General features: G+C 41.6%; 4 protein-coding genes across 8 annotated transcripts; 1 reads left to right on the top strand and 3 right to left on the bottom strand.

The window, feature by feature from the left end:
- Nucleotides 1-12,915: 12,915 nt before the first annotated feature.
- LOC127755731 (uncharacterized) lies at nucleotides 12,916-13,860 on the bottom strand. Its single transcript, XM_052281398.1, has one exon. It carries the CDS (start codon nucleotides 13,858-13,860, stop codon nucleotides 12,916-12,918), a length of 945 nt encoding a protein of 314 aa, XP_052137358.1.
- A 3,618-nt stretch (nucleotides 13,861-17,478) lies between these two features.
- LOC127755909 (uncharacterized) lies at nucleotides 17,479-22,315 on the bottom strand. Its single transcript, XM_052281521.1, has 6 exons — nucleotides 22,004-22,315; nucleotides 20,994-21,130; nucleotides 20,750-20,885; nucleotides 18,664-18,955; nucleotides 18,366-18,560; nucleotides 17,479-17,712 (listed from the first exon to the last, which is right to left on the bottom strand). Exons 1-5 carry the CDS (start codon nucleotides 22,207-22,209, stop codon nucleotides 18,375-18,377), a joined length of 957 nt encoding a protein of 318 aa, XP_052137481.1. The 5' UTR covers nucleotides 22,210-22,315; the 3' UTR covers nucleotides 17,479-17,712; nucleotides 18,366-18,374.
- Nucleotides 22,316-25,618: 3,303 nt separating this feature from the next.
- Nucleotides 25,619-30,645, bottom strand: LOC127755306 (uncharacterized). Of its 4 annotated transcripts, XM_052280960.1 has the most exons (10): nucleotides 30,524-30,645; nucleotides 28,916-28,985; nucleotides 28,796-28,826; nucleotides 28,344-28,705; nucleotides 27,631-27,842; nucleotides 27,155-27,290; nucleotides 26,787-27,072; nucleotides 26,261-26,384; nucleotides 26,105-26,186; nucleotides 25,619-26,010 (listed from the first exon to the last, which is right to left on the bottom strand). In XM_052280960.1, the coding sequence occupies exons 2-9, from the start codon at nucleotides 28,975-28,977 to the stop codon at nucleotides 26,137-26,139; spliced, it is 1,263 nt and encodes a 420-aa protein (XP_052136920.1). In that variant the 5' UTR covers nucleotides 28,978-28,985; nucleotides 30,524-30,645; the 3' UTR covers nucleotides 25,619-26,010; nucleotides 26,105-26,136. The 4 variants fall into 4 exon arrangements, 1 of the variants encoding a protein (XP_052136920.1); XR_008012997.1 differs by having other exon boundaries at nucleotides 26,105-26,384; nucleotides 27,155-27,287; XR_008012995.1 differs by having other exon boundaries at nucleotides 26,105-26,384.
- A 7,752-nt stretch (nucleotides 30,646-38,397) lies between these two features.
- Nucleotides 38,398-50,521, top strand: LOC127755619 (uncharacterized). 2 transcript variants are annotated; one of them, XM_052281310.1, is made up of 25 exons: nucleotides 38,398-38,993; nucleotides 39,915-40,022; nucleotides 40,244-40,329; nucleotides 40,409-40,670; nucleotides 40,761-40,960; nucleotides 42,771-43,226; nucleotides 43,338-43,614; nucleotides 43,834-43,968; nucleotides 44,074-44,154; nucleotides 45,435-45,530; nucleotides 45,625-45,714; nucleotides 45,806-45,901; nucleotides 45,975-46,031; nucleotides 46,106-46,174; nucleotides 46,289-46,375; nucleotides 47,359-47,460; nucleotides 47,554-47,643; nucleotides 47,737-47,817; nucleotides 48,046-48,126; nucleotides 48,235-48,330; nucleotides 48,411-48,467; nucleotides 48,549-48,593; nucleotides 48,679-48,744; nucleotides 49,438-49,484; nucleotides 49,859-50,521. In XM_052281310.1, exons 1-25 carry the CDS (start codon nucleotides 38,769-38,771, stop codon nucleotides 49,902-49,904), a joined length of 3,036 nt encoding a protein of 1,011 aa, XP_052137270.1. In that variant the 5' UTR covers nucleotides 38,398-38,768; the 3' UTR covers nucleotides 49,905-50,521. The 2 variants fall into 2 exon arrangements, with proteins under 2 accessions (XP_052137270.1, XP_052137271.1); XM_052281311.1 differs by having other exon boundaries at nucleotides 49,862-50,521.
- Nucleotides 50,522-57,757: the final 7,236 nt, after the last annotated feature.

Raw genomic sequence — 57,757 nt, forward strand, 5'->3', positions numbered from 1 at the left:
AAAATTTACTAAATCACAATCACTAAAAAAATCACGGTTCATGCCATGCTGTCCTCTTCGATTCCATCCCCACCGGATCCCGCACCTGCACAAACAACAAGAAGAGAAGGGTAAGAAGAAAGGAAAGTGAAGAATTGGGCAAATCCAAAATGCAAGTGAAGAATCCCAAGTTAGCAAATCCAAATCAAACTGGGCAATGCCGGCGGTGGAATGAGCGCGGAATGCGTCCATCTCCACACGCAGTAGCACCACCCTGACCTCGATGCCCCCGCCGTCCCTGTCACCATAGCGGCCGCTCTCCACCAGTGCCAGCGCGCCCGTCCACTCCACCTACACCCCATGGAGTGTCGACATCTGCTCTTTGCCAGTGCCGACTTATTTGCAGCGGCTGATCCACCCACCCCCGTGCTCACGGCGGCGTATGTGGCCACCCCCAGGCGCGCAGCAGCAGGTCCACACGCCCCGATGCTCGCGGTGGTGGATCCAGACCCGTGGTCGTGGCAGTGTTAGTCGGGGCAACGGAGGAGGAGAAGACGGTGACAAGGTGGAGGACGTGGAGGACGAGAAGAATAGGAGGAGGAGGAGGAGGAAGAAGGGGCTCAGATGGGGCTCGACTAAATAATGTCAGCTGGCTCGGTTGGCCGATTTTTATTTTTTTATTTTTTAATTATAGGTGTGAGTTTTTTTAAGAACCGGCACCTATAAAATTAGTATAGGTGTCGGTTTGTCTGGAAAAACTGAACACCGGTTTTTACGTGGAACCGGTACCTATAGGTTGTTAAAGATGCCAATTCTTTTTTCATCCTATGGGGTTGGAAAACTGCCAATAGGTGTCGGTTTTAAATGAACCGGCACCTATGTGTCATCTCCTATTAAGGTTTCTGTAGTAGTAATGCACAAATTAAATAACAAAGTAACTACAAAGTAAAAATGTTCATAGGATTAATAAATATGCTATCAATTCCAATATAGAATTCAAGCAAACAATCCAACTTCAATTCCTGTATATATTCATTACAATCAGGTTCTGAGTTCTTCATTTAGATCTTTGTAATTGGTTCTTATCAGACATGGAAGGAAAAAAAATATCATTTTTGTAAGGGATATGATGGCATAGTCAAAGGATTTCAATGATGGGGATCTGATTAGGCTCAGACAATAAGAAAAATCACAGTTTCAATCATTAACCATTGGTAGATTCTCTGTAACTTAGACACCTTTTGTAGTTCTTTTTTCTTATTTTGGAAATAACTTTATTTAAATAAAATAAAATGATGATTTTCCCTGCTGTTTCCTGGTAAAAAAAACTTAGGTTCCTTTGGCATTGCTCCAGCCACTAGGATGAGATGCTCTGGAAAAGCTAGTGGCATTTGATATAGCTCCAAAAATTAAGGAATCCGGAGAGACGAATGTAGAGCTGGCGTTGAATTCTAATTAATTTTGAAAGGGACGTGTGATGGCATAGTCAAAGGATTTCCTTTTTGCCAGCATGGATGCTGAGGTCAACGGGATTCCAATGTCAAGAAGTCACACTGATTGCGACAATAGTACCTTTTAGGACATGGCCCATGGTATTGGATGCAACTGGCCATAATCCAAAAAACAACTTTTTTGTGAACTAGGTACATAATTTTAATATCTTGGAGGGCCAATTTGGTTACTCATAATAACAATACATTGGTCTATTACATAAAACAATCTATGTGTTGGTCTTTAATATAAAAACATTGTCGTATTCGTAGGTGGATACCCCTATTACAATAGGAATAACCATTTGTGGAGGGACATAAGTGTAAATTAAATATGCATGTCTCGAGCCAACAATGTTCCGAGCTACAAACGGCAATAAAAAGTAATATTTACAGTTGCGATATACTATATCATGCATCTCACACCATTTCAATTACTCTAGCCTTAAATGGATCCATTGTACATTTCCCGAATAGTTCTATATTAACCTTCAAAAATTACAAGTACTTCTCTCTATGATGCACAACATGAAAACAATTTCCCTAAAAAACAGCATCCAAATCATAAATTAAGCAATAAACTTATAATTGAAACTAAAGAATCAAAATCAAGCATGTGGGCAAAGGGCTTATAGGGCCCATTGCTGCACACATATTTTGAGAAGACGTTTGAAGTGACAAGGAGTGATGGAGGGCACCACTGTTTTCTATGGAAAGTACTTGACATTTAACTTTTTCTATAATCTTCGAGATTCAAATTTCTTTATGATTTTATAGGTAGAGTTGGTCTATAAAATCGAATAAATTTACGAGATTATGATAGAACATCTCAAGACAAATCAACTCATGCCGTTTTCAAAATGTTTCTATGTTTTCCAACTATGTATCTTTAGAAATCAACATATTAAAAGTTCAAAAGTTTATTAGATCTTGTCCAAAATGCAAGTATTTATGATTGGATAGTAGAATATTGCATCGTTTTCTTGTTGGCTTGTAGCAAAATTTGAATTTTGAAATTAATTTTAGAGTTGATTTGGAAGTTTTTTTTCTCATAGTTTATTTTGGAGCATTGGATTTTGAATCATTGAGAACACAGATATAAAAGTTTTACTCAGATTATTTTGGTTGTTTCATTCACGGGTTATTAGTCTAATGACGGGAGGAATAAGACCAAGTTCCATTTTGCGTTCTGTGGATCTTAACTTGTAGCAATAAAAAGTTTATGCAATTGTGAAACATGTAAATTAATAACCTTGTACTAATAGCAGAAAAAGCGCCTAGACTGGTGTAGATTGAATAAAAGACTAGACAAGCGATCGGTTGAATCAATCAGTTCAGCACATAATTGGACGAAAACCAAAGTTGTTCGACTGGGTAAAGATATTTTCTATTAGGAATAAAGCCTAGTATGAAGCAGTATTATTGATTTTGAAGTAAAATAAATTTACTTAACCCAATCCTAAAAATAAAATAATTCTTTTTTTGGGATGGTGGTCGAACCAGAACCAGAAAGTATCACTGATGGTCATCCAAAGGTTCAACCACCTGTCAGAGTTTAATAACTATGCATGCCTCCTATCTAACGGTAACCGATAGTAGATAAGAAAAGGTTAGACGAGTCAATAATAATAATTAAAAGCGCCAAAAAATATGTTCAATATATAACATCAACCTCCTTCCAAACTGGGGGACAGCAACGCAAAGATTTACTATTTGCTATCCTCCCAAAATACACATGCCCAAATATCACTTTTCCAAATTTTCATTTGTTAGCGTAGCGGATAAGGGAAACAAGACTGAATTAACCTGTCGCCCCTCCTTTCCCGCCATCTCCTCCTCCCCTCATGCATGCATCCACCACTATTTATCCCCCTCCTCCCCCTCCTCTACACCTTGTCTCCGCCTCGCGGGAGACCACACATTAATTCCTCGCGCCCCCTCATCCATCCATTTCCCCACCATGGGCTGCTCAACCTCCAAGCTCGAGCCGAAGGACCAGCTGGACGCCTCGGCGCCATCCCACCACCGCCGCTTTGCCAGCGACCTCTTTGGCCGCGCCACCAGGAAGAACCACCACAATGGTGGCAAGAGCGGGTGCGAAAGTGGCGACGCCGCCGTCCCCATAGCCGGCCGGCAGCATGAGGAGGAGCAGCCGCGGCAAGGGAAGAAGGGTGGCCGTGGCAAGCGCGAGGTGGAAGCGGGGTCGCCAAGCTTCCGGTACTACTGCGAGAATGCCGCCGCCGCCGCCTTCGGCGAACATCGAGGTCAAGCACCAACAACGCAAATATGATCTGTGGATGAACTCCTGGAACTTTTATCAATGGTACGTTTGGTTATTTGGTTAATATCGTCCAATTTAAGGTTGATTTGGGATCAATCTAGAATATTGTTCATGCTGCAAAAAATAATAACTCTATCCTGCGATTAATTTTTTGATCGCTGATAAGATTGTTGCTGATTATTTACAGCAGTGCGGGCCTACAAAAGAACAAATTATACCCCTAAGGAATGAGAGATGAATCAGATGGGTTATTAATCAGGAGCTGCAAGCAAATTAGGCGTTAAATCCACGACCTTTTTCGCCTGTTCGTTGCTTTTCCTCGGCTGTTATATCTCCAGGGATCAAAGATGAAGAAAAAAAATAACTTCTGATGATATATATGTCAAGCAGATTCCCAATCATGGAGAGCATAACGCACTAGTCCCTGGAGAATTCATCGTAGCAGTTGTACCAAATGCAGTTTGTACATGTAATACCAACACGATGAATACAAATTAATTCCAGATCGATCTCAAACGAACCCCACCAGCGCAAAAAAAAAAAAAGGATATCTATATATAGTTTTAAAAGAACAATGTGTACTGTCATAGCACAGAGCAAAGATCGTAGATAGATGATTTCAACGGAAAGAAAGGCAGTAGATAAGTTCATTTCATGCACATATAGAGCATAAAAGCAGGAAAAACCAGTCTATGCGTGCCATTTCAGAAAGGAAAATTGTCTGGAAACAGAGAAGCAGGCAAAACCAATCGATTTAAAGTAGGGTACTCTTTTGACCTTGTTTAAAGTTAAACTAATTTAAATTTAACTAAGTTTGTACATAAATATAATAATACTTACAACACCAAATTAGTTACATTAAATTTATTATTAAATAATATATTTTCACATATTTTTGTCTTGGGTTGAAAACATTACTTTTTTTTCTACAAATTTAGTAGTTTAACTTTAATCGAACTCAGAAATAAATTATAATATAAAACACAGAGATTACATTATAGCACATTGTGCCTTTTTTTCTCGAACGTGCTTTTTTTCCCCGAACGTGCAGGAGTGTTCCGAATCACTACTGCTATACATTAAAGACAGGATTAGGCCGTGTTTTTATCCAACAAAAATTGGATAAACTTTTGGATAAAAGTGGCACGTTTTTTAAACTGCTAAACGGTGCGTTTCGTGCGAAAACTTTCTATATGAAAGTTGTTCTACAATATACGATTAATCCATTTTTCAAGTTTGTACTCAATATATAATAATTAAAACTCAATTAATCACACGTTATTACCACCTCGTTTTGCGTCAAACACTTAATCTTTATCCTCATCTTCATCTTCAAACACCACCTAAGCCAACTAAGTTCCACGTATTGAACTCCACCCTACCCTAATACGAATGAGCATCCTGGCCGGTGACGATGCAGTTTGATCGAAGATACGAGCATTTCGCTTCGCTCTTTCCAAATCTCCCCTGCGATGAGGATCACCGTACCACCGAGTCAAGCAGTTTTGTTTGTGAACCTTCTTCTCATGTGAAAACAAAACCATGAGTAGGATGCAGCCACTTCTCTGTTTTCATGAAGTTGAGCATATTGGCAAGGAATGGAATGTGATCTTCATTCAGCTCCTTGTAGCAGGATAGCAGAGCTAGCCTAATTTCGTTTGTAAGGCAGAAGATTTTGACAAGAGTTGCTTCAGATAACAAGTTATACATAGCATTGCTCACATGTTCCAAACTATTCCGATAAGACAATATTTCGTCAAGCTGTGGAACTACATCAGCAAACTTAACAAGGCACCTCCACTCCGAGTCATGGAGAAGTGTTTCTCGAGGAGCTTCTGAATCCAGCATTGGTCATTACCCATTGCACTTCTTCAGTCCATTGACCAAATTCTTGCTTGAATCAACATATCCAAATTCCAGTACACCTCAGTAATAGCATAGCAGCACTAGAAGAAGTGACTGAACTTGTTTCAATCTGATAATTTTGTTTGAATCAAACAAGAACGCCTTGTTCCCTCTCACAGCATCTTCTGACATTGACCTGAAACATTCACCAATGTATGGCATCGCTTCAGCAAACTCAAACTTAGACAAAATTTCTTGTACTATGCAACAATTTCGTCCAAATAAAACTCTTGGGCAATCATTAGCAACATCTAGAAAGGAAAGTTGAGCCTGAAACAAACTGCACCATTCTGCACTTGACAGAAAAGATTCCGATGGTGACCAGCTGGTGTCGTAAATCAATTGCCACGCATGATGCAGCACCAAAAACTTTTGTGGCAATCCAACACCCTATGAACTTATATTATTGTCAACTCATTCTAAGAGAAGTGCATATGCATTCACAGCAGTTAAAGGAGATGATGCAGCAGTAAAACCAGCAACCGGAGGAAGCATAAAAGGCACATCGGTACCTTGCATATTGGTCTTGATGCATAACGAAAACTGATATTGATCTTGTGTCTGATCTCTAGGTAGATTTTCAACTGAGACGCAATCGTCTCCAAGCTCAACATAACTTTGAGCTCTCCATGTATTTTTACCCAACAATGCGGCCTTGCTTAGTCATCTTAGCAGGAAGGAAAACTGGCTTTCACAGCAGTAAGAGCATATATACCCTGTAAAGTAAAAAGATCTTCATGGCAACATACTTACGAAGACTCTCCAAAACATCATTTTTCTTCCAGAACAGTTCCAACACTGTCTGCATATACAGGGTGGAAAGACCATTCTAGAGGCAGCTGAGAAGTAAGTAGTCTTAGTTTCCGTTGAGAGGTTTTCCTTGTAGAACATTTCCGTACACTCGGGCATGCACTTCTCTGAATGTAAGGAAGAAGGCGATTTCAGGACTTTTGTTCTTGAGATTGAGTTCCTTTTCACAGCATCTATCTTATCAGTTTCCAGAGGTAATATATTACTTGTGGCTGACTTCAGAATTCAGACAGCCATATCTTGGCTACATCCATTCAAGAACATTATCCAATACTCGACAGCCATATCCGTATATATGGCGATTTCTGGATTCCAGAAACACACTTTTGAAACTAATGCCTGCAAACTAATTGAACTGGAATAAAGTGAGCAACTAGGTCAGTCAAGTCTCAACATAAAAGTTTTCTCTAAAAAGAAAGTCTCAACATAAAAGCAGCACTTGAAAACTTAAATCTTTATAATAACAGAAATGTAGAACTTATGGAAAAATATCATGATCAAGAGAAAACAACAAGATAGTAAAATCACGAGTTAAGCTGATAATCATATGATGCACCTTTCTCCTCAAAATAACCACTATCGCTATTACTCCTTTTAGAGTATTCCCAAACTTACAAACGGATTCGACATTCTCTTGAGTAAATCCTTTCTCATTGTTGAACACTAGGAGTGTCCCAAAAGCTCCGCTATGGGTAAAGTCCTTCGATGTGATTACAAACTCCAAAGTTGGTGAGGCTCCAGAAGGATATTCATTGATAGTAAGCAATCAGAGCATTAGAAATAAGAAATGTACAAGAGTAAAATGCACCACAAAAGTAATAAGTCAACAAGAAATGTAATTACTGAATTTGTCTAAAATGAGAATAAAAATAGAATGGAAGGTACTAAATAAAACCATCTATTACTTCTCCAATAAAATGTTCTAAAAGGAAGCAATTAAACTCAAAGTTTCTAACCTTAGCAGAACATAATTGTTTTACAAGTTAGCTTACATTGTTCAAATCACAAAATTGTTCTTAATGGGTGCTATATTCACCTTTATTTGTTAAATTCAAACAAAAGAATTATGGCAAATGTGATTGACAAGAGAATCAGGACACAAGAACCACTGAAATTTATCACACACACAAACAGAGAGTTACTGTTCAGTAGATATGGAGGATGCAGTTTTACCAGTTCTATGGTCACAAACATTTCGGTTAGAAAACATTGGCATTCAGCACGAGTAAAGATTCAATTCAGGTATGCATACATGAGTTCACATGCTAGATACACTTGAGGATTAGTATTGTCACTTCAGAAGTAATACCAGTAGAACTGGACTTGAAGTTATTAATCTGAAGATTATATTTATCTTTAAACCCAACAAGATCAACCAATTCGAGCTCTAGTTCATAAGAAAGGATGGCCTTGACAAAGAACTTGAAATTAAGGAATGGCTACTTACCGATACATGATGCCACTCACCAGTCTGAACAATACATGATACGATCAGCAAGAGACCTGTACCGAAGAACTGTCTTCATCAATTGCTCATCTTTCACACAGTTGATAAGTTGACTTCGAGAAAGAACATTTTCTCACATACCTAATCAGCTTCTCTAGTGAGCATATTATATCAAGAGAAAAAAGAAATCCATATGAGACAGTTTAATTCCACCAAGAAAGTGTGTTCCCATCTCGATAAAGTTTACACCGTTAATTAGACAATACGTACTAAAAAAAACTGATGGGTTATGGTCAAGAAGGAAAGAAAGCCTCACTTTTGGAAGCAGCAGTATAACAGCTTGGTACTAATAGCAACATATCATATCAGAACTTCAGAAGACGCCAAAGAAGTCGCATTTAGGTCCTCCAGATGCAAAGCATCATGATCTTACTTGTGATCTACAACCTACAAATGGAATTCACACGAGTCAGGATCAATTGCACTTACAACACAAGAACAATCCAAGTGCCAACGAAATGATGAGATATTGCAATGTCTTTGCCAGTTTCCTGTCTTCTGCACTCTACACATTTTTCTCTATCTCAACCATGGAGTGCTTACTTGCAAAAAAAAAAAGGAAAATAAAATAGAGTGCTTGGGTCAAAATCATGTCCCCCGTATGTTGTCTGTGAAATCCCTATTATTGTAATGCTCTGTTGGACTGGTTTATCAATCTCCATAATATGACCATACGAATTGCTATCTTTCAGTTTCTTATGATTGCTATTCCTAGAACTTGGTCCAGCTTGATCATCCTGATCCTCAAACTCCTAAACACTTGACTTTCTTAGAAATAGAAGACTTACTAACCTTCCCTTAGTCCTCAACTCCCCATATTTTTCCAAGGTTGTTGCAACTGCAATCTGCTCCGGCTATATTGCATTTTTCACTTTCTTCGCACCGTGAGAGGCTTGTGTCTTGAATCCCTCCCACCCGACTAAATTGCAGGACCAGTAAGGTGTGGATCTGAAGATTGAGCTTTGTTCATGGACACGAGGGGGAACTGGCTGATAGCAACTGCAGATAATAAGATGCTAGCAAAGCTAGAACAGTTGGCCTAGTGACTGGTGATTTTGGTACCATCTTCTTGAAAATATGAGCTATAGCCTTTGATGCCTCTTCAAATCTTGTGATCAATCTAGTCTTGTTCAGCACATCTTTGTATAAACTGACCCCTCTACCATAAAATCAAAAATCTACTACCGGGATCCTGCCAAAGACCCTTAGAAGACATACCCATTCAGGATCCATTAAGAAAGATCCATTTGGTGCAGAGTCTCATCTTGGCCTTCAGCCCTCTAACTAACCACATGACTTAATAGGCAAGATGCACTTGAGGATTAAATATGTAGAGAGAATAGGAGGGAACACCACACTCCCCAATGAGGGGGGGTGACCATATATTATAGCCTTTCCAATATACAAGATCCTCAATTAGAGGAGTATACAAGGAAGCTAACGATACAAAAGAATCCTATACATATATGGCTATACATTCCTAATACCCTCTCACGAACGCAAAGACTGGACCTGAAATCAGTGAACAACTGCACAGGCAGTCCCTTGGTAATGATATTGGCGAACTGATGGGACGACGGTACATGGAGCACATGGACCTGTCCGAGAGCCACCTTCTCCCGAACAAAGTGAATGTTGATCTCGTTGTGCTTCGTACGACGGTGATGCACCGGATTGGCCGTCATATAGACAGAGCTGACGTTGTCGCAGTAAACAACGATCGCAGAGACGATGGGGGCATGAAGCTCCTGGAGAAGTTGTCGCAGCCAGCAGCATTCGGTGATGGCGTGAGCAACAGCGCAGTACTCGGCCTCCGCACTAGAATAGGAGACAGTCGTCTGACGCTTGGAAGACCAAGAAATCAGATTGTCGCCGAGGAAGACGTAGTAGCCGGAGGTGGAGCGCCAGGAGTCGGGACAGCCAGCCCAATCGGCATCAGAGTAAGCCGTTAGAGACTTGACAAAACCGGTGCCGATGTGGAGTCCGGCGGGGAGAGAGCCTTTGACGTAGCGCAGAATGCGCTTGACCAAGGCGAGGTGGGGCTCCCGTGGATCATGCATGAACAGGCAGACTTGCTGAACAGCGTAGGCTAGCTCCGGGCGAGTGAGAGTGAGGTACTATAGAGCGCCTGTGAGGCTCCTATACTCGGTCGGATCCTTGACGGGAGCGCCGTCAGAGGCAGAGAGCTTGGCCCAAGCATCAACCGGGGTGGCGGTAGGATGGAATTCAAACATGCATGCTTGCTGAAGAAGATCGACGGTGTATTGTCGCTGGGACAGGAAGAGGCCATCGGATGAGTGATTGACGGAGATGCCGAGAAAGAAGTGCAAGTCGACGAGGTCGGTCATGGCAAACTCGGAGTGCAGCCAAGTGGTGATGAGGCGAAGTAGATCCGTAGAGGAAGCCATGAGGATGATGTCGTCGACGTAGTGCAGGAGGTAGGCGATATGGTCTTGATCCTTGTAGACAAAGAGAGACGTGTCGGACATCGAGGCGACGAATCTGAGCTGACGGATGTAGGTGGCGAACCGCTGGTACCATGCGCAAGGAGCCTGCTTCAAGCCGTAGAGCGAACGCTGGAGTAGACAGACAACGTCGGGCGTGGCCAGGTTGACGAAGCTGGATGGCTGCTGGCAGTACATCGTCTCGTCCAACGTGCCATGAAGGAAGGCGTTCTTGACATCGAGCTGGTGGATAGGCCATAAACGTGAGGTCGCGATGCTGAGGACGACTTGGATCGTGGACGGCTTGACGACGGGGCTGAAGGTCTCGTCGTAGTCGATGCCGTGTTGTTGGGAGTTGCCGCGGACCACCCAACGAGCCTTGTGCTGAGCGAGGGAGCCGTCAGAGTGAAATTTCTACTTGAAGATCCACTTGCCCGTGACGACGTTAGCACCCGGGGGGCAGGGCACCAGGCACCAAGTGCCATTGTCAGTCAAGGCCTTGTACTCGTCCGCCATGGCAGCATGCCAGTTGGAGTCAGCGAGCGTGCTGCAGTAGTTGGTCGGAACTAGGGAGATGGCGGAGTGCGAAGCCGTCAGGATGAGGCGGTTGACGGGCCTGAGGGAGCCGGTCTAGGAGTACGTGACCATGCGGCTTGGCGGGAGCGGCGCAACTGGAGGAGGTGCTGGCGCGACGTCGGGGCGCGGTGATGGCGTGGCCTGTCGTCGCTGGTAGACGTGCGGGAAGGGCTCGACCAGCTTTGCCATAGTCGGTAGAAGAGGTCCAGCGGCCGGCCGTGTCATGAACGTGGGGCCCCCAGCGGCTGACCGAGCCGACCCAACAGCAAGCTGGGCTGCACGTGACGGAGAGGCACCAGGAGATGTAGCCGCCTAGATTGCCACCTGGTAGGGAATAAGCGGCTGCTCGACCTCATCCGAGGGAGCGGCCACCAAAGACGACCGCACCGGGTCATCTGTGGCGCGGGGCAGGGAGAGCCGCGGTTGCTCGACACCCGTGACGGATAGAGCGACCATGGTGGGAGTAGTCACTTCCTGTAGCAGAAAATCAAACGAAGAGACATCGACTGGATGACGAGCAAACAGAAAATGAGTCTCATCAATGACGACATGGTGAGAAATGATGATGCGGCGAGTGGAGAGGTCGAAGCAGCGGTAGCCTTTGTGCGAGGTGGGATAGCCTAAGAAGACGCAAGCGGCGGAGCAAGGGGCGAGCTTGTGAGTGGCGGTAGCACTAAGGTTGGGATAGCAAAGACATCCAAACACACATAATAGGGAGTAGTCGGGGATTTTGTTGTGGAGTAGCTGGAATGGGATGGAGTTCTGCACTGATGAGGAAGGGTGTCAGTTGAGGAGATATGTGGTAGTGGCTAAACCTTCGGCCCAATAAGTAGGAGGCATGGAGACCTGAAGGAGAAGAGTGCGGATAGAATTTTTGATGATGCGAAGCACACGCTCGGCTTTGCCATTTTGCGGGGACGTGTATGGGCAGGAGAGGCAGAGCAGGCAGCCGCGGCTAGCAAGAAAGGATGTGGTGCTACGGTTGACGAACTCAGTGCCATTGTCGGCCTGTATGAATTTCAGATGACGACCAAACTGTGTGTGCATATGCAACAAAGTCCACAATGTGTTGATGAACATCAGACTTATGACGAAGAGGATATGTCCAACAAAAATGACTGAAGTCATCTAGAATAACCAAGTAAAATTTGTAGCCAGAGGTACTCAAAACAGAAGAAATCCATACATCGCAGTGAACTAATTCAAAAGGAGAAAAAGTACTGGAACTTGATCGAGTAAAAGGGAGACGTGTATGTTTGCCTAATTGACATGCATGACAAAGGGAACTATCTGGCTTTGACGAGGGTATGGCAGAGATGCGCTGTAGGGCGAGGACGGCTGCAGATCAGGGGTGACCGAGGCGGCCATGCAAAATGGTGGTGGAGGTGGCCTGGAAGCAGTGAGTGACGATGGGTGGTGCGGCTGCCGGGAGGGTGTAGAGATCGCCACGACTATTGCAACAAAGAATCATGCGTCGGGTCCGGAGGTCCTTTACAGAAAAACCAAACTCATCAAATTCAATAGAACAATGGTTGTCACGAGTGAATTAGCGATCCGAAAGAAGATTGCGAACCAAGGAAGGAGCAACAAGGACATGTTTGAGATCAAATTTTGTGGTGCCTATAGGTAGAAAGGAAGAACCACGACATGTACCCGGAATAGTGTGACCATTGCTGACAATAATATAGGTGTGAGAGTTGGGCAAGCGAGTAACGAGTATACCATGGATGACATGTGCGAGGTCGCGCCGGTGTCGAGGACCCAAGAATTAGGGCTGTGAACCGTCATCTGGTTGAGGGCAGCCACCAGTCAAGCCTGATCCCAGGCCGGTTGTCCAGCAGTGGTGGCTGGCGACAAGTACGGGCCGGCGAAGGCGGTGTGCGCTTGAGGGTATGGCCCAAAGATACCGGGGGTGTGCCACTACTACTGCTGGCCGGCCCATGGGGAGACAGAGAACCATGGTCCAGACGGAGGGCGTGAAACGGCAAAGGAGAAGGTGCCACTGCCGCTTTGACGATTCCCGCCGTTGCCGCCGCTGTTGCTACTGCCATTGCGGTTGTAGTTGCGGCCGCCATTCTTCTTCTTGTTCCCACCATGGCCGCCCGTCTTATGATTGCCGCCACCACCAGTGGAGGAGCAGGACCCTGAAGGGCAACAGGTAGCAGTGCTTGCCACGACGAGGGCGGTCTCCGTCTGGACTAATTTGGCATCGTTGGCCAGACGAAGTTCCTTGAGAGCAAGGGTGTTCTGCGTAGAGGCGAAGGACGGGAGCACAGGAGCACTCGCAATGTTTTCCACCGTGCTGGTGAAGTGGGAGTTGACGCCGCGCGGGAGGTTAAGAACCAGCTGCGACTCCGTGACAGGGTGGACGACGTCGCGAAGGGCATCGACAGCCGTCTTCATGCGCTGGCAGTAGGCAATGATGGAGAGATCGCCTTGGATAATGGAGTGGAACTCATGGTGAAGGAAGATTGCATGTGGTTCCTTGTTCACTTGAAAGAGGTCGGCGATGGCGAGCCAGAGGGCACGAGCCGTCTGATCCAGCTCCATGGCGAGGTCGAGGGTGTCGTCGGCGACCGAGCCAAACAGCCAGCTGCGGATGCAGAAATCGGCTTGCTCCCATGAGGTGTCAGGATTTGCAGAAGGTGCGGAGTCGAGGTGGTCGAGGAGACCGAACTTGCTGCACATCGAGCGGAATAAGGTCTTCCACTTGTTGAAGTTGGGGTTGCGAAGCTCAAGGGAGATCGGGACATGAGTCTTGACGGAGATGGTCATGTACGGGTTGACGAAGATAGTCGCGACGGCGTTGGTGGAGGCCGGCGCTGTAGAGGTGCCGGTCGCGGTGGAGGTGGCAGAGGACGTTGACATGGCGATGAGGAGGACGGCGACCAGCAGACGACGGCACCGGTGTAGCACACAAAGGAAAGTTCAGAGATGCGGAAGGAAGGAGGAGAACTTGGAATTGATACCATGTAGAGAGAATAGGAGGGAACACCACACTCCCCAATGAGGGGGGTGACTATATATTATAGAGATATTTAACCATTTACCACATTTAGATGTGGCAAATAACTTTTTGCCACTGAACCCACATGTCATAGACACATGTGGACCCACATGTCATTGAGATAGGGGTGGCAAATAGTTATTTGCCAAATCTAAAAGTGGCAAATAGTTAAAAGCCCCTATATTATAGCCTTTCCAATATACAAGATCCTCAATTAGAGGAGTATACAATGAAGCTAAGGATACAAAAGAATCCTATACATATATGGCTATACATTCCTAATAAAATATAGTAGCTTCAGAAGTAATAGCAGTACAACTACACTTGAAGTTATTGGTTGTCTACAGATCCAGCTAAAAGATACCAAGTAACTCCAGCTAGGGGCCATTAATCTAACTCGTTTCCTACCCTTGGCAGGAACACGAATGGCGTTCTTTCACTCAACCACACTAGCATAGTTGTCAACTAGCAGCATAACATGCTATGTATTTGCTCTCTGTGATGCTTAGTATGGGATAAGTGATACAGAAATTGAGCAAGAGCAACAGCAGGCCTCCAATCAAAACCCAAGAAATTAACAACTGTATACTGATACAACCTCCACCTTTACATGGTAATTGATAAAACTGATGCACTGTATTTATTATCCACAAAGAAAGATTCATTTGAAGAACAGAATCTCATGCTGGTCTTCAGTCCTCTCAGATTCTTTTCAAAATTATCATAAAGTTCACGTACCAGGTACAGTTGAACATATGTATTGTAGCTTCAGAAGTACTAACAGTACAGTACAGTGGACTTGACATTATCAACGGTAATATTGTGATTGTCTTTAAACCCAATAAGAACACCAATCAATTCTTTGGTTTATCAAAAATGATGGTGTTGTAGCATGGGATAAACACCGTCCCCCCATGCTCGGCCGAAAACATATGCTAAGGAGGAGAATGAGTTCGAGTCAAATTATTTGCTCAAATGAAGTTTCCATGCAAAGTGATTTTCAGTCCAGAAATTCGTGCTCACCAAAAAAGGCCTGTTCCAAAGGGAAATGTATTTGAGTGAGATTGCTTGCTCGAACTAACATCACTAATGAAGTTGTGTTTTGAGCAGGTCAAAGAGACAAGGAGCCAGAAAGGTGGGAAAATGTGTTCGAGTCCTAACATGGATGTTGTCTTGAGCATGTGAAGTTGAGGAAAAGTACCATCGAGGATCGAGCAAAGGGTATATTTTGGGAAAATATCAAGGGGACCACCTCAACTACTCTCACCAACTAGCACCAGATGTCACCTAGGGACCACTAAAATGTACCGATATGCCCCTATAGGTCATGAACTTTATAGGGGTAATATAGTAAATTCGTGTAAACCTGTAATAGCCAACTTGTAAATCTTGGATATACGGTTGAGCACTATTTAAGCTAACCAAGACCCTATAGCATGGGGCGAGATCAATAGGGAAAAGGCACATTTATTCACTTTGGCATTTGTCTTTTGAGCTCACTCTCAGGATAGACGGGTGTCGGTGAAATGGGCCCGAGGGTACGCACAGTAGAGGGAAGCCGCCTTCCCGTATGGCCACGTGGCTGAGCGGCCTGGATTTCCCCCGCCCCCTCCAGGGAGGCGGTCAGGTAGCGCTAACGCGGCCAAGGGGCCTCGGGGTGCCACATCACGACCCTCGGGCCCTCAGCGTGCGCCACCCCGAGGCCCTCGCCCGGCCACCATGTGGCGGGGAGAGCGGGAGGTGCAGGGTGCCCCAATCGTCCCACGCCGCATTTAATGCGGTGTGGGTGGGCGTGTGGCGCCGCTCGATTGACCCCTGTCAATCGAGCACGACCGGCCTGTGATCGGTCCTTGGCGACTGGACGGGCGACAGTGCCCCCACGTCCCGCCCTGTGTCAGGCGGAGTGGGGGCAGGTATGCCCCGTCCCGTCAGCACGCTGCCGAGTACGCCGTCTACGCATGGTGAGTCCACTGTCTTCACGCATTTATGAGGAAATGACAGGGATGTCCCCCGTGTCAGGCGGAGGGCGGCGCAGGGCCCCGCCTGAAGCCAGGCAACCATGTTGCTTCCGATTGAAGCAAAGGATAGCGGTATGATTAGGGCCATATGGCCCCCCTCCCTTAGAGGGGTAGGTGCAAACGATGCATGTGGTATCCCCTTGAACTATAAAAGGAGGACTTCGCCCGCCGAGAAAAAGGACGACTCTCAGATAACTTGAGCTCGGGAGGAAGAACAATTAGGTTTCCCTCCGGAGCTCAAAACCTCTTATAAGAATTCACCATAATCCCATACATAGGAGTAGGGTATTACACCCGAGAGCGGTCCGAACCTGCATAATCCTTGATCTCTCACACAGCCACGAGGGCGATCTAGCGGTTAGACGACAAGCGGAAGCAGCTCCTTGATCATCGCGCCATTTCCCCCAGCCGAACTCACAAAGGGGGATCTCACGATCACCCGCTAGAGAGGATCACTTCTCGACAGCGGGAATTTACTTTTTTCTCGTCTATCCCCCAACTTTGTCCGTGCCCTAAGGTCACGACAGTGGCGTTGTCTATGGGGACGTAAAGTCTCCTAGAGGTGAGCTTGAAAAGGTAAGTGCAACGTCCACAACGAGCGAAGACAGTACCAGCAAGATATACAGATACATTCTCAAGCGCGGTAGGTAGCATAAATGAATAGTACATAAGCAGATCCCGATACTGGAAGAACTGAAAGGAGGGAAACTCAAGTTGAAACAATCATTGAAGAAGTCAAGAAACGGCAAGAACATCAGCTCCGACGAAAGTAGAACTAGCAAAAAATGGTGCAAGCACAAGGGGTTGTAACGGTGAACAGAGAACAATATGAAGGGTTACAAAGGGAGTTGCAGCGTTTACAGGCTTTGCATTATCAAGCAATGAGGGCAAACAGATCCCAGAGGCAAGAAGGGAAAACACAAATGAGGGCAAACAGATCCCAGAGGCAAGAAGGGAAAACACAACGGGCTGACGGAATCCAATCAAGCCGTGCAGTGGAGAATACTCAAGAGGAGAATGCACATGAAGAAAACTTGCAAGGAAGAATTGCTCGAATGGAAAACACTCAACCAATAGAACCACGCAACGAATTCCTCAAATCCAAAATTTTCAAAACCAAATTCCCCAAACCTAGAATCTTCAAGCCCGAATTCCCGAAACCCAAATTCCCCAGACCTAGAATCTTCAAACCCAAATTCCCAAACAAAGAATCCTCAAACCCAAATTCCCCAAATCCAAAATCTTCAAACCTAAATCCCTCAAATCCAAAATCTCCAAGCTTAGATCCCTCAAACAAAAGTGCTTCAAAACCAAAATCCTCAAGGACAAAACTTCAATTCATTCCCTCAAGTCATTCCCCAATACCAAGTATTTTGCACTCAACCCAATCAAACAACACAAGAACAACAAAACCAAACATTCTAACAATACCAATTCCAACAGCAAATGCCCTACCAAAATACTTCACAATATTTTGGCCAATTCCAAAATCAGATAAGCAATTTTCCATCAACCCAACACCTCCAATTCCATCCAACTCGTGCTACAGATACCAAAAACCCTCTAAGCCAAAGTTTACAAATGGCACCATGGCCAGCAAATTTCAAGTTATCCAACATCAGCAAATACAAAGGCAACGCTGATCCAAACGATTATTTGAGGGTGTATGAAACAGCAGTTGTAAGCCAATACCTCCTGAAATATAAATATCACATTAGTTGCCTATATTTTTTGAAATCTCTCATAAACTATTACATTTCTTACATCTCAAAAGACGAGATAGGCAAACAATTCACACTCATAAATGTAATGATTTTATGTTTTACTGTTTCATAGCAACATGCCATTTAGATTAAAAACCAACAATGTTAGCTCTGTACATCAACATGTCACGACTAAATATATATTAAAAAACCTGAACTACAAACAATGAAACATACATGCACATTACTACGAATAAACTAACTACAAACAAAGAAACATACATACACATTACTACAAATAAACCGAAAAAGGATAATACTCCCTCCATTCCAAATTGATCTACATATTTCATAGGTACATCAAGACCACGAAAAGCTAATAACTCTCTCATATTATATTTACTCTAGCAACAAACTCGATGCATGCACCATCCCCACTATTTTCTAGCCAATAGCAAATCAAGATATTGCATGTGTGGTTATAAATACTTGTGTGCATAGATGCATGCATCAATGTCCATTTACTCCAATGCACAAATAACGAATAGGCTCAATGAATGAACACAAATATATAGATCATTTAGGAATAATCTCAAAAAACACTATATGTAGATCAATTTGGAATGGAGGGAGTACAAAACAAACCTTTGATTCTTATATCTTCCTCTCTTTCTCTTTCTTCAACTCTACTAGTTTGTTAAATTCCAATTCGGATGTCTGATCGGAAGCCCATAACTGAATCATAAGAAACTCTAATGCCCAAGATTTGCGAATATAATGCTCAAGATCAGACTTTGTCTTACCCAACTCGATTTCTTTATGGCCAAGTTTCGTTATTACCTATAGTGTAACAAGATTGTTATTTAAATTATAATTGCAACAAAAATTTAAAATATTAAGCGTAATACGTAAAAAAAATAAATACATAAGTTTAGGAAATTACATCTGATGGAATATATTCAACTTCATGTTCGATAATGTCTCTAAGTTCATCCAATAGATTTCTTAATGTTTTCGGTGCAGATTTTATTCTTTTGTTGCCAATCCATAAAGGCCTTGTAGATTCAATACTGTTTGCATCTAGAAACTCTGTCAATGTGTATGCTGACTTTGATTCATCAAGTGGATGTATTTGTTTTGGTTTGCAATGAATACTGACATGAGTCCAAAGAAACAGAACTTTCTCAAATTTTTCGCGCACAGACAAGAAAGCACTCTGCTGAAGAATATCTAAACTGCAACAATTAAAAAAATAGAGTGTTAGAAGTATGGATATGTCAATTAAAGATAAGAGTCAAATACAAATTATAGAGATAAGATATAATCCTAGAGATAAAATAGAGTACTAGAGATGGAATCCTAGAGATAAATATAATCTTGCTTGTATTGTATTCCTATATATACCCCATGAGAGGGTCGATGTAAACCAACAGAATACAATTAGATTTTTCACATGGTATCAGAGCCTTAGAGATCAACGTCGTTCGATTCTCGCGTCGCCCTAGGGAGATGAGATCAATCCTATAATCTCCATGGGGCGCCGCATCTATTAGCTACCAAATTACCGATATATTAGAATCTTTCCCAATATCAGCATTAGTTAAATCCTATTAGCCACCACGTTCGGCAACCAGTTAGTATTAGATTAGCTTTTCAAGTTTTAGAAAATTGCATGGCAATCTCTTCGTGCAGGAGTTGAAGCGCAGCGGCATGAATGTCGTGTTACCACACCATTCGCACCGACACCCTCCCGCTCTTCTATGTCAGGACAGCAGCGACGGCAGCACCAGGACGCCTAGGAAGGAACCATCTACTACTGCATCCATCTACTCAATTGAGAGGAGAAGCAAATGGTGCACAGGAGAATAAGATCCTCACGCCCAGTGCTACAAGCATCAAATCAAGCGTCAAGCCACCAAGCCATCTGTGTCGATCATCTTCGCCAAGTTCCTACAACCGGCCGCGACGTAAGCCGCGGCTGCTACCTCCTCTACACCAGCCATACATTTGTCTTCGCCGACACTACATTACCGGTGGTCTTCATTAACACGTCGTCGCCGCATCGTCCACAAGTATGGACACATGCGCGTCCTCTAACAGATACATTTGCAGGATGCTTCATCAGTGACATCGACCGTGTCCTCTACGACGGCAACGACCGCATCACCGATGACGGCATCGATCACGTCATCTACGATGACAACGACTGCATCAACTCGGCATCACTATTGTGATGACCGCTACACGGTGCAGAAGGACCAACCAAAGTGGTGGCCTCATCGCCAATGACGTCCTCTGACATTCGTAAGACGTCTCCAACAGCATCCTCTGACATCTACAAGGTGCAAGATGCTAACAATTGCAGTGCCATCTTAACACCATGTCGTAAATATTTTTTTTTCGCCTTTGGCTATTCGCGGCTATATCAACTACTATGATCACCACGACCACGACTACTACATGATCGGCTACATCGATGAACGTCTACAACAACAATCATCTACGAAAACTCCAGCTAAAGTGTTTGTGTCATCACTATCATCCATAACACTCCCGCTATGGCTGCGGGAGGAAATAGAGGAGAGAAGGGACGACACAGAAGGGGACGCAAGCACCAAGTGTAGAGTGAGTCAAAGAAGATGAAGAAATAGATTTCAAATCCGGTCGCAATCGATCGCTTCACTCCCGTTACGACTAAGGGGAATGTTAGGAATATATATATATGTTAGTTAGAGATAAGAGTCAAATACAAATTATACAGATAAGATATAATCCTAAAAACAGAATCCTAGAGATAAAATAGAATCTTAGAGATAGAATCCTAAAGATAAATATACTCTTGCTTATATTGTACTCCAACTCTCTATCTCCTATGTACTCCTATATATACCCCATGAGAGGGTTGATGTAATACAACAGAATACAGCAAATAAATTTTTCACATAGAGACATCACTAAAATCTAAATAATTAATTAGTATAAAACATTTCATTGAGATTAAAAAACAATAAATGATTATTTCAACTTACCCTCTTAGCTGACCTTTTGAAATCTGGTAGCATACATAGTGTATCTCTAGCGAATCACTAGAATTAGCGAAATTTCTCTCAGCTACTACGCGAAGCATATCTCCCAATCTTTTCCAATCCATATTTTTCTTGACATCTTAGTTTAAGTAGAGACAAATAATACAGACAAATGGCAATTACAAAGTTAGAGAACAGAAAATTATAATGTTATCAATATCAGCAATTTCAGTTATTTGAATTTTACCTGAAGTACAAACAGTAAAATTCCAGATTTTTGCATCTATGGAGTTATTGTTCATCTTAATTGCTATGTCTGCCCCTTTCAAATTTGGACAGAAGAAACCATTATCGTGAAGTGCTTGCAAACCTTTGACAATTTGACTGAAAGAAAAGTAACAGAAAACATTAGCACGCCTGAAGGGAGATGGAATTCAGTCAAAAAGAATATCAATGTTTTTGTGCAGCTCATCCATATCATCAAAATTTAGTGACACGGTGTATTTTTTAGTTTTTGCTACAATATGAAGTTTGTTTGATTAGAGTTGTCATATAAACCTACTGTTTGCCATTGTTCTAGTGCTTGTGTGCAAAAGAACCTTTAGCTGGTCTTGGTGCACACAACTGGCTAGATGGATGCACTGATCTATAGGCAGTAGTGGAGCCGGGATTTAGACTTGAGGGGGGCCAACTGAAGCTATGTACTGAGCGACAATGAACGGGAAAAAAATATCCATCAGAATTCATGCTCATTTCGAGCACTTGATATAGATGATACTTCAAATAAACATATATTTATATGTTTTGAGCATAAAAAATGTTTTAGTGTCTATTACTTACATACAATAGTTGCATATGAGGAATCACCAGCAAACTGCAGCTATTGGAACAGCCTAGCAGTCCAATCGTTGTTACCGTTCCTTCATTAGCCTGTTGCAGAATTACTACTATACGTGCTAGCATGCAAAGACAGGATGAAATAATCATCATAAGCCTGTTTGGGCCTGAACCTAGCTAGTAGTGGAGGCCTGAATAGAGCCAGTACACCAAAATGCTTAGCCTAGTGTCCTAATTAAATGATTAATTATTGGCAGTTCCTAGGGAAAACACATTAAATGGCAGGCCTACCTGTGCATCTGCGCTAACATCAATTTATTAAATTTGGTGAGAATTGAACAATAGGTTGCAAGATGACACAAATAACAGTAGGTGGTGCAGCGTAATATACTCATCAAAACATTGAAAGTGCAGTTATACCTTACTGCTTCAGTAAAAACTTCCGTGAATCTTCCCATTTCAACAGCTCTGCTACCCTTGGCAATTAAATCACTGAAGGTTAAATGGAACATCGGAAAGGCCACAAACCCATACTTTGAGTGATGGCGGCTGCCCCAAGAACACCCCAAAGATTTCATTACAGAGGGATGATCAAATGATGACCATTTCTTGTGCATTGCAGACATCTCATCAGCATCACATTGAAAAGCAAAGATAGTGGCTTTTATTGGTTGAGAGTCCGTTGAGCCCAACTTGATAGTACCATCATAACATATGATATAAGTTCCCCCCCTACCAATATTCTTGTGTTTCATGTCTGTAATTATCATCTCTGATACGCCTTCAACCTTCAATAAAAGAGAGATAACCAGCAGTATTTCCCAATCAGTATTACTAGCTATAAATCATGAATAATAGCATTTTGTATTAATATGCAGGTTCAAGAAAAGCACTCCATTCCAAATGTCCAATATTAGCATGCGTTGTTATGTTTTACTCCCTCCGTTCCATTTTGACCATCGTATTGCAAAAAAATAATAATTCCATTTTGATCGTCGCATTACGGTGGGGAGGAGATGAAAATCCCGGGAAGGATGTTAATGACACTTCCTAACGAACACTGCATGCATCTGATTGGTCAGGCTATGCGGCATGCAAAACTGATTAGGAGCCGCTGCATGCATCGATTTAATACGCTCACAACTGATTGGCCAGCCATACAGCATGCAAAATTGATGGCGTTACATTCACGGATACGAAACGCTGTTTTCGATGCTGATTAAGTGCTCCACATGATTGTCTTGGTATTGATGCACAAAGCATATATGAAGATCAATTAGGAATGGAGGGAGTATTTCTATATCAGAGCAGTAGCAATGATACTCAAATCAATAAAGAAGAAAACATGTGTTTGTCACATGCCGGTTACAAGCAAACAAGGAAGCAATGTTATTCATTTTTCTAGAGAGGAACACGCACTCATTATGTTAACATTCGGCTTTGTTATCCATTACCGAAAAACTTTATCACGCAGTGAGATCGATATAACCGCAAGTATCAAGTCCCAGGCATCAAAATCGGTTAATTCTGAAGGGCATGTTCCTAAACCGAAACTACACAGTGGCAAGTCTGTCAAGAGACAAGTTTATGATGGCATGTAATTAATTGTGTCTTACTGATTGAGATTATGGAACTCAATGCATACCTCGCTCTTGACAGTGCCGAGGTCAGGGGCATCATCACCAACTTTAGGAGACTCCATGGGTACCTACCTAGCTATACACAAATTAGAGAGCAGAGATGAAAATCCTTTTATGTTGAGATTGAATCAAGCTAAGATTACCCAATTTATTAGGAGGTGGGTACTAACAGGGGCGAGGCGAGGACTGCGGTAGGCACGGGGCGGGGGCGGGGGCGGGAGGCGCCTTCAGCGGCAGGCCAGGAGCGCGGAGGCGGGAGCGCACGGCCGAGAAGTCTCCTTGCACGACGACGACGGCGGCGGCCGCGGGGAGGCGGGCGGCGAAGAAGCGGCCGTCGAGGAGGCCGAGGCGCCCCGTGCGGCGCGGGCGGTGAAGCGCTAGGTCGAGGGCGCGCGACGCCGGCGGCGCCGCGGAGGAGGCGAAGATGCCGTCGTCGAAATGGCGGGGGAGGGGCATTCTCCGGCGGGGCGGCTCCGTTGCGGCGGCGACGCTAGGTCACGAGGCGGAGGCGGAGGCGGAGGTGGAGGCGCAAGGCGGGAGCCCCGGGAAGACGAAGGGGGTGGAAATTTCGGGCGGGTCGCGAGTCGCAACAAGGTGCCGTGCTGCAGGGTCGGTCGGTCGCACGGCACGAGCCGGCTCACGTTCCGGGTGCGACCTGAATGAGCGAACCCAGCCAGATCGGTCGGTCACACGACACGAGTCGGCTCACGTTCCGGGGTGCGACCTGAATGAGCGAACCCAGCCAGATGGTGGTGCGGTTCGTTTCGAACGCGATCCATATGTACTCGTTATATTTTTCGTGAAAGGTAAATCCCCAAATATCATATGGTTGATCCACGTAAGCAAAAGAAATATGATAGAGAAATATTGAGTTTGTTTGGGAAGCTTTAGATTCTGATAAGTAGCTGTTTGGTAGCCAGCTTCTGACAATCTAGAAAAGCTCTGAAATCCAGCTTCTCTAGCTTCTGGCTTTTTAGTTTATTTTTCAGAATCTGTAACTACATATTCTCAGAAGCTGTGGATTGTTTGGAACAGCTTCTAGCAAAAGCAGCTTTTGAAAAAAGCTGCAGCTGGGATAAGTTCCCCCAAACAGAACCTGTGCAAGATAAAAATAACATTGGACCCACATGTCATATTCTATCTTTTCCTCCTACTCGCCCTAACCTTCACTCCATGCGACGGAGCCAGTCCACGTGGTGGCTGGCACGGGTACGGGCAAGGGCAACGCTGCATGACAGGATTAGACAGAGACCATGGCCGCACGGGCAGAGGCCGGTGTGGGGGCTCCATGCGACAGGCCAGGCCGCGTGGTGGATATTTCGGACCTCTCACGTTATTTCTCTCTCTTAAAGATTGACTTTTACCATGTCCTAAAGATAAAACCGCAGTCGTAGTGTCAATTTGTCAATTATAAAACTCTGTTTTACATATGAATTTAAAGTTTGCAGTCGGTAGATAATTTATTGTTTATTACATATCAAAACAAATGTGCTTGCTAACTAGACTTTATGATAATTTCATTCCCTAATACATTAATTTATATAAGCTAAACAATGCTAATATGTTCCCAACATTTGTGAGTTACGTCAATTTCATGTCCACCATTTACACAAATGATCACTATGATTGGGGGCCTAACCTTATTCACCTACATATCATGTTCAAACCCCTCTATTTATTATATTATAAACGGGCCCTCAACCTATTTAATAAAAATTGGTCAAGTTATAAATGAACCTTAATCCTCTATCTAGACATGGATTATTTGAAAAACATTTACAAATAAACCCTTATCTTATATTTATAAACCTCAATAGACTAAAAATAATTTATTCAAATAACATGTAAAGACATCCAATATAGAGCCAGATTAAAGTTGCGCGAATGTGCGACTATTTGCACTAGTAAAAGGGTGAAAGCAAAATCGTTTTTAACTCAAAAGCAACACAAACAAATAAAATAAAAGGTCATCATAATTGTGATAATTACAAAATATGGTATATCATTCCAGTGCAAGATTTCCTCTCCCATCTATGGCATGCTACTTCAACGACCTGACTCATTTCTAACAAAGGAAATACTGTAAAATAGTACATTTTCATAGGAGAAATTATAAGCGATCTAGGCACAATTTCACTATATAAACCCCTCTTTGAATTTGAATAAAGAATGTCATTGTTTAGCAAAAAGAAGGCATCTAAGTGATGTTTCCACTGCTACGACGACATACCGCTTTTTATCAGCTTTGAAGATTTTTCTACCGCTTCTAGCTCAATAATCAGCCAAAAATAAGACTATATCTTTCAGCTGGAATTTGTTTCATATATTCAAATATAAAGGAGTCGATTCAAGGAATTCATGTGGGGCGCGTGGTAAAAACCATTGCTTTCGGACTTCCATTACATATGTCAAACTGCAAGTTAGACGTGTGTGGATGCAAATTGTGCACCAGATATCCAAAATATGTTATTAACATGTGTACAATAAGAAAATACTACTGTACTTACCTAAATCTATCATGATGTAGATGCCAAAAAGGGGAAACACTTTTTTCACATTCCAATTTTGCCTTTGTATATGTTAATCCTCATCTAAGCAGGTGAAATGAATGTTATACACCACATAGCAGTAAATTACAGGCTACAACAGTGCATAAAGTATAAATGATTCCATTAGTTTTTGCCACAAGAAGTTCCCCTGCCATTTAGTGCAACTTTCCAGACCATGTTAAAAACGAAATGTCATTTGTACCAAAGTTTCCTTCATCAGCACTTTTCCTAAGAGCAGCTGCAAGAATGGAGATCAAATTTTGTTAAACGGGAGTAAAAAGGAAAGGAAATGGACTTTTTTTTAGGACATGCTAAAAAATCATCTTGGTTACCAGTGTATCAGAAGCAATTGTACGCATAGTGATCATTTTGCAGCTTTTGGTGGATAAAACTCTCTCATGTACTGATTATCCTCTGCATGCAAGAATAAAATACAAGTACTGGGAGGGAAAAGGTAACACTGTCAAAAATATTTTCAGATTTCTTACTCCGCAAAAATGGTGATTCCTTAATCCAGCCTAAATGGCGTATTTCTGCAATGAGTTTCACCATATATGTAGGGCACTCTTTCATCAGCAGCCTCACAACGGCTTTCCTGTCCTCCACTGTTTCCTGTATGAAACAGTACATGGGAAGATTAAGAAAAATCTAAACTACTTTAAAATAAGCAAGTGGTGGGGGTGAGTGACCAATCTACCGGACTACCACCAACCACATCACCAACTCACTACTTTTTTGTGAAGGTAAAAAAGGAGAGTGTGGAGCCAAAGAGCCCACCCGTCAGCTAAAATGTATACGGAGAAATTAACAAAATGAGAAATGTAGAAAGCGATGACGAAACAGGTCGATCTGAATGTAATATAAATTCTTTGCAGTAAAGGGTGCCAAACAACATGTCCACATATAAGTATTCTAAGTTTACATAGAAACAATTTTAAGTCCTTCATGCATAAATTCATACCGATCCAAATTAATTGAAAAAAATTAACAAAATTGCAAAAACAGCTAACGCACCTTTGCTCCACTGTATCCTTTAATTAAATCGTCTCGGTGTGCAACCATGTAAACTCTGAGGAAGAATAAGGAGTTATACAAGCTTTTGTCATTGATTTCTTTGTTTGGCTCTCTTGATTTGTTCACCTCCAACTTGTCAATGCAGCTTTTGAGACCAAGAGATGCTCTAAGCTTAAGCTGGGATATTTTTGCCTCATCGTTGTTATAGTGCCAATATATCTCCCTGATAAATTGCACTTTGCTGTTATGTTCCCATAATCCAGCTTCCCACACCAGATCTTCATACCTGTACACCATTATTTTGTATCAACTTGGGTGCAATACTAAAAGAATACCTAAAATTATTTTTGTAAGGAAGTGTTACTTACTTTACTGTTTTTTTCCCAAGAAGTTCAGCAAAATGGTTTAGTTCTGCGTGAAGTCCAAGGTTTTTATGGAGCTTTTGAAGAAGCTGCCCCAAACCATTCCAATTTGCAACCTTTAGCTCATCAACAGTTGGTACTGCTAAGAAAAGAGAGATTACTCACAAGTTAGTGACTTAAGTATATTGACAAAACTACTATGTTATACAAATTCTCTCCTCAATAAGAGACATAAATTTCACGAAACACCATGTTTTCTGACATTTCTAATGTAAAACCCCATTTCTATAACTTGTATAAAGGATCCCTGGATTTGAGACCAAAATATTTCAGAATTTCTTTTTGATAAACAGAGGCAAAGCTGATTCATTTCATTGATTAAAAAGAGTACAAACATCAAAACCAAACAAAAGGGGAAACAATTAACAAAATATTTTAGATTAATCCTGATTCGCATGTGTTCAACATGTCTGTGGATATACCTGTGCTAGAAGCTTTACCCTTGCCTTTCCGGTTATTTCTCGCATTACCGGTTGGTGAAATCTCCAACTTGAAGTCAGTTAACAGGACACGGTAGTCCCGCTGAGCGTTCAACTGGTAAAATATTTTACTTTCATCAAAATTCAATGCCTTCAAAGGTATTTGTTCATCATCATATAGGTCATTGACATATTTGACGGCCATAAACATTTCTCTGCGAAAAAGGTAAAAGTATCATCTAATGCTATAAAATAAAGGCAATAACCCAAATATTAATTCTGCATCTGTGTAACACATACATGCTTACAAGCTTAACCCATGCATCTGCACTGTCTCGACATGTTTGTTATTATTTTGATCTATATAAATTAATCTACTTTTGTCGAATGGGCAACAAGAAAATTCGAAAAGTAACATGCTTGCATGTATCAGGATAGTCCTGTATGGTTAAAACTATAGATCAAGCTAATTAAATCAAACATGAATGCACTTTCCTGCTATGCAAAGACTACTTTTTGCCCTAATCCATTTGTGTTTCTACAGAATCCCAACCATAATTAGACATATCTTCATTATGTGAACAGTTGAGATGTTTTTTTCCTCTCTATTAATTCCAGAACTTTTAGTTATTTTCAATCAATACAGTAATTTCTAGTCTATGAACTTGTTGATCTCAAGCCTCTAAGAAGAATGTAACATTTAAACTGACACTTACACAAAAATTTTGCATCCTTGGTCAGTGAAGCCAAATGTATAAGATTTGTCATTCGTGGCATCTTCCACATCAAATATTTCTTCTGTTGGAATTAAACTCAGTGGTCCATCAAAGCATGGAAAAACAATATATGCCAGCTTCGTCCCCTTTTCTTCCCAAATTCCAATAGGTTCAATGATGTTGCTGTGGGAGCAACTTGCAAGGATGTCAAAAAGTGCATGAGCATGTTCCAATCTTCTACACACTGCTACACATTTCTCTTGTTGACCTTCCGGATATGACAACATAGCATTATATGCCACACTATCAACAACTTTGCTGGCATAAACTGTCAAGTTTCTGCTTCGGTTTTGAATTTCAATCTGCACAAATTAAAACCGTAATAGGATAAGGTATTTTCTATTTGTCTTATTGTTTTATTTGCATCAAATAATATAAAAGTTGAAATTCACCTTAGAGTCTCCAGGGATTTTAATTGGCATTCTGAAAAACAAAACATTTCTTTTGTAAGATAATTTTCATAGCATGAACTTAAGTAAGAAAGAACTAGTAAAGGGTGAGAAAGAACTAACGATGGATCAGGAACAGGTAGATTAGCCACAATTGACTCATTCACTTTCCTTTTTGGAGCCATCAGTAACTCTGCATTGAATTGATTAAAACCAAGAGTTAGGTTTCATAGCAATTGTGTTTACCCAACTTTTTCTAAAGGAGTGGACCCTTGGAACATAAAGCCTTAAAAGCTGGCCCAAACCTATCTGAGCACTCCATGTAAGACTAATCCGACCACACAAAATGTTTATACTATGTGGGCCCAAACCAGCATACAAATGTGAACCAAACAGAACACAAGTGACAACACATATATCAGTAGGAAAGAAAATTAATTATGGAGAGCACATAGCATAAATCGAATCCATCTGCTGTTTCAAGTTGCACAACAAGAATACAACAAAGAGAGCATAAAAATGTTTTATCACAACAATATTATTATACCACAAGCTTATCAGGTTTTATAGCACAACAATATTATTATTAATAGGTTTATAGCATAAAAAGGCTTATTGAAACATAAAGTCATATAAGCTTAGGTAGCTAAGTTGGGAGTGGGTATTTCAGCAATGCCCACCCCATTAATCAAAAGCAATGAGAAACTAACACACAAAAATAGTGCACAATTAGTGAATTGTTATGGTGTTAGTGAGCAAAAGTTAGCGAGATGCATACTGGTTGTAAATGATGGAGTATGCATTATAGGGCAATTAACTAATAGAGCCAATGAGACCCAACATCTAACAATTCGTCTGAATCAAAACACTTGAAACATGAGGCAAATCTAACAGCTTGCCCACATTTACAATTGGTACAAATTAATGTCCTGAAAGGAATCTGAAATGAGTAGGTGGTTAGTTTGTTGGATAAGTATGTAAATAGCTACCAAGGAAGGAGATAAGTAGATTTAAGATCGATGTTGTGTTCCACACGCATGCTCGACTAGCTGCTAGCTTGTTGATACAGCAGCACTTGTGCAGATTTTTAATTCACGCATGGGCAGAGGCAGGCAGGCATGTATCCTTTTGAATCTCAAGATGGATAGATTTATCGTCAGTTGCCTCTATCAACCTATAATGGTATCTAGCTTTAGACAGAGTAACCACAAGTAATTTACCTTGAACAGGGAGTGCACATTACAATAAAGCTTAAGTGAAAGCTAAAGAGAGGGAAAATTGTACAATTTGAAACGAATTCGGCGATAATCTAGTTATGAAATGGTACCATGAGGAGGGAGCTGGTAAGGAGGCTTTTGTTTTTTGCTTGTTTCTGGTGGCGCCTCCTTCATACAACAGAGTAGCATTCATTTTTTAAGACAACAGTAAAACATTTCAACTAGAGAACAAAATTACCTTATGCAAGCTAGTAGGTTTCCAGGAAACATTCAACTAGAAAACACTGTACTAATTACTTAAGTAATTGATCATGGCCAAGTCAACAGCCTAAGGCTAAACCATGCATGGTATGCAGTCTCAGCTTAAACTGAAACTTTTGTTGGCTAGTTAATTAAGCACAGACAGGAGACAAGTTCTCGAGTAGAAACTACAAAGGCGATCCATACATACGAATACGATTCCCTGAACGCAATTCAAATGAAACTGAAGGGAAGAAACTTGCGAGTTTCTGACCTGTCGATCTGCTTCACGATCCGATCGCGGACCAGGCAGCTTCTTCTCCGCGTCCGGGCAGGGCTCTACCGATCTCGGGTGGACTCCGGCGACGGTGACGACAAGTTAGGGTTAGGGGTTGGGGTGCTCGGAGGCAGGAGGGGGAAGAGGGCGAAGTTGTCGGGGTGGGTGGGGGGGGGGGGGGGCGGGGCGGTGGCAGGTGACGGAGAAAGGGCGCGGCGAGGCGGCGCGGGATGCGTTACGGGGAGGTGAGGAGGCGGGGATCCGACGACGTTAGCCGCCGCTGACGCCTCGACGGCGGGGAAGAAGGCGGCGCGGAGGCGAGGTGTTGATGGCGGCGGACGGGGTGGGAGGAGGAGGAATACAGCGGCGGAGGGGAGGGCTGGCCGCGGCGGCGCGTGTTCTGGTGGGCCTCGCCGGAGTCGGAGGCGACGCCGGCGGTCGTCGGGGGCGGGTGGGGGAGGCGGCGGGCAGCGTGAGGTGGGGCCGTGTGATCAAAAGTACTCATCACAAGTGCCCGGTCAGATCTGCACCGTAGGGTTCAATCCAACGGCCCGAATTTCGCATGTGATGGAATCATAATTTCTTTATATCGTTTTAATCTCACTCATAATTTCTTAATAATCTATCCACCTACTATTCTACTACTGTCTATTTATTACCATATAGTTTCACCAACACAGTATTACCTACAGTACTCATTTATCAAATCCAATGTCCTCCACTCATATATGTTAGACCGAACGGTTAAAATTGCCTCCACCTCCCCCTACCGCATTCCTCCCGTATGCACCCACCCCACCCCAATGAGAATTTTGATTATTTACCATATAATATGCGCGCCTTGATTTATTTACCATCTGATCCATATGCCTTACTACACTTTGATACCACCTTCTACACTAATACTTTCTACCCATAGCCGTCGACAACCATGGCAGCAACGACGAGAAGAGATGGCGGAGCCTCCGCCATCGTCGCCAAATGCCACGGTGGTAGCAGCTGCGGCAAGGGGACAAGGAGAGGAAGGAGGCGCCAGACCTAGCCACCGGTGACCATGGCAGAAGTGCCAAGAAGAGATGGTGGAGCTATCATCGGTGGCGGCAAGGCAACGCGAAGAGGATAGAAGTACGGGCTAGGAAGAGATGGAGTGATTTTTGATGAGTTCAATGTCACCGGAGCAGAGGAATAAGATAGATCCAATCACCTAAGTGGAAGAAAATAACAGACGATAGGGTTGTTGCAGTCTATCGTATATGTTTGTTGCACTCTATTTTATTCAAGTGTTTCATCCTCGTTTTATTCGATGTTACACATGATGTCCTATGTGGTTTCTTCGATGTTTGAAGAGTAGAGTGTTGATGTTGTGAGTAATGTTTTTCATTGTTTGATGATCTGATTGAAATATTTTTGGCGCTTCAAAAAGGACTATTTTTAGGATAAGTTTTTCTAGTTGTCTATTTATGAAATAAGTTTTTAAGAAGGACCAAATAGTAAAAAAATCAGTTGGTAACTTGTTATATGCTCTTTCTGATTTCTGAAGTTGCTTACATGCTTTAATGGTGTGCTTGTCGGTCTAATGGTCGCTTTGGTTTCATTGGTGAGAACTTATTTCTATGTGACTATGTGCATGTCAGAGTTGAGGAAGAGATGAAGTTTGTCGTGCCAACTTGATCAGGCTGGAGACGTGGAGGCATATATATATCTGCGTACACCTATGTATCTGTGGAGACCCGAGTCGGGCAAAGCACCATGCACGCATGCAGAGATGGGATGCGGCTTGACACGGGCCGGTGTTGAGACAGACCCGTATGCCCGTATCAGACGTCGGCGGCTACGTACAAAAAATTATGTGACGATGGAACGTGACGCGGACGAACTCGGATTGACGGATGAAAATACGAGTACGGAATCATCTTTAATCTCTTATCTATCTTTACTATTTTCTATCTCTACTATTATAAAAATTAAAGATATTTTTACCAGTACTTCAATAGGTCGTCATTCGTGTTTAAGTTGGTTTTTAAATTCGTTTATTTTTGAAATATAAATATGTGTTTGAGTTTATTTTTAAGTTCGTTCGCTTTTGGAAATAAAAAAAATATTTTATAAGAAATCTCTTTAAAAAAACCTCGCTCAGCTAACTTGGGACGCTTTTGGAAATACAAAAGGAGTCGTATAAGAAATCAATTTTAAAAAACTCGCATGCTATCTTGAGATGAGAATCGAACTCCTAATTACAACTCATTATTTTGCAAAAAAAAATCCAAACGATTTTCCACAATGATTTTCACTCTAACTCAACCGTATAGAATAATAGTAAGACTAAAATGGCTTTCACTGGTTGCAATGCATGGGTATTTTTTTCTAGGTTTTATAAAAATTGAAGATGTTTTTATCGGTATTTTGGTACGTCATCCGTGTATAAGTTGGTTTTTAAGTTTGTTTGCTTTTGAAAATACATATCCGTATTTGAGTCTGTTTTTAAGATCGTTCATTTTTAGTAATACAAAAGGAAACATATAAGAAATCTGTTTAAAAAAACAAACTCGCATGCTAACTTGAGACGACCGGACTCCTAACTGCAACTTATGATTTTCTAAAAATATATATATCCAAGCGAACTCCCATAATGAATTTTATCTTCACTAAATCATATAACAATAATGGGATTAATATAGACTTCACCCGTTGTAACGCACGAGCATTTTTTCTAGTTTTATAGTAGGTAAAGATTTAGACTAAAAGTGTCCAAGCGTTGCAACACGAAGAAAATTGAGGAAAAGTTAAAAAAAGATTTATATTATATAATTAATCAAAAGTACAAATTTTACTATCTTCTTTATATAAAGAATATATATATATATATATATATATATATATATATATATGTGTGTGTGTGTATAGAACTACAGGCGCCACATATTAGATGGCGCCTGACACAGCCGCACCACCACTCTGTCCCACCTTCCCCCCACCCACCACATATTTGAGTTAAAATTTAACTCATGACACCCCACACCTGCGCCCTCCCCCACGCCCATAATCCAAGTTAAATTTTAACTTGGTGTTACTCAACTTTTAGTGTATATATATATATACCAGTGTTGTACATCCACCCCGTAACCAACCATATATCCAGATCCTATTTTTTCGGAGATGAGAGCGGCGAGCGGGCGTGGCGGCTGGCGGTGCCGGCATTGGGCGGATCCGGCACGGCACGACTGGCGGCGCGACGTCGAGCGCCACCTCCACTGCCGAGCGGCAGCGGGCGCGACGTTGGCGGATCCGGTACGGCACGGCTGCAGGCATGGAGGCAACGGTTGACGGTGTGTAGGAGGCGACGAGGCGGCGCACCCGGCCGCCGATCTGCGCCCCACGCGCGCGGATCCGGCCATGGTAGGGCGTATCTGGCGCGATGACGGATCCGGGGATAATCCTGTACGGGAAGGCGCGGCGTCGGGGGATCCAACATGGCATGGCGAGGCGAGGGGGCGGCGCATCCGGCCGCCGATCCGCACCCCACGTACACGGATCCGGCTACGGTGGTGCGTGTCAGGCGTGGATGCAGGCGGCTCAACGGCGGATCTCGTGACGGGGCGACTACGGGTGACAGCCGAGGCGGCGGCGGATCGGGCCGCCGCTCCACGCCCCACGCACACGGCGGCGACCTCCGCGGCGGCGAGTTCGAATACCGAAGGACATGGAGGAGCAGTGGCGAACACCTCCATGGCGCTCCGCCATTGATGTCCAGAGCAAGTGCCGACAAAAATTTAACTTACGCTTATAGATTGTGAGGATGTATTTGTTGAGTTAAAATCTTGTTGTACACAAGTTAAAATTTAACTCATACAAACTGAATTAACTCTACAACGATGTCCTGCAGTTTTGTATCGCGAGTTAATTTTTAACTCAGCAGCGACCAGACTTAATCACATATCATCCAGAACTGAACAACAACAAGTAATTTTTTAACTCCAAAACCATGTCATCGCATCCCACCACCCAATTGTACGTAAGTTAAACTTTAACTCATATCAATTGAAACCATGTATAATATTAACTCCTCAACGACGTCATCGCACCCACCACCTAACTGTATCTAAGTTAAAATTTAACTCCGCTGGTTTTACCCCAACACCCAACTGTATCTAAGTTAAACTTTAATTCAGACCAACTGAATCATCGCATAATATTAACTCCTCAACGATATCACTGCACCACCACCACCAACTGTATCTAAGTTAAATTTTAACTCCGCGGGTTGGTTGGATGCCTTGTTGGTGGGATTTTGTCGGTGGTGGGCTGACCTCTCCTCGTTTGTGTCTGGCGCCATTTTGTTTCGTGGCACACAACGTCTGTGGGTGGCGCTGTGTAGCGCCACCGTATATATATATATATATATATATATATATATATATATATATATATATATATATATATATATATATATATATTTTGCAATTTGTCTCTCCACAAGTAGTAATACTATACTATTACTTGTTACTACTTGTCTGTTGTACGTTACTACAATCACATCACGATGTTACTACACTGCGTTTTACTGTATTTTTTGGGTAGTGTTACTGCATAAACACGTGGTAACGTGTACCTTCCGTGCAGTAACACTTTTACTTTTATGCAGTAACAGCATCTGAGATTTTTAACCTATAAATTTTTGTTTCAATTCTTGATTTACTGTAATTCACCACAATATTACTGTCACATCTTACACATGCAGTAACACTATATTGGTGGGAGGAGACCGTTTTTCTTGAGAAGAGGGAGGAAGAACGGTTTCTTGAAGAGAGGAGTACGTAGATGCATTTTGAAGTTTAACCCTCTACATGCAGTAACACTGTAGCATCATGGTGGGAACGATTTTAAAAAATAACATATATCTTGTGAGATATTGCTTTTCAAAGATTGGAACTTTGAACTTTAACCCTCCACATGCAGTAACAAGGGCATATACATGTAGTAACATGGTTTTATCAAATGTATAAAATTGTTCAAAACACTCCTATATCAATCAGACCTCGCTCAAAGTGACCTACAGACATTACCTATAGCCCACCTATTTAATCTTCATCTCGTAAAAACGACAGTAAAACTACAATTATCGTGCAGTAACATAGCTATTTTGAAGTGGTAACATGCACCTACCATGTAGTAACACTTCTACTTTTGTGCAGTAACAAGTATATGGTTAGCATGTGAGGCTTAAACCCAGTAATACTAGTCACTTGAATGTAATAACAACCTATATATTTTTGTACTAACCGGACGTGCTACTATATTTCGTGATGGCGTTACTATGAAAAGGGTGGGAGTACATAGATGGAGGAAGGAGACCGATTTTCTTGAAAAGAGAGAGGAAGGCCAAGTTTTTGGGTAGAGAGATAGGGAGAGGAGAAAGTGGAGGGATCATGAGAGGGAGAGAGAGACCAGGATTATATCTATTTTGTTACTACACACTAGTTACATTATTACTATATTTATTTCACAATGTTACTACGGGGTTGCAGTAACATATAGTACAAAGCAGTAACGAGCGGGAGTAAATACTAAAGTTTAGAAATCGTTAGTTCTACAAACAATAATCAATAGCGTGGTGGTGACCACTGCTCATGAAAATTAAATGATGGCATATCATGTTACAATAGTAATCTATAATTCTGATGGTAATATTACTATAGCTGTGTAGTAAAAGATTTGGGATAGTGCAGTAAGATGGTTTGAAGTGTATGCTAACAACCATCCTAGTACCATTACTACATGTTTTGTGCCAAATACTACAGGATTTAGCACGTATGAGAAGATAAAATTTTACTAAGAAAACTCTATCACAACTGAGAAATAGCCTATTGGTTAGTGCCATGTGGTAATTTGAGTTGAAAGTCTTGAGTTCTATTCTCATTGAATGCAAAATTTCCTTTATTTTTTTCTCTCACAAAAAAGAGAGAGGTGGAGGGGGATGGGGAGAAAAAAAAAGGAGAGGGGGGGGGGGGGGCGATCAGAAGGAGGGGAGCAATCGGGAGAAGGTGGGGTAGGGGAATCGGGAGGAAGAGGGGAGGGGGGTATAGAATAGTTATTTTATACCCCAGGTGTAGAATAGTCTTACCATATATATATATATATATATATATATATATATATATATATATAGACACACACACATTTTTTCTCTCTAAAAAAAGAGAGAGGTGGAGGGGGATGGGGAGAAAAAAAAGGAGAGGGGGGGGGGGGCGATCAGAAGGAGGGGAGCAATCAGGAGAAGGTGGGGTGGGGGAATTGGGAGGAAGAGGGGAAGGGGGTATAGAATAGTTATTTTATACCCCGGGTGTAGAGCTCTAACTCCTAAATATAACTCCAGGAGTTGAGTCTGGAGTGGAATTGTGGAGCTGCCTAAACCCAGCTCCACAACTCCAGTACATTTTGTGAGAGAGCTCCACCCAACTCCACTCCTAGTTTTGGTGGAGCTGAAACTGTTTGGCTGAGCTCCAGCTCCAGAAGGGGTGGAGCTGGAGCTAGAGCTGTGCCAAACAGGCCCTATGTTGAAAAAAAGCCCATAAAAATCAAGTGAAATTCTGGACTGATCCGACTATATATATAGTAGGTCTAACGTCTCCATACTATTTGGTTTTGGAGTGGCCATAGTTAGGACGTTGGGATTGGCTCATTTTGGTCATGAGACCACCACGGACGGGAGCACGCAGTCGACAGACATATGCTGAATCGGAAATGCCTGGACGAATAATTGGGTTGGGCGTAGTTGCACAAATCTCGAGACCGTGTTTTCGTTAGTCATTTTGATTGAATTGATCTCTAGTTTGATGAGCAATGACAACAGAAATTTGAATGATGCATGGTTCTTGTGGGGGACATGGACATACGTATGTATCATTATAATCCAAATCGAGAACGGGATGAACTATGACATCCTGATTTTTGTTTTAGTGATTTATAAATTATTTATAGAATTTATACTAAAGTTTAACTAATTTACTAGTGAAGTAATTGTGGGAAATAAAATTTCCCAAATAAAATATGTGGGAAATAAAACATGCAGGATGGGGCATGCGGGAGGGGGTATAGAATAGTCTTACCCTATATAATAGAATAGGGCAAGAGCTCACGAAAGGGTTTACTGCAGTTTCACCATGATATTACTGGCAAATGTGCAGGACACCTAAAAAACGTAACTTTGCCTAAGGACACTCTAAAAATCTGGTAATTTATTGTAGGGCACTGGACACATTAAAATATAATATCCATCTAAGGATGAGAGAGAAACCATATAAAATAACATTTTACCCATATCTTCTTCTCCCTTTTCCGGTCTTCTTCCGATGCTCCTCTCGCTTGTGCCCCCTGCTGTGATTGTAAAGGAAACCATGGGATGTGTGCATCAACGCCGCATCGCGTGTGAGCGCGAGCGCGTAGGCGTGGGTGATATGCACGTCCCATGGGTTCTTGTACCGTCGCAGTAGGGGGATGCGTGAGAGGAGCATTGAGAGAAACCAGAGAGAAGAGAGAAGAAGATAAGGGTAAAACTGTCATTTTATGTTATCTCTCTCATCAATGGGGTGGATATTATATTTTAATGCGTTCAATGTTCTGCAGTAAATTACCACACTTTCAGAGTGTTTCCGGACAAATTCACGTCTTTGCGATGTCCCATAATTTTTCGGAGTGTCCTTTAACAAAATTTGCCATTTAGATTAGATATTTGAGGAACGTAGATTGAACTTGGTTTCCATCAGGGAACTGCTCGTTCGGCTCGGTGGCCCATAAGCCCATTGGCCCAAATACCTCCCCCTCTCCCCGTGAGAGGGATCCCTCTTCTTTCCCCTTCCCGTCTTCGTCCCCGTCGACGGCGACGTGCGTAAGACGCCGCGCCACCGTACTCCGGTTCGTGCCGCGGCCTCGCCCACGCCTCCCATCGGAGCCCCGGCCCCCTCCTCTCCTCCGGCTCCTTTGCCCCGATCGACCGCCGACCCACAAGAGGAGTCCGTGCCGTGGGTGTTCTGGCGCGGTGTATCTCGGTGCCGGAGGAGGCCTTGAAGCTCCGGCGTGAGAGAGAGAGAGAGAGAGAGAGAGAGAGAGAGAGAGAGAGGGAGGGAAGGGAAACCCGGACGCGGCCCGGCCTCGCCGCCAGTCGTGGCGGGAGCGGTATCCTATCCTATCCCCCCCTTCCCCTCCTCTCCGTAAAAAGCTTTTAAAACCCCAGGCGGCGATCATCATGCCTCGCCGCAAGAAGCATCCCCGGTTTCGTGGCACCCTTGGAACCTACAAGTTTCGACAGGCTCTTCTTGGCGACCCCGCGAGGCACAATCGGTTCAGCGTACTCGAAGCAGAAGCCACCGACGACGATTCGTCGACGGAGCCAAGCTCCAGGATGCAAGACATTGAGGACAGCTGCGGCAACCGATCAACTCAGGACAATTCACGGAGAGAGCTGGTGACGGTTTGTCATTACTTCTTTCTCTTCTCTGCATCCTCATCTTGTACTTATAAGATTATAATTTGTCTGAATTTTTCCCAGCTAACCACACGCAACCCTCTAGTTCTAATTGTGACCACGTAATTGCTGGATTTCTCTTTCAAATCAAGAAGCTCACGTGCGTGTGCAGCCGCGTTTCACTGGACTTGATGTCCAATAATGGGCGGCTGATCATTACGACAAATCACTTGCTCATACCTACTTGATTAGGCCTAATTGACTGTTTGATGTCGAAAAAGAAAAAGCTATTACCATTTGCAATTGGTTAGATCAACCATTACAAGACAGGCCACCCTGCCATCATGCCATCAGTCTTGAGCATTCTGTCTTTTCTCTGCCCTAATCTAGCAAAAAGTATATTGGTTGACTTAGATGTTGTTTTCGTTTCGGAAATTGGAACTGCAGTGGTAAGTTTAAATCCAAATACATTTGCTTGATCGCCAAGATCATAATCTATGTAACTTTATTTGTATTACATAGAAGCCACATCAGCAAAGAAGGGGTAAAGTAACAGGGTATTGTGATTGTAATACTAGTGATACATATGCTAATGGATCATTTGCTTTGTGCCTGCTAATTTGATTGGAGACATAATTCCGGACAATATGTGCTTACATTTGGAATTGGATTGTTTTGTGTCTCTGTGTGTGTGTGTTGTGGGGGGGGGGGGGGGGGGGGGGCATGTGCTTAGATGAGAAAAAACGGTGGTAAAAATTATGGATGGGGTCATATTGTGTGATTTTAGTGAATTGCTGGCTTGTGATAATGTTTTTTTTTTCTTTTCCTTAATGACAAAGTTCTCTACTTCTTTTGGTGGTATATCATCAAATTTAGTATAATGAAATAATGAATATTAAATAACATAAATGCTTTCAATTGCCACAGATGGAGGATGTAGGGAATATGAACCCTTTGTTGAGGACATTGCTCGAGATGGTCAGCGAGGAACAAATTTCTGAGATTCCGCGGCATGGCCTAGAAAACCTTCTTTTGGTAGCTATCTATACCACAGTGAAATTTAACATATTGATGATGCTTATGCTTTCTTTATTACCACATGTATGCTCTTTCTTGAGATGGAAACGTATGTCCAATCTTTAGAACATGTGATGCTATTTACTCCTTTTTTAGTCTTTAATCTGGCAAATATATTTTAACTTTCACATTGACAATATTATCCATATATGACTTCCGTCTGTATAATTCTTGTTTAGGGTATTGGTGAAGGAATGGGTCTTCATCTCGTTGAAGAGAATAACTTTCTCTATGGAGCTTTCACTTTTGTCGTGACTTGTCCATGGTACTTGACATTGATATTATTTTTTTTCCTTTCAATAAATGGTTTTAAGTTTGCTGAACTTTATGTTGTTGTGTCACAGGATTAAAAAAGATACAAAATTGCTTTCACGTATACTTCTCCGTTTGTCAGAAATCTGGAGCCAACCTGAATGGGAGACAAATCTATTGGATTTTTTTAACAATGCTCAGTTCAGGACGTCTGTGTACAATGTTGTTGCTTTTTTTGAGAATGAGCTCACCATGTGCACAGCAGAAAATTATGATGGAATCAATCATGAGAGAAAATTAAACTATTCAACTTTGACTACTCTTATTCCACTGTTATTTCCCCTACTCTTGGAGGTAAAAAAAATAACCTAAATATCTTTTCACAAATTGAGATCCTAAAGATATACTAGAAGAAATAATCATTTACAAAATTGTTTCTTTCAGCTTCTTCAGTATGTGCATTCACTCTGGACGGATGAAGTTGCTTCTAACATATCAGAAGAACTTGAAGGAGCTAAATGTATTATATGTTCTGAGAAGCTATGTGGTATTGTTGAAGAAACTACTGAAATTCAGGACATGAATGAGGAAGAGTTGCTGGTAGATGAGATAAGGGAGTGGCTAGAAAAAATCCGCCAAACTGGGTATGTTTTTCTTTCTTGGACAACATGCGGGAGAACTGCATGCCATTTCATTATAAGTAGGAGCAAAGAAAACAAAGCAGCAGACAGGGACAATGCTATGCAAAACACACCCACCACACACAACACCCCTACACTTCTTTTCTATTACAAGACAAGAAAAGCTGCAATCACGACCATAGTCATCATCATTCTCAGGATTCCTATCATCCTATGCAAACGACCATTGGAGCAGGTTATGAGTCCTTTAGCTGCAGCCATACACCACTAAGCTCCTTTCCTGAACCACCGAGTTAACTGAGGGAGCAACATCATTGAAAACAGTCACATCTGTGCTTCCACAATTCCCATGCAACAAGCGTGATTGGAGAATTCTTGCCCTTCTTGAGATCCCTAGGTACCTTCTTAACTGTGGCAGACCACCAACCAGGAAAACGGTGTAGCCGCGGAGCCCAAAAATCCAAGCCGAGGCCATTGAGAATGGTGTGCCAACCCTGCCCCAGGCAAACACACAAGAGATTAGGATGAGCTTAATTTTCTCGTCAGTCTGACCACATAGGAGGCACGAGGCCGGGTTAGGAAGTCCTTTCTTGGCACCTATTAGGAATAGCCAATCAAAGAAAAAAATTGCCCCGTAGTGGCAACCATGTCTTCCAAATACAACGCCATGGTGCAAACCTTATAGATTCCATAAAAAAATGCCTCGTAAGCAGACTTGTATATGTGCTTGTTCCAATAAGTTTCCAGGTGTGCTAATCTTGCTCTTCTTCTTGTAACTCAATATCACCCATCAAGTCCCATAGATGCAATACTGAAGTGGACGACAAACCTTCTGCCAAGTGACCAAACAATAATCCTCACTTGTTTTCTCCTATCTCTTCCATAAGAAGACCCTCCTCTTATCAATATATTTGATGGCCCATTTAAGGAGCTCCTGTGAGCACTACACGAACCATGATGTGGCGTCCAACTTGATGAGAGAAGCTTCCCATCCTAGAAGATGATCAACCATCTTATCAATCAAGGGGAGGAGCTCGGCCTTGGTAGGCTTTTGGATAGAGATATTCAGGGATGAGATGGGAAGCTAAATCCTCCTCCTAACATTGGATAGGTCATAGGTGTAATTGAGCTCTTAGAGATATTTGTTTGACTCCAAAAGCATCTCCAAAGACCTCTAGAACAATCCTAATTAAAGAAACTATCTTGCGCTTTGTTTCGGGATATGTGGATGAATGCATGTTATACATTATAGAAATGATAGATGTATATGTTTAAAGAATGTGAAAATGATATGGAGATAATGATTTGAAATTACTTGCATATTGAGTTCTAAAAATACAACAAAATTGTAAATGGCGTCATGTTTGCATGATTTTAAAATACTCTAGATAATAATTGTTAGTGGGTGATGATGTGGCACACTTGCATGTTAAGCTTTAGGAGTTAGTGAGCATAAGTATATAGATAGTATAGATATCATAGACTGTTGCACCCTTCCTGCTTTAGTTAGCACCATTCCTCCACTTAAAACTCTAGTCCGATCCATAGTACCTTAGCAATGTATTCACGAAATATAATGTGAAGCTTCATCTCATATTCTAACACACAATAATTTAAGGATATCAAGATGTGGTGGTAAGGCGTAATATCCCTTTCCAATGCATTTTGTAAGTTATAGCTTCATTTGAACATTGTGTTATAATGTTGGTTCGAGGAAAACTTTGAAAGTTCAAAGTAAAGAAATACTTTGATTGTCTACGTTATGTTTTTTTTGTAATTTTGTGTTCACATAAATGTTAATTTTACTTTGTAGGTACAATGTTATAGGTATGTGTGCGAGTCTTGAGGGAGCATTTTGTAAACTTTTGGATAGCTTTTCTGTTTGTGGCACCTTACTAAAAGATGTAGAATCAATGGACTTTCGTCATTTGACCATGCTGATTAAATATACAATTGTTCCATTGGTAAAAAGTTGTCCTCCTGATCTTTGGGTGGAGTGGATAGATATGCTTCTACCACCAGTGTTTCACTACTGTGAAGAGACACTATACAGTTCATGGTGCAGTCTTCTGTATAAGGATATAGTGTCGGTTCCTGATAAATTCTGTGAATCTTTCTCAAAAGAAATGGTTGAGAAAGCAGGAAAGGGACTTCTTTCTGAGTTGACTCGTGAAGCATCATATTTGCTTGCCGCAATGGCACTGCCAGAACAAAATGGATCTATTGTCAGCACAGCAGATTTGGAATCTACTTCAAGCTCGCTTGTTGGGTAAGATGGATCAACTGCAGCTTACAACGACAATAGTATATTTTGAGATTTTGTGCAGTTATTTTATTGTATTTTAGAATATAAATAACACTTGAATTATTTCACATGTAGGTATCTTTTATGCCATGATAACATTAGATCTTCAATACTAAGGTTAATCAATTATATCTTTGGCTATTGGAAGGATGGTGAAGCAAGGATTATAGCTGCACCATTTTGTCATAGTTTGATCCAACTTGCTATTGCTACGCACAATGATGAACTTCTATATTTTGTTCAAGATGATATACTTCCAAAGATTGTACAATGCTTAACCCTCGAGCCGAAGTCAGATAACAATGCTCTTTATCTTCTTTGTGAAGATGCATACCATTGTATGCAGAGCCAGGTAATTCATTAGCATGCAATTCTTGTACTCCCTCCATTTTGGCAGCTGCCATTATTTGTTATCTGGGTTGATATATGTGAGTTCTATGCCTTTTGTAAGCAATGTCATATTAATATAATTATTAGTATTGGGCAATATTTATAGTGCTTATATTGGCACATTTGTTCTTTTAGGCCAAGGAACTCATTTACTCAACTCAAGCATTTTTTTTTATTTTAGGGATCAGCACAGGAAGGTGAATGCAATGGAAACACTGCAGAAATATTTGAAGATTGGCTGTCAAAGCAAATGATAGTGGCTCGTTATAAATACACATCTTCTGATGAACTTCAAGACATGGTGTGGATCTGGGAGGTATTTCTTCTTGTTCTTCTATTTTTGGTTTTCTACCTTGATGCTCATGATTTTGAATGAATTTTTTCCTTACTTGACCAATATACATATATATTCTCCAATCAGATTGAAGAAGAATTTATAGCTTATCTTCATACCTATGTTGATATGTTGCACAAAGTGGATGAAATTGGTGATACAATGGAGGTAATTATTTATACATAAAAAATGTTCTTTCAATTAAAGAAATGCATAAGTGAGTTGTGGTTATAATGTTGGCACAGTGGCACATGTGTAATTTTTTTTGACCTGGTACACATGTAATTTGAGTTGGGAAACTGATACTTGTTGCCCCGCATTACTTTAAATCTTTTGTAAGAGTTAAGAGTTGCTAATTCCAAACTTTAGCACACACATAACCTAGATAGATCTGTACAGCTCCCAATCCTATATATGATTCAGAATTTAATGTGTTTTATCGTTGTTATATATGTTTTGTTTGTTTGTTTAGTCAGGTTATCATTTGAACTAATCCATACATGCGTACTGTCAGGGCCGTCCCTAGGGTTCTGAGGCCCTGGTGCGAAATACAAATTAGAGCCTTAAAATTTAAAAAAGGATATCTTGCACGCTTGCTGCGAGATTTTATAACTCTTTTATTACGAAATTGCTACTATATGAAATTGCTGATTGATTATAGTGTTGCTGCCATGTTGCTTCTGCGAACAACGGAGAGTGGACGAACTTCACACTTTAGAAATCAGTAATTGTTATTAGGAAAAAAAGAGGAGTTGGCAAAGTTGTAGCTGATAACAAAACAAAGTATCAAATAGTATAAGCATTAGGGATGGGATTAGGCCTTGTAATCTTTTGGGGCTTATTTTTTTTATCTGTTTCCCTGTAATTTGTTGCTAATTAGGCATAGATAAATAATACTAATTGTGGATTTGGGGGTCCTATTTTTTTTGGGGGGCCTGAACATATGCACAGGTTGCACCTGTCAATATACGGCACTGCGTACTGTGATAAAAGATGCTAGCATCAGAAAATAATATACTCCAATGGTTTGAATTATTCATTTTCTTAATGTTCAAACCACTGTGTTGCACAAAAGCCACTGCATTGCACTAATTTTGAAAATAAACTAATCATAGTTCACTTGCGCATTAGAAATTTAATTTATGCACATGTTTTCTCTATGTCTGAAAATAAACTAATCATAGTTCACTTCCGCATTAGAAATTTAATTTATGCACATGTTTTCTCTGTCTGAAAATAAACTAATCATAGTTCACTTCCGCATTAGAAATTTATTATGTAAAATCTGAAAGTTGCATAAGTCTGAAGTAAATATATATACATTTTTATTTTTGTGAGATATGTTTAGTACTTGCTCTGTATGTGTTACTGACAAAGAGAGTATTGAAGTACAATATGATAGTCTGTTTACCTTTTTTTAATTTAATAATCTTTTTACCTGTTTGCAGGATTGTTATCTTAGTTCTCCTATTAAATTTGTGTCCAAGCATGATACTGATTGTTGTGCAATTTCTCATGCATGGGCCATGTCAACTATGCTGTCAGTAAGTATATTGATGTGCTTGCAAGTATATCTGTGGGTGGGTGTGTGAGTATATGCGTGCACATTCTGATTATTTATTTTGGCTCTTTCTGAAGCGTAAAGTAACTTCAGTGTATTGCAAGAGAGAGACTGAACAAAAATACAAGTTTTTTTGTAAACTTATCACATTTAAACCCTATATTAAGGTACGTGTATTGTCCTGTACCCTTAGCAAGTTAAGATGGTACTACACCTAGCAGAAACACCATGATGTGTATGTATTTGGATGTTGTGCAGTGTTCTGGTTATGATGAGAGCGTGCAAGAACTTGTGGAGGACGATTCAGAGGTTTGGTCTGCACTTCCTGGATTTTGTAGGCAGGAGACACTTGAGGTAGGATTTTAACATGTATGCTAATGCTTAAATGCACTCTATTTGAATATTGGCCAAATTACTCCTCTTTCAGCTCTTCTGTAGAATATTAGATTCCTGGGAGCCTCAGTTCCATCCTCTGATACGTCAGGTAACTTACAAAAAATTACATGTTTTTTTCTATATTCCTTAAATTAATAAATTAAATGTGAGCTCATTATGCAGGATGACAAGGAAATGCTACGTGAAATAGCTTGCCTATTAACTTCTCGGGAAGATATTCATCATGTTCAGGTATACTTTACAGTTTTCATCTTCTCAGGAATATATTCATTTCGTGCAGCTATGCTTCACCTTTGAGTTATCATGTTCTTGAGTACTCATTGAAACTAGTGTTCTTCTCTGCAGTCCTTCCAGCCTGTCTCAAGCGACTTTTTGCTGCATCTACAACCTTATGCACAGAATTACATTGAGGTCAAGAACGCAAGGTCTGGGGTATGCTATACAATCCTATTAATACTAATGTCAAGCATATTTGTGCTTTTCATCGCAAAATTAACAATTCTGCTTAGATGCTATTCACTCCCTTGCATATATTGTTATGCTACTAGCTCCTAGCTGCTAGGCATTTTATTGTTGTTGTTGCTGGCTTCTCTAGAAGCATTAAGACAATCATAGCAGTAGCTTCGATGTTATTTGCTATGAAATAGTTTGTAGCAAATAATTTAAAATCACCATAAATCACCATATGGTCAAGTAGCATGTTCAGTTCTTGTTTACTTAGCAAGTAGCAAATCATGTATGGATTTGTTAGATAGCAATGCACAACATAAGGTTTGTACTTTGTAGCTGAGTCATATGTACAATTGCTAAAAAAAAATGGAGCTGCTAGCAAGTAAGATATTGTTGCCTTTACCTAATTTGGTAATAGCTGCATACTGATCTTTGTGGTTGCTAGCTAATAAACAGAACTTTATCATGTCTCTAAAACATTCACGACTTGTTTTGTTAAACTTGTATGAAACACAATGGTTCAAATGGAATTTGAACCAGACGCTTGGTTAACTCCTCACTATACATGGCAGATATCTGAACATATTTGATATTCTTTGTTAGCATTAAGGCATTTGCAAGTGGTTTGACTCGTCACTGTATATTCTTGTTAACTCCCCACTTCAAAGCATTGAAATTTTTCAAAATTTGGTGGTTGCATGCCCTTGTTACCATTTTACAAACAACATACCCTCTTCAGTTATATAAGACCCAAACATGTTTCAGTATTCAAACATGTTAGTTTTTTAGCCGAAACCATTGGATTGATTCTTCAATTTACTTTTGGTATGACCATGGTTTTGTAAGAACATACTTTATTAAAATATAGTATGTAAAGTTGAAATAATGAGCCACTAGTTTAGTCTTGCTCTTGATGTTTCAGTTTGGCCACCGTTCTTGTCCTGAAAGTGTTGTTTCTCCACCAGTATGACAGAGTAAAAGAACAAACTAGGTTGCATGAAGCATTTGATATACATTTGGCTTCTGGTGCATTAGATGATTTTGTCCGTCGGACTAGTTCTTCAAAGGTAGGGAAAATATCATAAACTTACTGTACGTGCAAAAACAGGACTACACATTCTGCTCAACTGTTTGTTATTTGTTGTACCAATGATTTTCAGGATGATTTCATTAATATTATTCTTGATGATGATATTTTGCGTAGTCAGTTTACAGATCTGGATTACGATCTCCTGAAATTGTCATATGAGGTACTATTTTCTTGACGTATTTTCATTTTTCACAAATTATTTCAAAAGTATTTTCATGAGAACTGTCCCTTACATGTTAGTGCCCTCTTACAGCGACGAGCTAAACTTCTCAGTAAGCAAGATCAATTATGCTTATATTGCAAACACATGAAAAGTGCTGTCATAAATTTACAGGTATGTGATCTATCTGTTCTGTCTTGCTTGTCCTTAATGTTCACTAAAATTATCTCAAGTTTTTTTTCCCTCAAATTACTACATTCTTGATGTTACTTAATCACGGAGTGAAGGTAATTTGTATCACTATATGTATTTAACATGCTATAGCACCCTATCTGAAGTGGCAAATATATAAGCTTGGATATGGTCTCATTACTAGCTAATTGTGATTGTATAAATTTTCAGCATAGAGATAGACTTGAAAGTTTGATATGTGAGCTTGAGGCAGAAGGTTTCTTCAGTGTGGATGATGATTCTATTGAATGGGTACTTATGGCACTAAATAGTGTTTTACTTTTGCTTTATAGTGCATGCAAAATCAATAAATGCTTTACCTAATTCTATGTTTTATTTTTTGTGTACTTGCATTTATAGGAAAACGAACACTTTTCAGAACTTGTGGACGAATTCAATGAGCATGTCTTTGCTGGGATTCACCTTCCAAAATATTATGTTATTCGTGGAATTATGGTCTGATCTTTTCTCATGCCTCACCATCGTTTGTCTGTTAACTAAAATAGTGAAACCTGATTCAATGTGTTAAATATCAGGATTATCGGGAAATGTTAAATATGAAGGATAGCACTTGGGATGATGCTTTCTCTGTGGTAGGATAAGTCATCTCCTTGAACTAGTAGATTTTCCTTGTGAAACAAGTCCTTATATTGTCATTTATTGGTTTGTTTCAGGTTGTTGATGGAGCATTCTGTAGATGGATGGAAGATCGTGATCTGGTATTGAAATGCGCACTTCTCACAATTTGCCTATTGGTTCTATTATATTTATTTATGTTTTATTCATGTTCGTTCATTTTGTCAGTTTTGGATGGAGACAAGATACTATAGCCATTGTTACTACGACATCATTCAAGAGCCAGTAAAAATGGTTAGTAAACTTACTCTGGTATTGATGCATATTAGCTCCATTCTCTTCCTTGCTCCAGAGAACCTGGAGACACCATTCTAAATACTGGCAGGTTTTGGTCAATCTAATTGCTTTGTCAATGAACTTCTTATTTTCATGCTAAGGAAACATCCAAATTCTAGAGAAAAAAAAGACATACAAAAAGTTAAACGAAACTAAGAAATCATGTAGCATGGTCTACCAGGAAACAAGGCATATACAGTTTCCTGCTCAGTTCTCATATTTTATTTTCATCTAAAATTCCGATCCCTGCCTAGATTCCTACTAGCTAATCGTTACATTCCCAAATATAAGCATTCTAGGATTCATATTTTGTATGCAATATAAGCATTTCTCAAACCTTTATTCCTGCTAAACAATCTAGAAATGCTTATATTTGGAAACGGACTCCTCACTGTTCAGAAATGCTGCCAATGAATATATCCTACTAGTTTTGATTCACATATAGATGCTATAATATTACTCTGCAGTAAAGTCATACATAGTGTTTCATACTCCTACCTTTGTTGGGCTAGATGTTAGGCAGAGCGTGATATGGTATTGAAATGTGCCTTCGCTGTGCAAATCCTTCCTGCTTGACATGTCATTGACCTTTAATCTAGCTTAAATACATACATGTGTATCCTAACATCACGTCACATTCTTTGCAATTAGATATGGAGGACTACAGGTGATGAGATGACAGTTGGACACACTACAAGGTAGTTTGTGATTTATTATTTTCCTTCTTTATTATTGTTACTTTTCGCCGTGTTTAGTTCCAAAATATTTCTTCAAACTTCCAACTTTTCCATCACATCAAAACTTTCCTACACACATAAACTTCCAACTTTTCCGTCACATCGTTCCAATTTCAACCAAACTTCCAATTTTGGCGTGAACTAAACACAGCCTTTGTATAATAAAGACTGCCGATCCATCTGTAAGAACTTGCTGATTTCCATGTACATCTTGATTCAGATTCTGCTCTTTTCTATTGAGCTAACCAAACAATCTATTATATAGACATGATATATTCGTATGCCAAGTCTTTGATTTATTTATATTATATTTTCCCCTTGTTTTCGTGTCGTAGAAGGATTATAGATGGCAACGGGGAATTCACTGCCGGGATGAACTAGACTTGGCTCAAGACTGCTGCAACACGAAATCAAGGAGTACCTGTCTGTCAATCTTCTAGGCCTCTAGGGCGACAATAGTAGGCATACAAAGTTATCCATTAATTTTGACAATTTGACCCTTTGTAAAAACTAATTTTACAAATGAACCATCATCAAAACTTATTTCAAAAATAACCTTTTTGTTCAGCGCCAAATCCTGTGGCGCTGAATTTAGACACCTCAGCGCCAAATAGCTCGGTGCTGAGTGTGCGTTGGCACACTGACTCAGCCTTTCATGGTGGCACGGTATTCAGCGCCAGGTGACGTGGCGCTGAGGTGTCTAAGTTCAGCGCCACACGACTTGGCGCTGAGAAAAAAGGTCACTTTTGAAATAAGTTTGGCGGCGGTTCATTTGTAAAATTAGTTTTTGCAAAGGGTCAAATTGTCAAAATTAATGAAAGTTATCAACCAAACTACCATGGTTCCAGTTTCGCACACCAAGTTTTGTGATCACCTGGAATTAAGCAGACCTGAATGCTTTTGATTAATCAAGTCACCTGTACCACAAACACACTTGCACACATGTATATATCCTAATTTTCATCATGGTACCAGGCTACATTTTGACAGAAACAGACACACCCACAACTTGCAAAAAAGTGCAAGCAACAGACATTGCAATGATGTTTTCTCTTACTTCTTTCATTTTTAGGGTTTGCTTGGACTTTGCCATCACAGAAAAATATTCCCTCTATTCAATTATAAATGGCACCAGACAGTACTCATATTTAAACTTGAACTCCTTGTTTTTTTTCCAAAAAAAGAATAAATCATAAACACTTAAAATGGTGCTATATCTAGACTAATATAAAAGGCACGAGTTGTTTGGTGGGATTAACACTGCGATTAGCGCTTCTCAATCCTTCTCTTCACCAAATCGCCAAAAAAAAAAAAACCGTCGCCCAGACCGCTCGCGCCTCCTCCTTTGCCTTCTGCCGTCGTGCCTCCTCCGCCTTTTGCCGCCGCGCCTCCTCCTCCTCCTTCCGCCACCGCGTCTCCTCCTCCGCCTTCCGCCTTCCGCCGCCCCACCACCTCCTCCTCCTTCCGCTGCCGCGCCTCCTCCTCCTTCTGCTGCCACACCTCCTCCTCCGCCTTCCGCCGCCGCGCCTCAACCGCGGTGCCCTATCACCAGGGAAGTCGCCGCCCCCTACGCCTAAAACGAGCTCGGTCGTCGTCACTAGCACACCAACCGTGCTACCCCTCCAAAGGTACAGATCCCTCCTCCCCCACCCCTTTCCCCTTTAATCTCTCCCCCATCCCTAATATCTCCTCTCTGCTCATCAGTTGCCCCGCCACACACAGCCGATCATCGGGGAAGACCTCGCTGCTTGGCACCTCCCCTCTGCCGCCATCGAATTGTCTAGCTGTATTTTAAAGTTTAGTTATATATAATTGTTTAACTCTATTATATGTTTACCAAATTGCGTTGGATTTTATTCAAATTCCTCTTGGAACATAAGGTCAGCAGCTGTCAGCATGTGCAACACGGACAAATTTATTTGGCCAATGTTAAATTCACCGGACATAATTTTAACAGAAATTTTATTTGTTTATCAAACTTTGTTCATTGAGAAAGGAGAGTGGTACTACCTCTAGAGGTTCCAGTGCAGGTACTACCTCTGTGTACCTGGAAGTTTGAAGTGGAGGAGATCTGGAAGTTTGAAGGTGTGCTGCTTCATTGTAATATATCATATGCGTATTTCTCAAATATATCTTTAATTTTTTGCTTGATTTTTTTTCCAGTCAGCACTCCTCTGCAGTAATTCATGGTCTTTGTATTTTTTTCAATGGATGTATGCTTGGTATTTTCTTTCGTTGGTGCAAATGTGTGAGCAAACACGGATGGTGATGGTATCCTGATGTCCAAATGTGAAACCAGCCAACCAGGTCATCACGTCCATATGCTTCTGAACATTGTATTGCTGATTTCAAGTATAGTCAATCGTTAATCCATATGCAGGATGTCCAGAAGCAATGCTAGGCTCAGTAAGAGGCATGGCGTAGCAGATGCAGCAGAGTTCTTGAGTTCACATAGCCTTAAAGCTAAAAGGTTTGGTACTTTCTTGTTTTCCTTGGGAGTTGTGGGGTTACTTGTGTGAGAATGATGTAGAGCAGTTAGAGTGAATTGCTTTTCTGAATTTCAAAATGTAGATCTGAACTTTGCTAAGTTACTCATGTATGACAACCATGGGCGAACCTGACATACACATGATGCTGCTTCGGTGGCACCGGGCTCCACCAGATTGGCATGCACATGATGCAACCAAGAATTCATGCTGACGGCCGTAGTGAAGGAGCTAGAGAAGTGTGGCCGGAACGCCTCCTACTATATCCTGAACGGTGGATATGTGTCTATATTGTCATTGTTCAGCGACATGGATTTTCACAAAATTTCAAAGTGATGCTGGAACTGACAATGTCTTAAATGCAATTGATCTCTATCCATATTATATTAGTAGAACTAACATTTTTGTCTTGCTATCAAGCTTCCACCGCAGCCTATTCTCACTCTCTGACCATGCCTAATGTAATGGAGTTGTCTGATTTTTTGGTTTATGGCTCAGGTGACTGGACGCTGACGAGGTAACAACTGTCACAATGCTTCTTTTTTTTTTTTCATATTCAGACATAAGGCAATGGGCAAGCATTTTGAGATAAACGACCCGTGCATTGTATGGAACTTTCAGGTAAAATCTTCCCTAGGTCAGCTTACAACCATATACCTTTTATTATCTCTAAGCTTCTGCAATGTGGAACCGAAGAATTGAACACCCTTGACAGAACTAACATTGGGATCTTTATATTTTTTCTGTGGTGAATTCAGCTTTGGACTTTAAACAAAATCTAAACGCCCAATACCTATTTGATGAAATATTGTGCGTCCAGTTCTATGGCATGTCCTCCTTCCAAACTGCACTCATTTATGTCACTCATAAATTTATTCCTGTTTCTTAATAGCGACGTACTCCCTCCTTTCCTAAATATTTGACGCCGTTGACTTTTTAAAACATGTTTGACCGTTCGTCGTGAAATGTGTAAAACTATATGTATACATAAAAGTATATTTAACAATAAATCAAATGATAGGAAAAAATTAATAATTACTTAAATTTTTTGAATAAGACGAACGGTCAAACATTTTTAAAAAAGTCAACGGTGTTAAACATTTTGGGATGGAGGGAGTAGATTATTTGCATGACTGAACGTAGATTGACATGTTAGCAATGTGAGCTCACCAGCTAGCGATGGTAGATACAGTTTGAATCTGAGGGCAATTATGTAGATATGCAATTTCTGGTGTGATTGTAGTATTGTCTGCGGATATGTATACAAGTGAACATGACATGCTTGCCACTTAGGCTGTGTTTAGTTCACGCTAAAATTGGAAGTTTGGTTGAAATTAAAACGATGTGACGGAAAAGTTGGAAGTTTATGTGTAGGAAAGTTTTAATGTGATGGAAAAGTTGGAAGTTTGAAGAAATATTTTGAAACTAAACATGGCGTTAGAAATTTTGGCTCAGGCGCATGCTACTCCCAAGAATCAGGTTAGAGCTTAATGATGATTTTCAAGCTCTATTAAATGTTTACGGGTTATTCCTGGAAACATGAAAGGCTTCCAGCAAAATTAATTATATATTGACATTTAATTTTTAACTATGTTTATGCAAGTCATTACGAATTTTGGATTTAAAGTGATGACTGCAATCCTACTTTTTGGTAACTTAATTAGCACTTCATTTCCATGCATCAATTTTTTAGAAAAAAAATATGTTGAATACTACCCGGAAACAGCGACGAGGTAAGCCAAAACTCATCTCTGCGACCTACCCCCTTACAGAGAGTAGTCATACTTCCGCCTGACTGGGAACAATTGAACTGCTGTCCTTGAAAAATAACAACACTCCTCTGATTTGCAAAGAGCCCTGACTTTGAAAACTGAAAACTTCATCAATCAATCAAAATGAAGCAATGACGATGCACTTTCGTCCCGGCGAGACATGGAGCTTAACCCTTAGCTGATGATAGGCGATTCCACACAAAGAAATTCTCATTTAGCTCATGAGCATACTGACTCTTGACTGACATTCCCCATTAGTTCTACTGCTGGCATAACTTTCCTGCTTCAGGCCTGGCTTCGGTGTTGTATGCCTGAACGGATGGCATGGTTGACATTCTCTGAAACATACAGTGATCACTTAACAGATCAAACTTAAAAGGTCCTTCTCCTGATATGGCTTCTCACTTCTTCGATCATCCTTTGCTGACTCTTTCTGGGTTGACGGACTATAGGCCCCGCAGCTACTTTCCCAAAAGTACTGGAATCTGAGCGTCTGATGGAAACTGACTTTGATGCTGTCGAGAGTTTCAGCCCTTTGATCATAACAACTTCGCTTTCATAACTTCGGTAAAGATGATCCGTTAAAAAGAGGTTCTCTGTCATATACCTTACTGACTACACCTTTCTGTACTTGACTCCGTATGCTTCTGACCTACGTATGGAACAATTTCTGTCAAGTTCCGAGGAACATCATGATGATTTCTGGAATTTATAGCGGCTGCCATGAGCAATGGAAAACCATCCATGATTCATAATCACACCACTAGGGTGTAATTGCCACTTACGATTCTCTAACAGTTCCCAAAGTAAGAGAGTTCCCAAGATACCTTATATGGTGTCACTCTCAAATATTTCACCACTCTTTTCGTTTAAATCCCTCTGATACTGCCTTGAGAGAGATCTCATCACGCCGAGTGTTATGGATCAAACCATTGTCACTCCATTGATTAACCATTTTTTTTGGCTCGCAAACTGACCCAACAAAGAATAAAGTCCAGGGCACAATTTCAACCGAGCCGATTGAATCATCACGATGCTCCACAATAAAATCGGCTATAGCTTGCCCCTTGACTGCCTTGGATTACCTGAGATCAAATTCTGTCAAAGCATATATCCACTTTCCAACTCTCCCTTTTAAAACCGGAGCCGATAGCATGTATTTGATCACATCAGTTTTGCATACAACAGTGCATTCATTGGATAGTAAGTAATGCCTCAACTTTGTGCAAGAGAAATACAAACACAAGCATAATTTTTCCACTGGAGAATACCTTGTTTCTGCATCCAAGAGCCTACGGCTTAAATAGAAAATAGCCCTCTCCTTGCCTTCTAACTCCTGAATCAAAACTGAGCTAATTGACTTCTCATTGGCTGATAAATACAACTTGAAAGACACTCCCTTTTGTGGAGGAATTAAAACCGGAGGGGAACTCAGATATACCTTAATATTATCCAAAGCTTTCTGCTGCTCTGCCCCCCAGGGTGGGATCTAAAGAGGCCCTTCAGATTTGATGATGGAAGACCAGCCTCTCTCAATGTAGCAGTTACCTTCAAAACCAAGGCAGGCAATAGATTATACAACAGTACATACAAGCACATGCTGTAGGCATGTCTTTTCTTTAGTGAACAACATTCAAGGCTTCAAGCTTGAATAATAGTGGGGAGAAATTTTGGGGAATATACAATTTTTTTAACCAAACAAAATAAGTTATATTAAAGGAGAAATCAAAATCTTTGGTGCTTCTCACCTCATCCACTAAGCAGTAATTGTCAGGTATAAACTTGTTGTCACAAGTTTTTCCTTAGTAGTTTCAGAGGGAACATGAGCTTGATTAGTGCCAATTCTTGTGATGAGTTCGTTCGCCCACGTGACCAGTAATAACCTGCATATCCACAAGGTATTCTCGATGCATTATGAAATTACGTTCCAATGAAACTACCTTTTCATCGTATAGTTTGGATCCAAACACTGAGAAAATTGTGAGCGTAAACAGTTCTAGATTCATCAACTGTAAAGCAATTATACATTTATCGTCAAATTTTCTTCTAAAATATTATCAGATATAAATATAATATACAATCATAGCGTAAATATATTATAATTATAATGTAACTTATATGTAATTACATTTATGTAATGACATTGTTTTTATTCACTACTAGAAAACGCATTTTTTTTTACGACGTGGGGGTCTTATTTTCGCAGGCGGACATGACGCTTAGAGCCAAATGACCGCTTAAGTGGTTCGCCTGCGAAAACAGACGGACATCAAATTTCGCAGGCGGACCACATGAGGTGCGCCTGCGAAAATTAGCGTGGTATATATATGTGGCACATGCGGCTGAAATTTTTCTAAGGGGCTGTTTGGTTGGCTCCCAAAGGTTGCCATGCCAAACCTTAGACATGTCACAATTTCTTAGTATATTGTTTGGTTGGTTGCCACAATTGTATGATGCCTCACTTTGCTAGTCATTGGACCTATGCGTCATAGACTCAAATTCTTGCCAAACTTAAGCACACTTGTGGCTAACAAATTGCTAGCCTCACTTTGTGAGGCATGACACATTTTGTGGCAAAGTGAGGTGTGGCATGACACATTTTGTGGCAAATTCCTCTCCCCTCCCCTCCCCTCACTCTCCTCTCCCCTCCCCTCCCCTCCCCTTCACCTCTCCTCTCCCCTCACTCTCCCCGCCGGTGGAAGGGGCGGACGGCGCGGGGCGGCCGGCGGCGGCTCCCCTCCCTCCCTCCTTCCCCTCCAGATCTGGCCGGAGGGGAGAGGGGGGAGGCCGGTGGCCGGCGGTGAAGCGCGGACCGGCGGCCGGGCACGGCATCGGGCGCGGGGCGGTGGCGGCGTGTGCTCCCGGCGGTGGCGGAGGGCGGCAGCGGCGAGGAGGGTCGAGGCGGCGCGGCTCCTGGCCCCTCCCTCCTAGATCTGGCCGGCGGGGGCGGGGGGAGAGCGGTGGTCGGCGGCTCCTGGACCCTCCCTCCTAGATCTGGCCGGAGAGGGCGGGGGGAGCACGGCGGTGGGCGGTGGCGGCGAGGAGGGTCGAGGCGGCGTGGGGGGTTGAGGCGGCGGCGGCGGCTCCTGGCCGCCCCTCCCTCCCAGATCTGGCCGGAGGGGGGCGGGCCGCGGCCGTGCGGCGGCGGCGCGGACGACGGTGGGCCGCGGACGACGGCGTGGTGCGGACGTGCCACGGCGGCGACGAACGACGGCTGTGCGACGGCGGACGACGGCTAGGCGGCGGCCGTGATTTTTTGAACGTTTTTATTTGCTTTCTTTGCTAGAATTGATTCGGTGATTTTGGATGAACCGGATGAATTGATTTGGTGATTTTTGGATGAACTAGATGAATTGAATGGATTAGATGGGGAATGGATTGGGAACAGGAAGCTACCGCCGGAAATGGCGGTGGCTGTCCTTTTTTCTTTAGTGCTCGAAGATATTTTCGCAGGCGGATCTGTTGCCCGCCTGTGAAAATCAACTATTTTTGCAGACGTTGAGGTGCAGGCGGATGGCTTGTCCGCCTGCGAAAATATGATTTGGCCATCTGGGAAAAGCCTTTTTCTAAGTAGTGATTATCCGATGGCTCAACATTTCTGCTATACTACATTGTGACTCCAGTGTATCGGTATTTAAAGATATCTCTGTATATGTGCTTAGCTTATTACAGTAGGCCTGTCATGACCTATTAGATGAAAGGCCAGACTGCCATAGCTCCATGCTGAGGGTGTGTTTAGTTCACGCCAAAATTGGAGGTTTGGTTGAAATTGGAATGATGTGATGAAAAAGTTGAAAGTTTGAAGAAAAACTTTGTATCTAAACTCGGCCTGACCTACAATGCTCTGAATTTTTTTTCTTTGATCAGAATATCAGATGGAGTCATTAAAGAAGTATCTGATATTCTGATTCAATTGCTTCGTGATGATAAGTCCATCGGTGATTTCATCTATATATATAATCATCGAATAGGGTGC

This window comes from Oryza glaberrima, chromosome 11, assembly GCF_000147395.1.
Source record: "Oryza glaberrima chromosome 11, OglaRS2, whole genome shotgun sequence".
In the NCBI taxonomy this organism is placed as follows: Eukaryota; Viridiplantae; Streptophyta; class Magnoliopsida; order Poales; family Poaceae; genus Oryza; species Oryza glaberrima.

Excerpts from the sequence above, each read along its gene's own strand:
- LOC127755731 (XM_052281398.1), bottom strand. The coding sequence starts at position 13,860 with ATGTCAACGTCCTCTGCCACCTCCACCGCGACCGGCACCTCTACAGCG.
- LOC127755909 (XM_052281521.1), bottom strand. The coding sequence starts at position 22,209 with ATGTCTGCAATGCACAAGAAATGGTCATCATTTGATCATCCCTCTGTA. Across the intron at positions 21,131-22,003 it reads GTTTTTACTGAAGCAGTAAG|TCAAATTGTCAAAGGTTTGC; the intron begins GTATAACTGCAC and ends CTTTTCTTTCAG. Across the intron at positions 18,561-18,663 it reads TTGAATATATTCCATCAGAT|GTAATAACGAAACTTGGCCA; the intron begins GTAATTTCCTAA and ends GTTACACTATAG.
- LOC127755306 (XM_052280960.1), bottom strand. The coding sequence starts at position 28,977 with ATGGCTCCAAAAAGGAAAGTGAATGAGTCAATTGTGGCTAATCTACCT. Across the intron at positions 28,706-28,795 it reads AAATCCCTGGAGACTCTAAG|ATTGAAATTCAAAACCGAAG; the intron begins GTGAATTTCAAC and ends TAATTTGTGCAG. Across the intron at positions 27,291-27,630 it reads GGGTAAAGCTTCTAGCACAG|CAGTACCAACTGTTGATGAG; the intron begins GTATATCCACAG and ends CTCTTTTCTTAG.
- LOC127755619 (XM_052281310.1), top strand. The coding sequence starts at position 38,769 with ATGCCTCGCCGCAAGAAGCATCCCCGGTTTCGTGGCACCCTTGGAACC. Across the intron at positions 40,961-42,770 it reads GAAAAAATCCGCCAAACTGG|GTACAATGTTATAGGTATGT; the intron begins GTATGTTTTTCT and ends TTTACTTTGTAG. Across the intron at positions 46,175-46,288 it reads AAGATATTCATCATGTTCAG|TCCTTCCAGCCTGTCTCAAG; the intron begins GTATACTTTACA and ends TCTTCTCTGCAG.